The 72,089-nt window shown below is 36.5% G+C and overlaps 8 protein-coding genes and 2 pseudogenes across 8 annotated transcripts in view; 2 read left to right on the top strand and 8 right to left on the bottom strand.

Moving 5' to 3' along the window:
* Positions 1–16,877: 16,877 nt before the first annotated feature.
* On the bottom strand, positions 16,878–17,616 carry LOC132805382 (auxin-induced protein 15A-like). Its single transcript, XM_060820160.1, has one exon. It carries the CDS (start codon positions 17,393–17,395, stop codon positions 17,096–17,098), a length of 300 nt encoding a protein of 99 aa, XP_060676143.1. The 5' UTR covers positions 17,396–17,616; the 3' UTR covers positions 16,878–17,095.
* Positions 17,617–20,675: 3,059 nt separating this feature from the next.
* LOC107426686 (auxin-induced protein 15A) lies at positions 20,676–21,264 on the bottom strand. The gene has a single exon (XM_016036928.4). The coding sequence runs from the start codon at positions 21,183–21,185 to the stop codon at positions 20,898–20,900; it is 288 nt and encodes a 95-aa protein (XP_015892414.3). The 5' UTR covers positions 21,186–21,264; the 3' UTR covers positions 20,676–20,897.
* A 7,403-nt stretch (positions 21,265–28,667) lies between these two features.
* LOC107426689 (auxin-induced protein 15A-like) lies at positions 28,668–30,353 on the bottom strand. The gene has a single exon (XM_025077858.2). It carries the CDS (start codon positions 29,163–29,165, stop codon positions 28,866–28,868), a length of 300 nt encoding a protein of 99 aa, XP_024933626.1. The 5' UTR covers positions 29,166–30,353; the 3' UTR covers positions 28,668–28,865.
* Positions 29,390–30,540, top strand: LOC107426527 (auxin-induced protein 15A). Its single transcript, XM_016036723.3, has 2 exons — positions 29,390–29,514; positions 30,252–30,540. Exons 1-2 carry the CDS (start codon positions 29,390–29,392, stop codon positions 30,538–30,540), a joined length of 414 nt encoding a protein of 137 aa, XP_015892209.1.
* A 1,802-nt stretch (positions 30,541–32,342) lies between these two features.
* On the bottom strand, positions 32,343–32,960 carry LOC107426688 (auxin-induced protein 15A-like). The gene has a single exon (XM_016036930.4). The coding sequence runs from the start codon at positions 32,887–32,889 to the stop codon at positions 32,590–32,592; it is 300 nt and encodes a 99-aa protein (XP_015892416.3). The 5' UTR covers positions 32,890–32,960; the 3' UTR covers positions 32,343–32,589.
* An 8,972-nt stretch (positions 32,961–41,932) lies between these two features.
* LOC125422686 (probable LRR receptor-like serine/threonine-protein kinase RKF3) lies at positions 41,933–46,765 on the top strand (annotated as a pseudogene).
* A 2,352-nt stretch (positions 46,766–49,117) lies between these two features.
* Positions 49,118–51,783, bottom strand: LOC132799528 (GPI transamidase component GAA1-like; annotated as a pseudogene).
* A 3,656-nt stretch (positions 51,784–55,439) lies between these two features.
* LOC107426523 (auxin-induced protein X10A) lies at positions 55,440–56,088 on the bottom strand. The gene has a single exon (XM_016036721.4). The coding sequence runs from the start codon at positions 55,984–55,986 to the stop codon at positions 55,687–55,689; it is 300 nt and encodes a 99-aa protein (XP_015892207.3). The 5' UTR covers positions 55,987–56,088; the 3' UTR covers positions 55,440–55,686.
* A 13,790-nt stretch (positions 56,089–69,878) lies between these two features.
* On the bottom strand, positions 69,879–70,709 carry LOC107426687 (auxin-induced protein 15A). Its single transcript, XM_016036929.4, has one exon. The coding sequence runs from the start codon at positions 70,607–70,609 to the stop codon at positions 70,310–70,312; it is 300 nt and encodes a 99-aa protein (XP_015892415.1). The 5' UTR covers positions 70,610–70,709; the 3' UTR covers positions 69,879–70,309.
* A 1,366-nt stretch (positions 70,710–72,075) lies between these two features.
* The window catches only part of LOC107426690 (auxin-induced protein 15A-like), a 687-nt gene continuing 673 nt past the window's right edge, over positions 72,076–72,089 (bottom strand). Inside the window, exon 1 of the mRNA XM_016036932.4 lies at positions 72,076–72,089. This exon is cut by the window's right edge and continues 673 nt beyond it. The gene's annotated coding sequence lies outside the window, so the exon portion shown is untranslated.

Raw genomic sequence — 72,089 nt, 5'->3', positions numbered from 1 at the left:
ATTCATCTTTCTAAGGAGAAATCACCAAAAACTCCCGAAGAGAAAGAAACCTTATGCTTCAGTTGTTGGTAGTCTCATGTATGCCATGCTATGTACCAGGCCAGATATCTGCTATGCAATGGGAGTAGTAAGCAAGTACTAATCAGATTCCGGAGTAGAACACTGGACTGCAGTGAAGCATATACTCAAGTATCTAAAGAGAACGAGGGATTATATGTTGGTGTATTCTAGTGGGAGTCTTGAAACTCTTGGTTATACGGATTCTGATTTTCAAGGGGATATTGATTCTAGTAAGTCAACATCAGGATATGTGTTTACTCTAAATGGAGGAGCCATTTATTGGAGGAGTGTTAAACAAACTTGTGTTGCTGACTCCACAACTGACGCTGAATATGTGGTTGCATCTGAAGCTGCAAAGGAAGTTGTATGGCTTAAGAAATTCTTTTTGGATTTTCATGTGATACCATGTGTAGATCGGCCCATCACCCTTTACTGTGATAATAGAGGGGGTCGTAGCACAATCTAGAGAACCCAGGTCTCATAAAAAGTAGAAACATATATTAAGAAAGTACCACTTAATCTGTGATTTCATTGAAAGAGAAGATACAGTGGATACTAAAATAGCATCTGAGGAGAACCTAGCAGATCCTTTTACTAAGACTCTTCCTGAACGTGTGTTTGAGAAGCATGTAAATTTTATGGATTTTAAGAGGGTCCCAAGCTTACTTTAAAGTAAGTGGGAGTTAATTACATTTGTGCTCTTGGAGCAAGACAAGTTGTAGTTTCATTTTCTGACTCAATAATATTAAGTTATTTTTTGCACACAATATTTTACGTATAAGGTCTAGATTAATTATGCAGTATGTGATCATATGGATAAGTCCATAGAAGACATGATTATAGGTTCTCATAATTAATGAATTGTTTCACAGTTGTTAAATAAAGCTGGGCACTTTATTTAGACTGCAATATTTTATGAAATAATTTGTCTTGATTATTATAAAATTTTGGAATGAATTATAGTCATTCTGAGAGATCGGAAGAGATTTAATTAAGGATAAATTTTTGTAAAAGGAATTAAATTTCAGACAATATTGGATATGCTATTTTTCTTAATCCTGAGTATATTATAAATAGGTAATTAAGTCACTATGATTCTTTGAATTATCAATAAGTGAGGTTTATTTTGAATGGCCAATATCTTGATGATTTGGGAATCATGGTTCTTTGATTACTAAGTATTATGAAATATACAAAATAGAATTTGTATGAAATATCCTCTTGACATGTTTTGGTACTCGGATAGTGAAAGTCATTGGGCAGTGCATTGGATCCATTAGAGAAACTGATAAATCAGGAGAATAAATAATTAATTGATTAACAGAAATTATTATCAATTAATTATTGATATTTTACAAAGGAAAAATACATTTAATATAAATATTATTAATCTTGGAGTTCACATCTAGGTTTTTAGTGGAGTAGCACTGGATGTGATCAAAGTCCCACGCTTGCTCAGAACAAGTGGGAGATTGTTGGATTTATGCTTGGAGCAAGCTAATCCATGATCAGGAGCTTTGATTAATAATGAATCGTGGGATCCCCAAACTAGCTCATTAAATGACAGAACCCATTTAACTGATTATTAAGATACAAGAAAGAGCCCATTAAATGGGCCCAAGGTGTTATGAAACCCTAGGAGGATTAGGGTTAGTAGTGTATAAATACACTGCTTACTAGATTCCAAAAAAGAGGTTTTTTACGTATTATTTTCTAGAGATTGAGAATCTCAGTAGAGAATTAAAAACACCTTGAGAGAAAAACAGAAACTGTGAGTTTCAGAATTTTTTTAGATTAACCTTCTTGTTTCTTTTGTGATCAGGTGCACCCACTTGCAGATCTGTCACTAGAGAATAGTTTGGAAGGTCCTGCGCATAAAGGTTAGTAAAATTAATGGATAATGACATAATTTATCACATGTTTTATTCAATCTTGATCAGGCTTCCGCTGTATAAATGATTCCAACACCAATGTATTTCTATTTACTTGATATCTTTTTAGGTTAGAATTTTCTATTCACTTGATATCTTTTTAGGTTAGAATTTTCTATTACAATTTTCTATGTATTTTCATTTACTTGATATCTTGTTATGGTGGTAACATTTCTACTATTATTTCTAAAAGTCATCTTCTCGAATTACCATTAGTAGCCTCGTTTGCTTCATCCGAAACACCCTCCTCATCATGGTGTTGGTTTGCAGAACCCTTAGAAATATTGAGACCACCTTCATCTTTAGCACCCTCCGTGTACTGTTTATCTACATAATCCTCAGCAATATTGAGACCACCAGATATCACATTCAGTTTTTGCCTGATTGGCCAATGTATTGGGGTTTCACAAGGGACCATACTTCCTCGAGTAAAAATGAAAGAGTATCACCCATTTCAGCATCCTCTTGTAGCACATTAACTTGAGCATCCTCCTACAGCAAATCAACTTGAGCATCCCCTGCAGCTCATTAGGTATCACCCATTTCAGCATCCTCCTGTAGCACATTAACTTGAGCATCCTCCTACAGTACATCAACTTGAGCATCCCCTGTAGCTCATCAACCTGAGCATTCTCCAACTGACAGATTACATCATTACCAGCGTGTGTTCAGCATCCTCTTGCCGCCCATCAAATTGAGCATTCTCCAACCGACCAATTACAACATTATTCTCAAATTCGGCAGCAATATTAATTAGTCCTTTCTGCAAATGCATAGTCCTTCATTGCTTTCCCATAGACTTCTCCACTCTTTATTACCATATCATATCTGCCTTTGTATATTAGAAGCTTGAATATCAATCTGGAATCTTTAATAATCATGGCTTTGATGCCCCTTTTCATTACATTACCATCGAGGTAAGTAATCCTATATGCAGAGACATTAATAATGTATAACGGATATTAGATATATAAATATTTTGTGGATTTAGCATAATCAATTATTCATTTACAGGATTCAAATTTATACCATTAATGGGCTAGTTTAATTACTGATTTATGTAGTAGGACTTTTGGTACACACTCGCTGTAATATTCCAGTCAATCTATTGGACTGTAAAACCAACTCTCTTTAGAGGCCCATTTGACTTATTCATACTATTATTTTTATTATTATTATATTTATTATTAAATTATTTTAATTTGGTGCGTTAAAATTAATGGATAAGTCATGTAACTTGCACATGACTTTAGTCTATAAAAGGCTGAAGTTTTATTAAGGTAAAAAGTTAGAAAAGAAATGTAAGATGTGACAGCCCAGACCACATGCATGCGATATTATCCTTTTTGGGCCTGGGGAATCCTCTTACAACCCAGGTCTCAAGGTTTTAAAAGGCCTTGTAAGGGAAAGGTATCAACACGCTTATAAGCCATGCTTTGTTTCCCTTTCCAAACGATATGGGACTTCACATAAGAAGTATGAGATCTTGAGAAAGTTTGAGAGAATGTAAATACTTATATTATTAGATTATTAGATGTCTTGGATATCTTGGGTATGTTACAAATAAAGGACTAAATTTTTTATATAGACAACTTGCCTCATATTACAAGGATTTACGACATTCTAAATATGTACACATCGCATTCATCCAAATTAGGATCTAAATAATTCTAAGTTTATCTACAAAATATTAACATGAAGTATTCTAGAGATATTTTATTCTACACTAGTTTAGGTTTCTCTGGAGTTTTCTAGAATATTATCAAGTTGTATTTTTGGAATTCTCTAGAATCTTCTGAAGTTCTCAAGGAGAGTGTAAAACCCTTTAAGCTAAGCTTCAAGGATTCCCTTTCTTATACATGCTGCGTGACACCATTCTAACATACACAATATAATCGCTAAGATTTTAGCTGGGAGGCTAAGTAATGTCTTAAACAAAATTATATCCCCCAATCAAGGAGCTTTCATTAAAGGGAGATGGATAGCGGAAAACACAGTGATGGCTCAAGAAATAGTGCATAAAATCCGATCTCAAAGGAAAGAAACGCCTAATGATTATCAAGATAGATTTGAAGAAGGCCTTTGACTGGATGGAGTGGGGCTTCATTGATAAGTCCCTTGAAGCTTGGGGTTTCTCTTTGGACGTCAGATGGCTGATTCGTAGTTGTATTAGCTCGGTTTGTTTTTCCCTTATGCTCAATGGGAGTATCTGTGGTCATTTCTCTCCTAAAAGAGGCCTCAAACAAGGTGACCCTCTTTTTCCTATCCTTTTCATTTTGTGCTCTGAGATTCTGTCCAGAATTCCTGTAAAGGAGGAAGAACTGGGTAGACTCCATGGTATCAAGGTGGCCTGAAATGCTCCTGCCATTTCTCATCTGATGTACGCAGACGACCTTTTGATCACATGTCGGGCAAATCCTTCGGAAGCCACTGTGGTTAAGGAATGCCTTAATAGATTCTGCAGTTGGTCAAGCCAATCAGTTAACGTGGAGAAATCCAACATCTTCTTTTCTCTAAAACTACCAATCGTTAGGACAAGAAATTGATTAGAGAAATGCTGGGTTTCAAAGAAATCGATCCCAAAGCGATTTACTTAGGGAATTTTTTCGTTTTTGGAAACAAGAAAACAAAGGAGTTTTTCTACCTCAAAGAGAAGATTAAGGGTAGACTTAAGGGTTGGAATAAGGATATGTTATCTAAGGTTGGAAAAGCTACTCTGATCAAATCGGTCGTCCAAGCTATTCCTACCTACACGATGTCCACTTTTCTATTACCTTCAAGCTTAAGTGAGGAGCTTGACACCATTGTCCAGGAATTCTAGTGGGAATCTAAACTAAATGCTTCAGGCTTTTTACCTCTAAAGGCTTGGAAAGATATTTGTAAGCCAAAGGAGTTGGACGGTTTGGGTTTTAGGAGATTTAAAGATATGAATTTAGCTTTGATAGCTAAGCTCGGGGTCGAAGCTTGCTAGCGGTGAAGATTCCCTTTGGATGAGAATGTTGAAATCAAAATATCTCCAAATTGAGACTTTTTTGGATACAATATGTAGAAAGGGTCCCTCCTGGGTGTGGCAAGGTTTGATAAAATCTAGGAAGCTCATCCGTAAAGGTTCTTGCTTTAACTTGGGGGATGGCTCCTCTATCGATATCTGGCACGACCTGTGGATTCCTGGCATGCCCAACAAAAGTTTAGTATCTAAGGAAGATACATATTTGTCTAGATAGAAAAGGGTTTTCGTGCTAAAAGATGAGAGGATCGGTTTTTGGAAGGAGTGGGTGATCCACCACATCTGTAGTGAGAACTTAGCTAAAGCTATTTCGCATTTGTCTTGGCCTTGAGTTGATTGCAGAGACAAACTTATATGGCAAGGCAACGAGGAAGGAAAATTTTCAATCAGAAGTTGTTACAAGCTCATATTCGAAGGTGACCAATCAGTTGGGTATGAAGGTTCATGGAGAAAATTGTGGAAGACCAAGATTCATGAATGTCTGAAGCTTTTTCTTTGGAGAGTAAAGTCTAAGGTCATCCCTACGAGGGAGGTGCTTGTTAACAGAATTGGTTTGGATGACTGAAGTTGTGCGCTATGCGACGCCGAGGTGGAAACAACTCTCCATATTTTTAAAGAATGTCATAGTGTTAGGAGGCTAGCTTTTGCTAGCAAATGGAGTTGCAGAATCGACTCTTGGAAGATTTCTTCTATTGAAGACCTTATCGGTTTCTGTGTTAATCCAAAACCAGAAGCTTGCTTCTAGAATATGGATAAAAGAACAATCATGGTCTTTCTTTCCTCTCTTATGTATTTTGCATGGAACTGCAGAAATGACAGGATGTTTTCAAGAATCAATTCAAGGTAGGATTGGATGTTCTCTTTTAACCGGCTTGTTGATGAATTTTTGTCTTCGGAAGAAAAGTTTCAAGGCTATAGTGGAGGTCTCTCTGAAAAATGGGTCGCTCCACCCGAGGGGTGGTGGAAAATTAATACAGACGTAGCCTTCCTTGATGGAAAAGCTAGAATTGCCTTTGTTGTTAGAGATAGAAAAGGGGAGGTGGTCCATCTTGCCTCCAAACTGATTTGCTGCTCCTTCCCTCTCGTTGCAGAACTGAAGGCCCTTGCGTGGGTGGCCGAGGTGGCAATAGAGAGAAACTAGAACAATCTTATCTAGTCATCAGATTCCCAGCTTGTGATTAATTACATTAACAACTCAGGAGACTCTTCTGCTTAAGAAATCAGGTATGATTTGATTTCTCTTAGAGCTGCTTTGCAAATGACAATTGGTCTCTGTCGTAGAATTCCCGCATCTCCAATGGTGTTGGTGATTTGTTAGCCAAAAATGCCATTCATGCTGGTTTGCTTTTTGATTCCTTTCTTGGTTATGTTTCTTCCCTTCCAAGAGATATTTTTGATTTGCTGTCTATTGATATTCTTGGAAGCGGATCCTCTTTGTAATTCCCTCCTTCCCTGAAGGTTTTTTGTGCTCTTGAGCAATGAATTTTTCTTTTCACCAAAAAAAAAAAAAAAAAAATCACGGTTAAGTGACTCTAGCAAAGGTAATCAAATTATACATAATTAAACAAGCAAATTATACGTTACCAATTATATGTTTACCCTAATGTCTGCACAACTGTGTTTAATTGTTAAAATGACTCAACAAACTATATATATATATATGTGAAAAATGGGTGACAACGAGATCATAATTGCTTAAATAGTCATTAAAAAATCTTTGTTTTCATCATTGATTTTTCTGATGACCTTCATTAGATGGTATGGTCTTCATCTTCCTCGGTTATTGTTCGAAAAGCAAATCCAATGATGCCAATGTGAATCCCATAAAACTCCATCTTACTTATCTTTCTAGTCACTTCGCGGCAGCATTCCATGTCTTTCATCTGTTGCAGACAAAATCTCATATATGATAAACCAATTGTGCATGTAGTAGCATCATCATTATTCAATTTCTAAAACAGAATGCGAGATAATTAAAAAAAAAAAAAGATACAAAATTGCTATTATATGTTGTAAGTTTACCTTTTCCATATATGTTTGAGTTTCAAATTAAAATATAATCAAAAGAGTGATCTAATTGAAATAATTGGTGATATTAATATGACAGTGACAAATAACAATATTAGCAACGCCATAAGAGAAATTATATGATAATATTTACTTCCATCAAAATATAATAGTAAGGAAGAAGTGTGGAAACTCCTTCAGTATGTTGTATTTGATTGCCTAAGTTTTTCCTGCACTGGATCAATGGCTTGCCATTTATGTGTACAAAACTCAATAGTTGCACCAACGGACAACATAATATGCCTAATTCTAAGGCATGTGACTCCATTTTTTCTGTGACCAAAATGTTTTTTTTCACTCAATCGTTGCCCAGTCATGACTGGTATTTCGTACTCATCATCATCATCACAATCTACTGGAACTGGGGACTTGGATATAATCTGAATATGATCAGCCGGCTGTGGACAAATAGAGAGAAGAACATTAAACCTGAAGCAGCCTCCCCTTTCACCCATTTCTTTTTTCACAATTCTTATTTCTCCATGCATCAACCTTACCTGTGACAAAAATTTATTTCAAAATTAAGGTTGTACATGAATGACAATTAATAATATGTACATGTAAAAAAAAAAAAAAAAAATCGAATGTCTCCTCTTGAAGTTCTAAGAAATGAAGTTGCATCTTGCCGGCTTCAATCAATTTCTTCATGTCGACAAAAACAGAGTTCAATGTACCTAAACAATAATGTTAGTACTTCTTTATCAGATTGACAAGACTTCTTGTTTATACATATATGTATATATAAGAGATAACTAAGGATAGAGATTAATTATGTCAAATAACCTAAAACGTAGCCCTTAATGCATGTATGAATGTGTTTTAAAACTTTGAATAGTTGCGAACGAGGTTCAACTCCATCATAGCAATTCTCAATCAAACCAGTAATGTCAGTCAATGAAGCACGAACATCACGTAAGAAGCTAAAAATTGGCAAGAGTTTTTTTCATGCTCTTTCTTTCTGCTTGTCTGGTGGCCTCCATTTGTTCCATAAGAGATGCAGACAAATGCATCTCTTGCCTCCCAAATCCAACAATCATCAAACCAAAACTCAAAACAGAGACAACCATCATAATGCATGTTACTATAATCAGGATCAGTGCCATTCTACTATATTTGTGTGCCACACTTGGTACTTCATTTTGTGAGCTAGCCAATACATAAACCTGAAGACTCAAAAAAAAAAAAAAAAAAAGAATGTACATAATAATAATAATAATAGTAATAATAATTCAGCTAATTTCAATGGTGGATGAAAATATGAAAATTTCTTACCTATTAACAAAATGAGTTGCTGAAATTTATGATACTGCATACACTAAAATTGGGTTTAGGTTTCGTGTAAGGCCAATGCTCATCCCAATGCACCACAGTCTGAGGGCATAGTCTTGAGAAGTATAGAGAATTGGTTTTTTAGCATTGTAAGACATGTTTTGGACTGAAAGTTCCATACATGAAACTTTCTACAGATTTAAGCAATGGAATTTGGCAGAATATTTGGAATACATATTTTTAAATGACAACATCGTCATCTCTGGTACATTAACATTTATACTGTATTGATAAATGTTAAAAACAAGTACATTGCCAGATTTAAAATTTTTTTTATATAGTAATGAGGCTTCTAAATAACTTTTTAAAAACAAAATAATATTAAATAATTCAATAAATGACATGAACTCATAAACTTTATGATATTGGACCTAGATAGTAATATTCAGTGCTAAATTTTGCCAGTGATAAATTAGGTGTCGAATTTGGAATCAACTGTAAGTTTACAACTGCTAGTTTCCTCGGAACAACCCACATGCAATGACCCGGTGATTATACCCAGATTTTGGGTTCAAAATCTAGTGCTCAAATGCCCATCCCCAATTTATAGAAGATAAAGAAATAAAAAATATTACAACTCACCCAGACTCGGTGCCAAAATCACAACGATCTGGTGTTGTCAATTTTTGGACCCAGTCTTATGTGTATTTAAGCGTACAAGTCTCCCAGCATGAAATCCTCGTTGTTATGTGGAAATGAATAGTTAGAGAGGCTTTAGGATTGGGTCCACTGGTCGAGTTCACATGGTATTATCCTACATGCTAGGGAAAAGTTTCAAGTGCAAAAACTCGTATAGAAATTAAATATATTTGGACATCTGACACCATCTATGGGGACACGTTTGTCACATCTAACCCTTCTCTTGCATGTTGCACATCGTTGAAATTGAATGGTACAATGCATCGTATGTTAAGTTCATTATCTTCAAAACAGGATTGAAACTTTTATGTTTTAGGAACCACCCTTTTTCTTCTTTAATAAACGAATTGTTATTTATATTCTAAAGTATCTGTTGGATCTTTAGAACAAAAAATACAGCAAAAATGAAAAATAAAGAAGCTTAAACTGGTGTGGTTGCTCCACCCTCGTTCATTATGGACATATATAACATATACCCATAAGTTTTCAGAAACAGTAAACCACTTAATTTTCACCTACTACTGCGGTAATCATACTGTCAAAAGACAAGCCATACTTTGGCTACCTAATACAGCAGTGTTTTTATTAAAAACTGAAAGTATAGTAACTAATCATTACAAAGCAACTTATGACAGCAACAAAAGTGACATTATACTAACACTCCTCCTTCGTACTTTTGCTGGAAACACTAAGATCATTTCTTAATGTTTCAAACCTGTTTCTTGGCAAAGCTTTCATCAAAATATCAGCAAGCTGGACATCAGAACTGCAATGAACCAGCTTCACTTCACCATTTCTTTCAGCTTCTCTCACAGCATGATATTTGACTGGAATATGCTTTGTTCTTCTATGTTGACTTGGATTTTCAGCAATGGAAATTGCAGACTTGTTATCACAGTATATTGTGGTAGCTTCTTCTTGCCTCTCATTTAAATCAACAAGTAATTTCCTTAGCCATAAATCTTGATTTGAAGCAGCTGTAGCAGCAATATATTCAGCTTCAGCTGTGGATTAAGCAACTGAACTCTATTTTTGTGAGCTCCATGAAAAATGACCTGAACCAAGAGAAAATAAGTACCCTGAAGTACTTTTTGAATCCTCCATGCTTCCAGTCCAATCACTATCAACATAGCCCATCAACCTGCCTTCTTCTTGCTTCAAAAACAAAACACCATAGTCTATGGTGCCTCTACTATACCTTAGCACTCTTTTAGCTGCAGAATAATGCATATGTGATGGAGCATACATAAATCTAGAAAGCAAACTCATAGAAAACATAATGTCAGGTCTAGAAGCACATAAATACAGCAAACTTCCAATAAGGCTTCTATAGGTTGAAACTTCAATCTTGGTAGCACCATCTTCAAGTTCAAATTTTTGATTGTAAACCATTGGAGTGTCAACTGGATTACACTTCTCCATGTCAAACTTTTTGAGTTGTTCCACAGCATACTTCTTTTGGGATAAGAAAATGCCATGACTAAATTGATATATCTCCATGCCAAGAAAGTAGTTCATCACTCATAAATCTAACATTTCAAACACCTTTTGCATTTCAGATTTAAACTCCAACACACTTTGTGAATCTCCTCCTGTAACAAACAAGTCATCAACATATAGAGAAACAATCAATTTTTCATCATTTGAACCTAACTTCACTTACAAAGTAGGCTCATTCTCACTCCTTTTAAATCCTTTTCCAACAATGTGTGAGTCAATTCTGCTATATCAAGCTCTGGAGCTTGTTACAAGCCATAAAGAGCTTTATGCAATTTATAAACCTTGTCTTCCTTTCCTTGAACAACAAAGCCTTCAGGTTGTTCAATATATACTTCTTCCTGCAGGTAACCATTTAGAAATGCAGATTTCACATCTAAATGGTAAACTTTCCAGTCTTTTTGAGCGGCAAGTGCTAGTAGAAATCTGATTGTTTCATGTCTCGTAACTGGTGCAAACATATCTCCATAATCAATATCAGGTTGCTGCACATAACCTTTAACTACCAATCTTGCTTTATGCTTATTTATTGTACCATTAGCATTGACCTTGGTCCTAAAGATCCATTTCACTCCAATGACCTTTTGGCCTTGGGGTTTGTTCACCACTTCCCAAGTTTTGCTTTTGCTTATCATATTGATTTCTGTTTTCATGGCCTCTCTCCATGTCTCGAACTGATTTGCGTCATTGAAAGTAATTAGATCACACAATGCTAGGTTGCGTCTTTCATATTCATCAGTTAAGGGTCTTGTACCTCGAACATCGGACATAAGTCTTATAGCTCGGACATCAGACAGGGATCTTGTATCTCGGACATCGGACAGGGGTCTTATATCTCGGAAATCGGACAGGGATCTTGTATCTCGGACATCGGATAGGTGTCTTGTATCTCGAACACTTCTCTTGGATGCAACAGTGAAGGGTCTTGTATCTCGGATGCTTATCTCGGATGCATCAGTTAGAGGTCTTGTACCTCGGATGCTTATCTCGGATGCATCAGTCAGAGGTCTTGTACCTCGACCTCGGATGCTTATCTCGGATGCATCAGTCAGAGGTCTTGTACCTTGGATGCTTATCTCGGATGCATCAGTTAGAGGTCTTGTACCTTGGATGCATCAGTCAGAGGTCTTGTACTTTGGATGCTTATCTCGGATGCATCAGTTAGAGGTCTTGTACCTCGGATGCTTTTCTCATATACATTAGTAAAGGATTTTGTACCTCAGATTCCAACAGCATCTTCATCATTTGAGTCATTCTCATCCTGAATCTCGTCATGTTCTTGGATAAAATTCTTTTCTGAGGCTTGAACTTCACTCTTTTCCCAATTCCAAATAGCAGCTTCATCAACTTTAACATTCCTACTAACAATTAACTTGCTAGTTTTCAAATGATATACTTTATACCCTTTTGTGTTGCTGCTGTAATCAACAAAAATTTCCATATCAGCTTTTTGATCCAACTTATCTCTCTTAATTTCAGGAACATGTGTATAACAAATGCTCCCAAATATCTTCAAATGCTCCACAGTAGGCTTGACCCCATACCACACCTCATATGGAGTTTTAAACTCTAATGCTTTAGTTGGTAATCTATTTAGCAAATACACTGAGGTATTTACTGCTTCAGCTCAAAACTTCGTTGGTAATTGCTTCTCAACCAACAAGCATCTACACATCTCCATAATAGTCCTGTTCTTCCTCTTAATAACCCCATTTTGCTGAGGAGTATAGGGAAAGGTCAGCTGATGTTGAATTCCAGCTTCTTTGCATTGCAACTCAAACTTTTGAGCTGTATATTCAGTCCCATTATCAGATCGTATCACCTTGATGCTACATTTTTCTTGATTTTCTACCATGGCTTTAAAGCTTGTGAAAATCTCAGCAACTTCAGATTTTTGTTTCAGAAAATACACCCAACACATTCTGAAGAAATTGTCTATGAAAATGAGAAAATATCTACTACCGTTGATAGAATTCTCACTCATAGGTCCACATACATCACTATGAATTAACTGAAGCTTTTCAAAGGCTCTTAAGTGCCTTTCGAAGGGAATGGCAACCTTTGTTGCTTACCAAGCTGACACACTTCACACACTTCCAGGTTTTTGCTAACAGCAGGCATATTCTCCACCAATTTCTTTTCATGCATTAGATTCAAGGAGTCATAGTTAAAATGACCAAGTTTTTTATGCCACAACTTAGATTCATCACTAGTTTTGGCATAAAAAACATTATTTCCCTTCTTGTTCCACTCTACCACAAAGCTTTTATCTTTCATTCCAACATTTAGAATTTCACTTCCATGTTGATCATATATTATGCAAGACTTATCTTGAAAATTCAAAGAATATCCATTTTCAAGCATTTGTCCCACACTTAACAAGCTTTGATTAATTTCGGGTACATATAATATATTTGAAATGAGTTTAGTACCTGTTGAGGTTTCCACAGTCACTTCTCCTTTGCCTTGAACTTGAATAAAATCTCCATTTCCTATTTGCACTTTGGAAACAAAGCTTCTACCCAAGGTCTTGAAGAGATCAGCATCATGAGTCATATGTTGAGTGCAGCCACTATCCGCCAACCAAGCTTCTTTGCTGCCGTTTTCTACATAACATGTAGCAACAAACAACCTTTCCTCACTTTGCCGCACTTCATCAGCAACTTGTACTTGGTGTGCTTGTTGCACTGGTCCTCCTTTGTTTTTGCAAACTTTTTCAATATGTCCCAGTTGTTTGCAAACTCTACATTGAACATTTGGCCTAAACCAACAATATTTTTTAGGATGGTTGTCCTTTTTGCAATAAGAGCACTTCATAAACTTCTTTCTTTCACCTTCTCTGCTTGTACCAGCACCATGTTTTCCTTTGACATTACTTCCTCCACCTTGCTGCTTCCTTTGATTATTGTTTGCTGGAGCCTTACCTTTTTGTAATGCTAAAAAAACACTTTCTGAGGTTTCTTCTTGTCTTATAGATCTTCTTTGTTCAGTTGCTTGTAAAGCATTAACAAGCTCTGAAAAAGAAATATGATTCATGTCTTTTGACTTCTCTAAAGATGATATCTTTGCTTCAAACTTTTCTGGTAAGCTGACCAGCACTTTCTCCACCACCCTTCTATCTCCTAGCTCCTCTCCAAGAATTCTAATCTGGTTTACAACCTTCATAAGTCTGTCAATAAAGTCTTTTACCAACTCAGAATCCTTCATTCTTAACGTTTCGAACTCCCTCCTTAAGTTCAAAACCTGCATTTGTCTTGTTCTTGCACTTCCCTAGACCTCTTCTTTTAGCTTGTCCCAGACCTCTTTAGCTGTAGTGCAAGCCATAATTCTGGTAAACATCACTTCTGAAACACCAGCACGTAAGGCAGATAAAGCCTTAAACTTTTTAGTAACCTCCTCACTATGTTGCTTTATTTGAGCGATAGTGAGATTTGTTGTCAAAGGGGGAGGATTTCTTTCGGTCTCTACTACTTCCCACAAGTCAAAAGCTTGAAGGTAAGCTTTCATTTTTATAGACCACATGGCATAATTTTCTCCAGAAAATATAGGAGGTGATGGAGCAGAAAAATGAGTTGAAGCCATTTAAAAAGGAAGGAAAGGTAGAAGGAAGGTTTCTGTATCTTTTGTTATTTCATTCACAGCCCCACTAAGATCATTAGAGCTTTGATACCATTTGTTAGATTTTTAGAACAAAAAACACAGCAAAAATGAAAGAGAAAGAAGCTTAAACTGGTGTGGTTGCTCCACCCTCGTTCATTATGGACATAACATATACCCACAAGTTTTCAGAAACAGTAAGCCACCTAATTTTCACCTCCTACTGCGGTAATCATATTGCCCAAAAACAAGCTATACTTTGGCTACCTAATACAGCAATGTTTTTATCAAAAACTGAAAGTACAGTAACTAATTATTACAAAGCAACTTATGACAGCAACCAAAGTGACATTATACTAACAGTATCTAGGTCTTGCTGATCTAAAAATCAAATTTTTCATTTAGTAATTTGAATAAAAGCCCTATAAATTAGTAAAACCATATACAAGTAACCATAGATATTATTCTATCTCAGAAAGGGCAATTAAAGATTTGAATTGTCCGAAAGCAAACACGAAATTTCCAAATGCATGTTATAGATGCAAGTACTGCAAAAAAATCAGAGTCAATTTGTACATTCACTAACAAAAAAATGTCGCAGAAATTTTAACTCAGCTATACACACCATATAGAGTCATAGGGCACTGTTCATTGTTGGAACTCATGAAATTGAAATCATGATTCAACTTCACTTCCCTCTCTATATTCCATTTTCTCAAAGATCTCTGTAGATAATACTTGATGAAAACTAAGAAAGGCTAGGTATTGGAATGGGATGATATCTTTATTATATAATTTATTTATTTTCACGAAACAGCAACAGTTTTACATGGTTTTGACAAAGAAGAAATTCTGATTCGTCTCTAAATATGAATTTGGGAATGTAGGCCAATGATGATGGAATATTTATAGCGTCTATGCCAGATCCTGTCACATTTTTTCTCTTGAGCTCAAAAGCATGCAGTTGGAAGTTGAGACTTGTAGTGAGTGTTCCATTGTTTCTTCTCAGCGTAGGCACGATCAATCCGGCACCTTTCTTGAAGCTGAATCGGCATTCTTTGATATTTGCAGGAAGCTCTGGAAATGAGTCTGACCAAGAACTGTAATGTTGAACAGCCAAGTCACCTTTCATGCCTCTTCAGCCACCTGTGTTCAAGCTGTGCTGCATATGATGAATGTTTTGCTCTCAGTCTTATACACTTGAGCAAGAAATGATTTCAGAGAAGATTTTTTCACTGCAGGATATTGTGATTCCACCCATGGGATGACTGTATCCAAATTCCTCCTCAGATTGACTTAGCAAATCTTGGAAGGTAGGCTCTTTCAAGAAAGATAATGGGATTACAAACCTCTTTTTTTCACTCTCTCCGACGTACACTGCAAAATGGCCCTTTGGGACATCTGACGCCTTCATTGATGAAGACTGAAACAGATTTTTCTTGGCTTTAACAATTCCAGAAAAAGCGAAAACCATGGTTCAGTGTGAGAACAAGATGAAAGGATTCAGAGATTTTCCTAGAATAAATAAGGTTTGAGGCTAGACAAGAAAACTTTGTTGCTTATGACCCTTCTAGTCATATATGTATATATAGATGAAAGGGTAATGGGAAAGTTATATCTCTTACATGTAATGAATGGTAAGGTGCAACAAAGATGGGGACCCAAAAGTGACATAACCTCAATGGACGAACATGGGTTTGTCCATCTAAAGGTGCAAAACCATACCCTACAACATCTTTCATACAGCTGTAATCAGAGAACCAACCACCACAAGTAAAAGAGATTAGAATAATAATTACCCTGTCTATAAGATAAGCCTGCCAGATCAACGACATGAATGGGACATGCAGTTCTACCTTGCTGATAATTTCCAGTCTTCATCAAAGCCATATATTGGACTGAAAACTAATTTTTGGATTAGGACTCTTATAAATTATGCCTGCAGGTACTGCCTACCAATATTTTTACTATTTTCCTTAAATTATATGATCAATTGAAGAAAAGGGCCACCGGCATTATATTAATTTATAGTGGTCCTACCAAACAGAGAAATAAAGAGGATGGCTTATTGGAAATAAATGCCCATTTACTATTTGGAGACTACTAGTGCAACGAAATGGGACCTAAATTTGCCAAAGTGATAGCTTGACCAGAAGCACTAAGACCACCATTCCATGTGATGCTGTTGCTGTGTGAGGCTTACACCAGGTTCTAAGTTGCTCAGGAGTCAGGGCATCCAGATTAATCAGCAATCAATTGTTTAGATTGAAACTGTTTATGACCTTGGATTAGCCCCAAAAGAAAATAAAACATCATGAAAACACAAAGCATACGCATGCAAAGGAAAATGATGAGGAAAACTTTAGCATTAACTGTGACAACTTTTAAGAGTAATTTGATGATTGCTTAGGTGTGGCATCTATCCTTCTGTTTGATTTGTTTTTTTTATATAGAACAAACATGATCATTATTTAATTAATCTGTAGCTAACTTTGGTGATATTCTTCAAATCTAAACCAGCAGATTTGTCTACTGGATTTGAAGAGATGCTCATCCAAATCCTTCAATGCAAATAAGTAGGCCTCCATTAGAGCCATACTTGATAACGACCATATTTGAGATTTATTTTTTGCTCTATAGACAAACCATGAAGCATATACTTTCTCAATAGAAAACTAAACTGTCTGACTGAAAACCAACTTTTAAGTAAAAGAAAATGAGATTTAATGTAAAAGAGAATAATTCCCAACTGTTCAACTCATTGAAATTTCTAATTTGATTATGCATTAAAAACAAAGTCACAGTAAGAATCACAATATTTTCTTTCTATACATTTCTCATTCACGGGCGCTTTTTTCTGCTCCACAGAAGAAAGAGAAGAAAAAAAATGTCCAACATGGTATTGGAAATCTCTGCTTTACAAAATTGTTACTGTTGAATCTAGTAAAATTCCTGTCAGTTGCCACTCTCAGAACAGATTCAGGCTAGAAAAAAGATCAACAAATGCATCTTCACTGCAGGGAATTGTTAGAGCACCCATTGGATGTTCAAATCCAAATTCTTCTTCAGCCTGAATTAGCAAGTCTTGAAATGAAGGCTGGTTTAGGACTGACACAGCAATCACAAACCGCTTCTTTTCTGTCTTTCCAACATAAATTGCCAAATGGCCTTTTGGGACATCAACTGCAATTGAGTCTCTTCTCTTTGAGCTTGAAAGAGACCGTTTAAGTATCTTAGCAGGAACAACACTAGGCAAACGGAAACCCATATTTCTTAGATAATTGAAACAAACAGATGATCTCAAAGGACTTGTTAAACAAGGTAAGCTTTGCTACTTGGGGATGTGATGATTTGAATTGGTAGTAAAGCAACCAGAGTGGTGTATATATACCTAGTTGGGATGGTATGTGGGATATTTCCTTCTGCGTTGAATGAATGGTGCTGAGAGTTTGTTTGGTAAGTGGTGTTCCAGTGAGGGACATGGTTCATGAGGGATCACATGGGATTGCCGTCTAACCTTTTTATGATTAAGAGTTATGATGAAAAAACATGCTGCCCCACCTCCTCGGTGGTAGACTTTTGTTCTTGAGAATGCAAATATTGAAGTATTGCTTTTAATTCAAGGACCCTTCAGGAAATTGTCTCTGCAATACGGAATGTATGGTGTGAGGCATTTGCATGGGGTCTACTAATGGGGTTGGTCTGATGAACAGATCAAATGGTCTTGTCTTCCAACTAATCATCTATAATGCAAGAGTGTCATGATAAAAGAAAGCTTCTAGGAAACATGGATATTAAAACAGATAAAGGTGTCCCAGACATCAGTCTTAATTGAGCACATAATTTAAGATCAAATGTGGAAATGGTAGACAGTTGTTGCTGAAATAACTATCCTAATCCTGTAATCCACAAATTAGTATTGGGTGCAGTAGGTCTGGTTAATTTGTTAGCAGAAGACAACTTCATGTCTTTTTCATGATTTCTTCTAAACTAACTTTTTTTTTTTTCCCCACTTCTACTGGGGTAGTCTTACATATAAGTTTTTCTTTAGATCAGTAGGAAGACAAAAACCTATTGTTCCAATGAGAATATGCCTGTCTCAAATCCTCATCCCAGTGCCTCTTTACCATCCATTTATCGAATAGAAGGTTTCCGCATTCACTTCCTTCGATATATATATATATATATATATGTATGTATATATGAGTACAATTATTCTCACTGCCATCCATCGAAGCCTTTCTTTGGTTTTCGAGTCCTCTAAAATCTTTTATCTTGTTCATTCAGTCAGGAAATATTAACCATGGTTTTCATATTCTCTGCAATTGCTAAGTCCAAGAGACATCTTCTTAATTCTACATCCACGTGGAACCTATCAGCTCCCAAGGGCTTAGACATCCCAAAAGGCTATTTTGCTATGTATGGTGGGGTGAGCCAAAAAAGAAGGTTTATAGTTCCAGTATCTATGTCGAAAGAGCCTTCCTTCCAAGATTTGTGAAGTCAAGCTGAAGAAGAATATGGATATGATTATCCAATGGGAGGTGTTAGAATCTCCTGCCATGAAGACATCTTCTTTGATCTCATTTCTGGCTTAAATGTGTGAAATTGGAGGCAAACATTCATCAGCAAGCACTATTTTCACAAGTTGGCAAAACTTGATGCACCCAAGATGAATTTCTTACCAAACAATGGTTGTGGGATCAAGTTTCATTTCCAGAACACCCTCCAATTAATAGCAGTACTTGCTAAGTCTGTCTGGAGAAGGGTGTTGGATTGATCACCCACTGAAATTTCTCTCATCCTGGATGGAGAAGAAAACAGGTTGAATCAAATGCAGTTTTGAACTGCACGAAGCTGGTGAGCTAAAGGAGAAAGATGTGAAAAGGACCAGCTAAAAGGATATGAACTCTCTTTTCAGTATTGGTTCAAACTCCATTCACTCCAATATTGAATTTTAGGACAATACAACTTTTCATATGTCAAACAATGTAAACTTCTTTGTTCGATCTGGCATGTAACCTGTCTTTTGTTGTTATTCAAAAATGAAGAACTGGAATCGAGTTAAATTCATCCATCATAATCCAAAAGCTTAATTTCTTCTCATTTGAAAATTAGGATCATTGGGTCTTGGTTTGCTGGCTTACTTAGCAGTTGCACAACTGCTCAACAGATCCAGGAACCTGTTATTAGAAACTCTTAACAGCCAGAAGATATGTAGAACAATGTTATTGTTTAGAAGAATACTATTTTCCATGTGTTTGTAATTTAACTTTCAATGATGTTCTCTAATTCTGTTTCCTTACAATTTCAGAACAGAAAGAAGAAATGAGTGAGTTGTTAACTGTGCCAAATTTAATATATAATTAGATTTCTCTTTTCATCTCTGCAAAATGACTATATGAGGTTGAACTTCAAAATGGCTGTGTTTTTCTATTTCTAACATACACTGCAGAATAGTCCTTTGGGACATCTGGGCCCTCTAAAGATAGAAAATGGGGCAAATTTTTTCTTGACTTTAACATTCCAAAAGTGAAAACACTTGCCTTTTGATATTAGATGAAGGATTAGGTGTTTTGTAATCATATTGATGGAACGGTAATGGGAAACTCATATATCTTACATGTAAACTGTAGTGACTGGTAAAGAGGCACAAAGATGCGGACCATAGAGTGACATAACCTCAATAGAAGTACATGAGCTTGTCCATCTAAAGGTACATGACCATGCTCTACAACATCTTCATACAACTGCAATCAGAGCACCAACCACCACAAGTAAAATAGCTGCTTATAAGATAAGCCTGTTAGACTAAGAACATGCATGAGACATGAAGAAAAGGGCAACCCATATTATATCAATTTATAGCGGTCCTACCACATACAGAAAGAAAGAGGTCAGCTTATCAGATATTAATGCCAACTGCACCATTCGGAGACTACTGGTGCATTTAAATGGGGACCAGAATTTTCTTAAGGGAGAACTTGACTGGCCACCATACCATGTGATGCTGTTACTTGACACTAATTTTAGGATGCAACCAAGTTGCTCAATATCTCCGTAGTCGGCAAGAAATTGCTTGTTTAAGGGGAAAAATAAAAATAAAATTGAAATTACATGACTTCATTTACTTTCCCTCATAAAGGAATGTAATCTTTCTTTGTTGTTGTTGTTGGTTTTTTTTATTTTTATTTATTATTATTTTTTTTTTATAAATATTATATATATATATATATATATATATATGCAACTAGAGAAATACGATCAGATTGATTAGTTATGCCAGTTGAGATTTATTTATTTATTTTGAAGGTTACACAATAAAGGAGGGAAAAAACCAAATAGCGCCCACACTCCAAGAAAAATCTTTACTATAGGCAAACTACAAATATGTGGCACTTTGACGATAACAACACACATATGCAGTCACAGAAAATCAGTTTTAAGTATAATAATAATAATAATAATAATAAATGATATGCAATACACTAATATACTGTACAAATGGCAGAAAAACTTGAAAAATGGACTGGCAATCAATTTCAGAAAGAGAAGACTTACGATCACATAATTCAAAGGAATTTTAAGTTGATATGTTCCATAAGAAAAATTCACAATGACAAAGTTAACTTTGTTTACATTTCTCATTCGCGGGAGCCTTTTTTCCACTCCACAGTAGAAAGAGAAAGAAAAGAATTGTTCAACATGGTATCTAAAATTTTTGCTTTACAAACTTATAGTATTGCCTATAATTCCGGTCACTTGTCACCCTTTCATAGCATGTTCTGTCGAGAGATAAGATCAACAAAGGTATCTTGTCTGCAGGGAATTGTTAAAGCACCCATTGGATGTTCAAATCCAAATTCCTCTTCAGCCTGAATTAGCAAGTCTTGAAATGAAGGCTGGTTTATGATTGAAACAGGAATCACAAACCGCTTCATTTCAGTCTCTCCAACATAAACAGCCAAGTGGCCTTTTGGGATATTAGTTGCTTTCTTTGAGTTTGAAAGAGACCGTCTAAGCCTCTTTGCAGGAACTACACTAGGCAGACGGAAACCCATGTCTATATTTGAGTCTTGAGAGTTGGAAAAAACAGAAGATCTCAAAAGACTTGTTAAACAAGGTAAGCTTTGCTACTTGAAGATATGATGATTTGAGTAACTAAGTCTGTCTGTATATATACATATTTGGAATGGCTGGTGAGGATATTTCCTTCAGCATCAAATGAATGGTGTTGAGAGTCTGTTTGGTAGATGGTGTTCCAGTGGGGGACATGATTTCTTGAGGGATCACATGGGATTGCTTTCTAACTTGTTATGACTAAGAGTTATATTGTAAAAACATGCTGCCCCACCTCCTCTGTGGAATAGTAAGAGTTATATTGTAAAAACATGCTGCCCCACCTCCTCTGTGGTATACTAAAAGTTATATTGTAAAAACATGCTGCCCCAACTCCTCTGTGGTATACTTCTTATTCTTAAGAATGCAAATATTAGGTGTTTCTTTTAATAATTCTATGACCTCTGTGGTATACTTCTTATTCTTAAGAATGCAAATATTAGGTGATTCTTTTAATAATTCCATGACTCTCAAGGAAATAATCTGTGTCATATGGAATGAAGGGTGAGGCATTTGGATGGGATCTACTAATAGGGTTGGTGACTTGCAGATATCAAATGGTCTTGTCTTCCAACTCATTATCAATAATGCAAGAGCTCGATGGGGAAAAAAAAAAAAAAAAAAAAAAAAAAAAATCTTGGAAACATGAAAATTGAAACAGCTATAGTTGTCCAAGGCATTAGTCTTAATTGAGATTATAATTTAAGATCAGACGTGGAAATGGTAGCCAGTAGTTGCCGCAATAACTATCCTGGTCCCGTGATCCACAAATTAGTGTTGGGTCCAATTGGTCTGCTTAATTTGTGAGCAGAAGGGAACTGCATGTCTTGTTCATGTCCATAACCTACCAGGCTTATCTTCTAAGTAGGATTTCTTGCAAATAAACCTTTCTTTTGCTTCTTATGGGTTGTCTATTTTCTGTAATCTCGTCGAGGTGGGGTATGGTGTGCGTATAGTAAAGACAGTTTGGCAGCTACATCTGAATCCTTGATGGTAGGAAGAAGGAAGACAAACCCATGGTGCTTCAATGTGACCATGTCTGTATAATGGGTCCAAGTTTCTTAAACGGAAGATTACCATCTGTTATACTAAAACGGAAGATTTTCTGCACATCCTGCCATCTATATATACAAAAACTGAGTCCAAGTTCTCTCATCACCATCCATCACAGCATTTCTCTGTTTGTCAAGTCTTTTAAGACCTTTTTTCTACCTCATCCTCTTAAACAAATATATAACCATGGCTTTCAGGTTCTCTGCAATTTCTAAGTCCAAAAAAAATCTTCGTCAGTCTCTTTCCACATGGAACCAAGCAAATCAGAAAACCTTAGATGTTCCAAAAGGCTATTTTGCTACATATGTTGGTGAGAGCCAAAAGAAGCGGTTTGTAGTCCCAATATGTTTGTTGAAAGAGACTTCTTTCCAAGATTTGTTAAGCCAAGCTGAAGAAGAATATGGATATGATTATCCAATTGGTTGTGTTACAATCTCTTGCGACGAAGATTTCTTCTTTGATCTCCTTTCTTGCATAAATGTGTGAGATTAATTGGAGGCAAACATACATTCATCAGTAAGCACTGTTTTCACAAGGTGGCTAGAACCCACTGCACCCAAGATGAGTTTCCGCTCAAGCGATGATTTCTGGATTGAAGATCGTATCTGGAGACCCTTTGATTGTTGGCTAAACTTGCTGAATATAGCTGGAGAAGGGTGCTAAAGTTTCTCATATCTTGGTGGACAAGAGAAAAGGTTGGTTCACACGTAGTTTTGAACTACACACTGCTTATCAGCTAAAGGAAGCAATGTGTGAAAGAGACAGCTCAAAGGACATGAAGTCTCTTACCACTATTTGGTCCAAACTTCATTCACTTCCGATATTAAATTTGAGGACAACAGAAGTTTTTTTATTCGTCAACTCATGTACACTGCTTCATTATGCTTTCAAAAATAAAGATTGGAAATAAATTTAATGCTACCATTTTGATCCAAGAGCCTTTTTTCTCATATTTTTCATTTCTTTAATTATTATCTTCCACACTGTCATTTGAATGTTAGATCTTTGGGTTAATGGAGTCACGCAACTAAAGTGATATGTCTGCTCTGAAGTGGTTTTCTGGTTTAACTTGCTCAACAGCCATAAGCTTGAAAAAGATGTAGAAAAATACTAATTAGTCTAGATGCTCTTATCCACGGATCTGTAATTCATTTGCATATTACATAAATATTCTTCAATTCTCTTTTCTATCTAGATCCTCCACCATTATGTTTCCTTATCTTGGACAATTTCAAAACAGGGCCAGCTCATGTGAACTTCAGGAAGGTCTATTTGGCAAAGACAAAGATGGGGGTAGTGTCCCAGATTTAATACTGAGAGAGTTCTTTTTCCTGGCATGAGGTTGGAAATGATTGTATTTTGATCCTTATGAACAGTTTGATTACCTTTACCAACCCCTTTAATTGTGATGAATGAAGAGAAGGACCAACTGTATTAATAGCATTTAGGAAGCTACAATTTGAACCTGAATTTAAAGAGATGACAGTTCGATAAAAGGAACCAAACCATCATTATGATTCGAAAAGTAATAACGGAAAAAACAAGAGACACTGGCTCATAAGCCGAGAGGGGATCACAAGGTATTGTCTACCAACTCATCATTATGATTCATGAAGTAGAAATGGAAAAACATAATTCCTTACTTCCATTTGGAAATCTTTGGTTCTCAAAGTTGCAAAGATTTGGTGTGGCTTTTGGACCCAATGGTGAATGGTGATCGAAGACCAAGTCTACAAATATCCTGTCTATTATTAGAAGTGAATGGTGCGTGATAGACACTAGGATGTGGATCTACTGAGAGCAGAGAGGTTCATGGGATATCACATGGTGCTGTCTTCCAATTCATGGTGCCATACCTGTCTTCCAAGTCATGGTGCCAAGCTTAGGTTCATGAACACCTAAGCTTCCACGATGTCATGACACTTGGTCAGCAGATGTGGCAACATGCCAAGTGTAAGTTGTCTATTTTGTTATAACGAACATGTAGGCAGCCAGCATGTCTGACACGTGTACAAATGATGTGGCACCCGAGGCCATGTGTCAGCATGCGATTAGACTGCGGCATAGACGTGACCACAACGTGTCATGCCACTTATCACCCCACATGGCATGTGTGTGCAAGATGTCAGCCCGTTATCGGCCCAAATGAATACCTAGGCTTCCCCCTGTCATGACACGTGTGTAAGCAGATGTGGCAAAATGTGAAGTGTAAGTTATTTATTTGTTATAAAGTACTTGTAGGCAGCCAGCGTGTTCGACACGTGTACAAATGATGTGGCTCCAAAGCCATGTGTCAGTCTAGGATTGGACTGCAGTATACACGTGGACAAGATCATGCCATGCCACGTATCACACCACATGGCATGCGTGTGCGAGGTGTCAGCTCATTATTGGCCTAAAGGAGACCTAAGCTTCCACGGTGTCAAGACACGTGGTCAGCGGATGTGGCAAAATGCCAAGTGTAAGTTATGTATTTGTTATAATGTACACGTAGGCAGCCAGCGAGTTTGACACGTGTAGGTATGATGTGGCACCCATAGCCATGTGTCAGCTTAGGATTGGACTGCGGTATACATGTGGACAACGTGTCATGCCACGTATCACACCACATGCATGCGTGTGCGAGGTGTCAGCTCGTTATTGGCCCAAAGGAACACCTAAACTTCCATGGTGTCATGACACATTATCAGCAGTTGTGGCAAAATGCCAAGTTATTTATTTGTTATAATATACATGTAGGCAGCCAGCATGTTTGACACGTGTATATCCTATATGGCAACTGAGGGCTTGTGTCTGCTTGCGAGTGGACAAGATATATACATCAGTCACCACGTGTTATATCGTATTGGTTACGATATACACGTAGACTACCAGCGTGCCTCGACAAGTGTATGTGCAACGTGGCCATCTACCAGTTGAAATTGGGCTTGGGCTTATTCATTGGACCAGGCGCTTGTAAAAGATCAGACAATGACATGCCACGCGTGCCTTTGTCAATTGAAAAACAAAGAGAGACTGGGCTTTCTCGTCTCTGGGCTTATTCATTGGACCAGACGCTGAGGAAGAAAGCACACAGGTGAACCGGCCTATATCAACTGATCTAGTTGTCACCTTTACCAGTGACCCAAACTATCTTTTTTTAAGGCTTTATACCAAAAAAGGAAAAAAAAAGTGATCTCTCAAGGCTGACCAATGACGTAAGTAATAATAACCCTACAGTCCTTGGATTGATCATCCAGCCGTTGAAAATTGGTGTTTTCGGTTTTCTTCAAATTATTATTATTATTTTTTTGTCTGATCTTTCTTCAAAATAATATTTAGATAGGTAGCTATATATACTATGTGTATTAACTAAATAAAGAAAAATTTTAAAATTTAAAATTTAGGTGAAGAATTTGACGTTGTAAATTGGCGTTTTTCTTCAATTAATTTATTTTTTGTCTAATCTTTCTTCAAAATAATATATTTTTTTTGCGCCAATAAAAAATAAGTATACTTTTTCTCTTTAATAAAATAAAGAATTTGAAACAAATTTTTTTTTCCTCATTTATGTATAAATAATTTAAAAAGTCCCCAAACTCTTTTTTTTTAGTTTCCAATATTTATATTTTTTAACTTTTAAAGTTATCTTTTTAACTCTAGCTGGCAGTCACATGTAATTTAATTTTGCAATAAATCTGTCCGAGGCATTAATCTTAATTGAGTTTATAATTTAATAAGAGGTGTGGAAATGGCTGCCCGCAGTAGCTGCAGTAACTATCATAATACTATGATCCGCAAAAAAGCAGTGGGTCCAATTGGCCTGTTGATTTTGTAGCAGAAGAAAACTACACCTCTTATTCCATGTCCATAATCTAACAGACTTATCTTTTAAATAGGATTTAATTGTAAACAAACTTTCTTTGCCTCTTGATGTTTGCCTAGGGTATGATGTGTGTCTATACTGATACATTTTGGTTATTTACATGTGAATTCTTCTTGATGATCTGTAGGAGGAAAGAAGACAAACCCACATTGTTCAAATGACAACATGTCGGTCCAATGGGTCCATATCCAAGTTCCTTTTTACCTCCCATTTCACTCCATAGAAGATATTCTGCATAACCTTACCATCTATATATATATATATAGATTTATATGCTCAAGAGAAACACAAGCTTTCTTAGAAATCAAATTCTATCTTGTTTTGTCAAGTCCTCGGAATTTATTTTTTTTTTTTTTTCCTTAGCTCATCCTCTAAAAGAAATATATAACCATGGTTTTCAGGTTCTCTGTAATTTCAAAGTCCAAAAAAAATTTTCTTCAGTCTCTAAAGGCCTTAGATATTCCAAAAGGTTATTTTGCAGTGTATGCTGGGGAGAGCCAAAAGAAGCGGTTCGTAGTTCCAATATGTTTGTTGAAAGAGCCAACCTTCCAAGATTTGTTAAGTCAATCTGAGGAAGAATATGGATATGATTATCCAATGGGTGGTGTTACAGTGTCCTGCCATGAAGACACCATCATCGACCACATTTCTCACTTAAATGTGTGAGAGTGTAGGCAATCATTCATCAGAAAGAAACAGTTTTCATAAAGTGGCTAAAAGACTGATGCATCAAAGACAACTTGACTTCTATGTCCAAATAGTGATTTTTGGATTCAAGTTCATATACCAGAAATTTCTGAATCAAACTGTTGAAGAAAACTGAATCATTCATTGAAATTTCTCACATACTGGGTGGAGAAGATGACATGATGATCTTCTTGTAGTTTGAACTACAAAGAGCTTGTGATCTAAAGAAGGAAGATGTGGAAAGGGCAGGATAAAAAGGACATGAACTCTCAAGTATTAACTGGCCCAAACTTCACACACTCCAATATTTCTTGAATTTGGAGATTGCAGGATTTTGTATTTGTCTATTCCATGTAAACATGTTTCTTGTTATGTGAGAATAAAAGGTTGGAATTCGATTAAATATATTCAACTTAATCTAAAAGCTTTATTATCATATTTTTTGTTTCTTAGTATCTCCATACTTGCTAGTTTAAAATTTTGAAATGTTGGGTTAATGGGGGCAGAGTTGTGTAACAATTTCGTCAAAATTTAAGATTGAAAATTAAGAAAGTATTTCAGTTTATCTTTCTTTGCATGGAGTCTCTGCATACGAACAATTTTCCAATAGGGAAAACTTCATATGAACTTCATGATCAGGTTCCTACGGAAAAGACAGAGGCGGGAGTTGGCACTTCTGCCTGATTGTATTTGAGAGATTTCTAAATTTTGCTGCTGTAACATGATTGCAGACCATATGGAGTTGAAAATTTATGTTCTCTAGTTGAAACACATTAATCAATTTTAATTAATGACGGTTGATTACAAAGACTATCAAGGGGAAAAAAAAAAAAGAAAAAAAAAAAAAAAAGGAACATGAGGTTGCAAATGTTTTGTGTTTTCATCTTTATGAACAGTTTGATTTCTTTTACCGGCTGTTTTAATGGTGGTTACTAAAGAGAAAGAACCAACAGTATTACATTTATAGCCACCTCCTAGAACTGAAATTAATCAGTCATTAGGATCTGTGATAGTGCTTAGTAAGCAATGAAACCTGATTTTAAAAGAATGAAAGCTTGACGAAACCGTCACTATGATTGAGAAAGTAATAATGGAAAATTAGATACATTGGATTATGAGCCATGAGGGGATCACAAGGGATTGTCTACCAACTCATTAATATGATTCATAAAGTAATAAATTGAAAAATGTCATTCCATACCTCCTTTTGGAAATCTTTGGTTCTCAAAATTGCAAAGATTTGAAGTGGGTTTAGGACCTAATGATCATAGAAATGAACTAAATGTGCTGGATATCCTATTTGTTATGAGAAATGAATGGTGAGAGGCATTTGGATGTGGGCCTAATTGAGAGGCAGAGGCTCATGGGGGATAACGTGGTCCTGTCTTCCAATTTATGGTGCTCTACCTATATATTATTGAAAAATAAAATTCAAGAATAAATAGATGTGGACTTCTGAAAACCCATTTTTGAACATGCTTTGGACAATATGGTACCTATATTGTATGTTTTTAACTTAAACCAGAAATCTAATAAATGGTAACTATAATTGCATATGTTTAAAACAAAATGCAAACTCGATGTTTTTAGAACCCTTTTAGCTTAGTTTGATTAAACAATTGTGATTGATCTTGTTCAAAATTTGTTGTGCTTATATGCAGTTAAAATTTCTATTTAATTAGTTGAATCAAGGCTCAACAAATAAGAAAATTGCTATAAAATATATTATATATATATATATATATACCAAGTGATATTCTACTTAGTATTATGGATGACAAAATCAAAATGGCTGTAAAAGATATGGAAATATCCTGAAATTTCAAAATTGATTATATATAAGAAAAAAAAAGTTACAATAACAATTGTAATATATCTTTCCATACATTTCTCATCCACGGGAGCCTTTAACCACTCCACAGAGGAAAGAGAAGAAAAAAATTGCAAAACATGTTATTGCAAAATTTCTGCTCTACAAAATTTAACCTTGTATGTTCGTCCATTAACATTGCCATCCTCATAGCACATTCAAGCCAGAGATGACATCAATGAAGGTATCTTCTCCACAGGGAATAGTTAGAGCACCCATTGGATGTTCAAATCCAAATTCTTCTTCAGCCTGAATTAGCAAGTCTTGAAATGAAGGCTGGTTTATGACTGAAACAGGAATCACAAACCGCTTCTTTTCTGTCTCTCCAACATAAACTGCCAAATGGCCTTTGGGGACATCAACTGCAATTGAGTCACCTTTCTTTGAGCTTGAAAAAGACCGTTTAAGCATCTTAGAAGAAACTACACCAGGCAGACGGAAACCCATGTCTAAAGTTGAAGAAAAATAGACTCAAAGGACTTGTTAAAGGTAAGCTTTGCTACTTGAAGATGTGATGATTTGGATTGCTAATTCAGCATGTATTTATAAATATTTGAAATGGCTTGTATTTCCTTTTGCAACATTTGTTTGGAAAGTGGTATTCCAGTCAGGGACATGGGCTCATGAGGTATCACATGGGATTGCCTTCTGACTTGTTATGATTTAGAGATATGTTGGAAAAACATGCTGCCCCATGTCCTCTGTGGTATACTTTTATTCTCAAGAATGCAAATATTAGGTGTCGTTATAGTTCCAAAACTCTGCAGGAAATCATCTTTGTTATAGGGAATGACTGGTGAGTGGCTCTTGGATGGGGTCTACTATTAGGGTTGGTGACTTGAAGAGATCAGATGGTCTTGTCTTCCAACTAATTATCAATAATGCAAGAGTTGCATGCAGATGCAAAGTTTCTAGGAAACATGAAAAATGATACAGATATAGGTGTCCCAGGCATTAGTCTTAATTGATCTTATAATTTAAGATTAGAAGTAGGAATGGTAGCAGGTAGTTGCTGCAATAGATATCATGATCTTGTGATCCAAAAATTTGTATTGGGTCCCATTTGTCTGGTTATTTATTTGTCAACAGCAAAAAACTTCATGTCTTATTCATGTCCATAATCTACCAGGCTTATCTTCCAAGTAGGATTTCTTGTGAGCAAACCTATTTTTTGCTTCTTATGGGTTGTCTATTTTCTGTAATCTGGATGAGGTAGGGTATGATGTGTGTTTATGCAGATACAGTTTGGTAGCTACATGTGAATTCTTCATAATAATCAGTAGGGAGAAGGAATACAAACCCATGGTGTTCCAAGGAGAAAATGTCTGTCTAATGGGCCCCTATATCAGTTTCTCTTTGACACCCATTTACTGAACCGAAGACTTTCCTCATATCCATTCCACCTATATATACAATTACTAGTCCAAGTTTTCTCATAACCGTATCAATCGAAGCCTTTTTGTTTTTGTCAAGTCATATGAATACTCTTTTCTAGCTCATCCTCTTAAACAAATATATAACCATCGTTTTCAGGTTCTCTGTAATTGCTAAGTCTAAGAAACATCTTCTTGAGTCTTCATCCACATTGAACCAAGTAGCTTCAAAGGGCTTAGACATCCCAAAAAGCTATTTTGCTGTATATGTTGGCGAGAGTCAAAAGAAGATGTTTGTAATTCCAGTATCCATGTCAAAAGAACCTTCCTTCCAAGACTTGTTAAGTCAAGCTGCAGAAGAATATGGATATGATTATCCAATGGGTGGTGTTACAATCTCCTCCCATGAAAACGTATTCTTGGATCTTGTTTCTGGCTTGAATGTGTGAGATTGGAGACAAACATTCATCACAGTTTTCACAAGCGGCTAAAACTCGGTGCACAAACGAAGATCAGTATCTACTCAAAAAATGGTTTCTGCATGAAGGATCATTCTGACAGCAATCTTTGATTGTTGGCAGAACTTGCTGAATCTGACTGGAGAAGAGCGTGGATTGATCCTACATTGAAATTTCTCTCATGATGGGTGGAGAAGAAACCGTGTTGGCCTGGTCAACTTACAGTTTTGAGCTATACATTGCCTGCAAACTAAAGGAGAAAGATGCAAAAAAGACAGCTCGTAGGACACGAACTCTTTTATCACTTTGTTCCAAACCCCATTCAATTCAATATTGAAATTAAGGGCAACAGAAATTTTTATTTGTCAACTCATGCAAACTTCCTTATTGTTCTATCAGAAATGAAGATTGGAATATCTTCCTCTTAATCCTTAACCAAGAGCTTTCATTTTAAAATTTTCATTTCTTAGTTTCTTTTAGACTGCAATTTGAAATTTATGATCATTTGGTTAATGGAGTCAAAGAGTTAAAGATCCAAGAATATGTTTTTAGAAACTCTAACATCTAGAAGCTTGCAGAAGATGTAGAAGAATATTATTGATTATTATAAGTATAGTTATCCATGTATTTTTTATTCATTAATTCAATGCAAAAATATTCTTTAATTCTGTTTTCTCTCTAGATCTTCTACTATTCTGTTTCCGTATATTGAGGAATTTCAAAACAGGGGAGAGCTTCGTGTAAAGGTTTATGTGGCAAAGACAGAGATGGGAGTTGTTAATTGTGCCAAACATAAAACTGAGAGATTTTCTATTCCCTGCTGCCGTAGCATGACTACATGAGGTTTCTATTTCCTGCTTAACACTGGGAGATTTCCATTTCCTGCCTCTGTAACATGATTACATGAGGTTGGAATTTTGTTTTCATCTTAGTTAACAGTTTGATTTCCTTTACCTCCCCCTTAATTGTTGATATTAAAGAGGAGGGCCAAAAGTATTACATTTATAGCCACCTCCTATAAACTGGAATTAATTAGTCATCAGGAACTATGATAATGCTTAGTAAGCTATCAATTGGAACATGATATTAAAGAGATGAGAAGCAACCAAACCACCATTAAGTACCAGAAAGTTATAATGGAAACTACGAGACACTGGCTCATGAGACATGAGGTGATCACAAGGGATAATCTACCAACTCATCATTTTGATTCAGAAAGTAATAAATTGAAAAACATCATTCCCTACCTCCAATAGTTCTGAAAAAAAGTTGCAAAGATTTGGTGTGGCTTTTGGACCCAATGCTCATATGTTAAAAAGCTACCCTGCTGATATCTTGACTTTTATTACTTATTAGTAGTGAAGGGTTAGAAGCATTTGGATGTGGGTCTAATGAGCGGCAAGGCTCATGGGAGATAACATGGTTCTGTCTTCCATGTCCTGATGCCATATACCTATACACTCTTGAAAAAAACTCTAGAATAGGACTGTTTCAAAGTTATTAAAACAGATATGGATTGCTGAGATCTATTTACTGAGATGTGCTTGGATCATCTGATATGTGAAATCTGTCTTGCTTAAAATAATATATACATGCATTGTCTTAAAGGTACAATCCAAATTTTGATGGTCCTTAAAGCCCTTTTATCATAATTTGAATACAGAGTTATGGTTGATGCTGTATAAATTTTTTTCATGCTAATCCAAAGCTAAAAATACAATTATTTAAGTTGAATCAAGGTTCAATAAACAAGAAAATTAATAAAGGTATACAGGTGGTACATCAATTATCAATTTAGATGAGAAATTCAAACAGTTAACAAAGATATAAACTTTCTTAAAAAATTCTATATTGATTATGCATAAAAAAGAGGCTACAATAGCAATGACAATCACGATATCATCTTTCTATACATTTCTCATTTACGGGAGCCATTTTCCAACTCCACGGAGGAAAGAGAAGTAAAAATTGTCCAACATGGTATCGGAAATCACTGCTTTTCAAAATTGTTACTTATAAAATTCCTGTTAGTTGCTACTCTCATAACACATTCAAGCTAGAAAGAAGATCCATGAAGGCATCTTCTCTGCAGGGAATTGTTAGAGCACCCATTGGATGTTCAAATCCAAATTCATCTTCAACTTGAATTAGCAAGTCTTGAAATGAAGACTGGTTAAGGACTGAAACAGGAATCACAAACCGCTTCCTTTCAGTCTCACCAACATAAACTGCCAAATGGCCCTTTGGTACATTAACTGCAAATGAGTGTCCTCTCTTTGAGCTTGAAAGAGATCGTTTAAGCATCTTAGAAGGAACAAGACCAGGCAAACGGAAATCCATATCTTCCTTTGAGAGCTGAGAAAAACAGAATATTCAAAAGACTTGATAAGCAAGGTAAGCTTTGCTACTAGAGGATGTGATGATTTGAGTTGCTAATTAAGCAACCAAAATGGTGTATATATACATAATTGGAATGGTATATGGGACATGTGGTGCTGAGAGTTTGTTTGATGAATGGTGTCCAGTGAGGGACATGGGTTCATAAAGTGATCCCATGGGTTTGCCTTCTGATTTGTCATGACTAAAAATAATGTTGGAAAAACATGATGCCCCACCTCCTCAGTCAAAACTTGAGTCTCAAGGGATGCAAATATTTGGGGTTGCTTTTGTTTCCAATACTCTACAGGAAATCCTCCCTGATATAATGCGAATGAATGGTGAGAGCCATTTGGCTGGGGTATACTGAGAGAGTTGGCCTCATGAAGAGATCAAACAATCTTGTCTTCCAACTCAACATCAATAATACAAGAGAGGCATGGAAAAACAAGGGCTTTTATGAAAAAAGCTGAACCAAATAAATCTATCTGAGGCATTAATCTTAATTGCGCTTATAATTTAATGGTAGATGTGGAAATGGCGGCCAGTAGTTACTGCAATAACTATCATGATCATGTGATCCACTAATAGGCACTGGGTCCAAATGGTCTGTTGATTTTGCAGCAGAAGAAAACTTCACCTCAAATTTTCTTTGCTTCCGTTGGGTTGTCTGTTGGCTCATGGTTGTAATCTGAAAAAGGTATGGTATGATGTGTCTCTATACTGATACAGTTTGGTCATTTACATGTGAATTCTTCTTGACGATCAGTAAGAAAAAGGAAGAAAAACCCACGTTGCTAAAATGAGAACATGTCTGTCCAATGGGCACCTATCCCAGTTCCTGTTTACAGTCCATTTGACTCCATAGAAGAAGGACTTGTTAAACAAGGCAAGTGCTGAGACTTAAGGACTTGATGATTTGTAATTGAATTGCTAGTTTAGCAACCAAAATGGCATATATACACATTTTCCAACGGTAAGAATGATATTTCATTCTGCATTGAATGAATGGTGCTGAGAGTTTGTTTGATACATGGCGTTCAGCAAGGGACATTGGTCATGAGAATGATCACATGGGATTGCCTTCTAACTCGTTGTATATGAGTAAAAGTTATGTTGCAAAACATGGTGTCCCACCTCTTTTGTAAGAAAAACTTATATTTTTAAGAATTCAAAGAGTTGGTTTTGCATTTGGTTTTAATACTCTGAAGAAAATCCTCCTGACATGTTGTATGGAATTGATGGTGTGAGGGAATTGGCATTCGTCATATCATAAGCCATCAAATGGTCTTGTCTTCCAGCTCATCCATAATGCAAGAGTGTAATGGAAAGCAAATGGTTCCATGGAACATGAAAGCTGAACGATATAAGTATTGTCTGGGCGTAGTCGTAATTGAACTTATATTTTAAGAAATATATGGAAATGATAGCCAGTAGTTGCTTCAGTAACTATCTTGAGTCTGTGATCCACAAATTAGTATTGGGTCCAATTGGTCTGTTGATCTTGTCAGTATAAGAGTAACTTCATGTCTTACTCAAGTCCATAAACTACCAGGCTTATCTTTTAAGCAGGATTTCTTGTAAACTACTTTTTTTTTTTTTTTTTTTTTTTTGGCTTCTTATGTGTTGTTATTTGTCCGTAATGTGGATGAGGTAGGGTATGAAGTTTATCTATGCAGACACAGGTTGGTCATTTACCCGTGAATTCCTCAGTGATCTTGGTCCGTAGGAAGTAGGAAGACAAAGCCATGTTGTTCCAATAACAACATGTCTGCCTGATGGGTCCTATTCCAGTTTCTCTTTACCATCCTTTTACTAAACTTAAGATTTTCCCTATATCCTTCCATCTATATATACAAGTCCAAGTTTTCTCATTACCAATACATCAAAGCCTTTTTCTGTTTGTCAAGTCCTCTGAAATCTTTTTTATAGTTCATACTCTTAAAAGAAATATATATGTTGGAACAAAGTCGGAAAATTTCCAACAAAGTCGAAAAATTTCCAACAATCTGTCGTCTTCTAAATTTGCAGGTTCAGACAATTGTATTGATTATTGGAGAACAAAAAATAATCTTACAAGACCCGATTGCCTTAATGATTAAAAGACTTTTAAAATAAAATTTCAATTAGAAAAACAACTAAGAACAATAAACTAAAGGAAGCAAATTCTAAAGAGAATAAACTAATTAGTTTATATTCTTGTAGTTATTTGTGGAAGTGTGTAAATGTTTCCTTTAAAGCCAATAAAGCTCCTATTTATATATGTAGAAAACTTCGAGTTGCTTCATGCGTTTCCGATGTGGGATTTTTTCTAAACTCCAACTTCAAAATTTCAATTTATACATGTGACAATTACATGACCATTTAATCTCCAATCAATGTGGAATTAAAGTCATTTAATTAATCTTCCAAAAATAATATTTCAAAGAATTAAAAATATTAATTTGAAAAATTAATATTTTGGCCCAAACATTGCCCCCTTGCTTTGTAATTTTGTAGTTACTTGCAAAAATTGCAAAGCAATATAGTATTAACTTGGGTCTTGGATGATAGCCTTATGATAGCTTCATGCCTTAAAAAAAAAAACATTCCATATGCACGTAACCAGCAAAGGCCAAAACTCATGATTCTATATGCAAGTATGCCGTGGCACTCACTTCACCAGAGCATCATGATATATATTTAATCCTTTCCTTCCATCCCCTTTGAAATCTTTTGTTCCCATCAGATGTTCAAATAAACGGGCCAAACATATATATATATGCTCATATCAAATCAATAAATACACATTTTGCCCGGAATACTTCATATTAAACACTTAGAAAATAACCAAGCCTCCAATTTTGCCAATCAATTCTTGCGGCAAATCTTTCGAGATTACATCCATATATATATTTTTGGTGCCCAATCATTTTATTCTTAAAAAAAAAAACCTATTTCTGGCATAAATCCTTGCTGCCAAAACGTAGTCTTATCTAAACTTACGTAATTTGGCACCATTCCATAAACTTTCCTACTGAACTAATTCCTTGCCATCGGAAAGATCTTCCTTGAACAATTACCTTTTACATCACCATATTTTTTTTTTTTTCAACAAATAAAGCTGTTTCCCTTTTCAAATCTTCCGTTAACCCTAATTTCCTTTATAAATAAAATCTCTTCAGTCCCCCGACCATGTTCATTCACACCACATTCTCAAGCCGCCACAGCTCTCAAACCAGCTTTGAAACCAACTGCCTTTTCCTTTTGCAACCGGCGCAGCGGAATCGCATCGCGGATTGTACTGCTAGGTCCTCCATCACTCGGCCAGTATGTCTTTGATTCTTTTGAATGCTTGCAACTGTAACAATGTCCTAGCTACAGACCGAATAGTATGGCTAACCGCATGAAGTTTTCGTGGTTTGTTTTCTCTTGCAGGTTTCAAACTCTACATACATACCCAGTCCGTTGCAAAGCTCCTGCTTCCGTTGAACCGTGCACCGAACATCCTCACATTATCTGGTAACTGCCCCTTCTTGAACCTATTTAACGCACCACTTAGCACTTCTTGCACAAAATGCCATCTGTCTATCATTCGGCCAGTAAAGGATCCTCCATACTTATATATATGCACAGCAGTACATCATCTAACCACTCACGGATTCACATATATATATATATATATATATCAAGGTAGCCACATGTCTTTTGTCCAACCCACCAGCATTCTCATGCGTTTTCCCCTTTTTTAATATGCTCGTACATGTGCAGCATGAAAAACTCACACAATGACACACGGCTTTTGCATTATACATATATCGAAAAGGTGGCCTCATGTCTTTTCCCGGCCACACATGCTCCTCTTGACTCTGTATGTATATATAAATGTATAGAATATAAAGCATGAATGCTTTCACAGTGGTAGCTTTTACGTATGTCAGATATCTCATGCTTTGTTTTTTTTTTTTTTTTTTCTTTTAATATATATGGTCACGTGGAGCATAAAAACACACACCCCAAGGCACACCACTTCATGGTTGTTTAAACTTTATTCAAGCCGTTGAATTTTTATTTTTATTTTTATTTTTCACAGGTAATCGACTCGATGAGAACACAATTTTACCAAGGCTGTAAAATAAAAAATAATGAGGTTCAAGATTCATCTCAACAGTCAAAGGTACTAGTGGTCTTAATTTAGCATATTAAATATATATATATATATATATATTGAAATATTCTTTTTATATGTGGCAGGTGACTAATAAAGACAAATTGTCATATGTGGACCAGCTTAAGTAGGCTATCAATCACACCAAAAATGCTATTGATGATAGGATTTTGATTGAGAGAAACCAATTCTACAAAGAATTTAGCCTTGGCCTCCGATTCAAAGACAAAATGCCTTGTGAAGTTGAAGTTGCATTCCAAACTCACCCGAATAAAGTTCTACTATTTTCCTCAATATCCTTGGATTGGGCTAAGTGGGAAGACTCTAAACCTTTCAAGTCGTGGCCAGTCACACCTCCGGAGTGGATTACATGGGTGGATCGATTGGACCCTTATTACGGCAATACTTGGAAGAAATCTAGAATTTATGCGGCGATACATCTATCCTGTCTTGACCTCCCATGCGACAAGGGCTTGATTGCAGCTGGACTTTGCTTTTGGTCTTCTGTTTCCAATGTTTTTTATTTCAAGTTTGGAATGATGACACCGACCTTGATGGATCTAGCTGTTCTGCTTGGCCTTAGACCTCATGGCGAACTTTTGTCCATTATTGCTCTATCTCGAGACAGCATGCTGCGTTATGAAGAAGCCAACTTCCTAAAGCAAGAAGCTTCTTACAACCATTTCCTGAAGAACATCCAAGGCAAAGACAATCCACCCTCGAATCAAGAACACCTTTCTTTTCTTCTTTTGTGGTTGTGCAGGTACATCTTTTGCATGCCTTTGATGCAAGTGACGAAAGGGTACATTCACATCGCTGAAGCTCTTGTTGTTGGTTCACTCTATGCTTTTGGACCTCCTGTTCTTGGTAACCTATACCGAGGAATCAACAATGTCATCAATGCTAACATAGACAGCATCATGCCAGACCTCTGTAGATATTGCAGCTTTGGTTCCATGCCTACTTTCCTAAGAAGAGGCCATCTCTGTCCACCAACCAACCTAATACACTCCTCGGCCGTCAAATCCTTCAAAATGGTTTGCAGGGACATTCGGCCAAAGATTGCTTTGACTTCTTCTACTCCACAGACGATCAGGCTCCAGAGACTTTTTCTATGCTGACCAGATATCCTTTTCTTCCTTCTTGGTTGAGTACCACACTTAATCCTTGCTAGGGCATAGAGAAAAATCCTCCATTACTGAAGACTTTGAAGATTATTTGGTCTTGCATGCTGATCAATCGAGAGCTTCCTTTTGATCGAAGATTCAAATACAACCAATGCAGTGTAGAAGTTTACTATCCAAATCTCGTGGCTCAACAATTTGGTCTTTGCCAAGCTATTCATGTACCATGGGTGTTTTCTCATAATCTTTATTCCACATATCGACCATCTTTTTCTATCATGCACTCCTAACTAGGTCGAGATCCAAATGATAAAAGCAGGACGAAAAATATGTTGACCACCACTTCTTCCATAGTTTCAAATTTGACCATCGAAGACTTCTTATTGGTTGAAGAATCAATCATGTCTTCTTTTATCAGGTCGTCATCCAAGTTCTTTATGCATGGGATAACTTCAGCGCTTTGCTTCCTACCCATACCAGAAATTGATTTTTTACTCCGGAAGGGCCGGCTTCTGATGAGACAACGGCTTTTTTAGCCGTGACTTCAGCCATCTTCTTCAAACCTCGGGTCTACCCTCCATACCGCAAAGGTGCGACTCCAATTCCTTCAATATATTATCATCTTTCTGATTTTCAGACCGAGTTAATATTGTCACTGGCTTTCTTTTAGCAGCCTTCTCATGAGCCTTTACTTCTTCTGCCAGTCTTCTTGCCGCAGTATGTTGTCATTGCATCTATCTTTTCTGAGTCCTAGTGAACGGCTGATAATGCTTATATTCCGCATGGTACCACCCGCCTGTTTCTGTAATTAGTGGCTAGAACATCCTTGGCTTCTCAATTTTATAAGAAACCATTCTTGTTCGATTATCCTTCAAAAATGTAACTTGAAGCTTGGAGTCAAATTGTGCCCTCGGGTGTTGATGGTGTAGCTTTCAATGCCCATCTCGCACCTTTGGTCCTAGGCGTTGGAATACTAACTTTGGACTATGAGGCCTGTAATTCTCTGGTGGTGATTTTACTACATTCTGCTCACATATCTTTACAGGTTGCTTCTTCCCATTGTCTACTTCATGCTTGCAACGAGTACAAAGCACCTGAGCAAATGGTTCGGCCTTTTTGGCCGAATACTCCTTCCTTGGTCTATTCTCCCTTTTCCAGACTCTACCAGACGAGGGTTGTCCTAGATCAACTTTGACTCTAGGGTTGGTCAACTCATAAATATTGGCTAAAACCATATCCACTTCAGCCGATGGGAAAGGATTGCTATCAACCTCCATCACATCCTTTCCTTTTTTCGGGAACTTCACGGTACCCTTGTCATTTAGTGCTTGAATGGCATTTTGGAATACCACACAGTGCACAGTTTGATGTGTCCACATGCCATGCCACTTGTAGTATGTTTCTTTTTAATTTCTTTAGCTGTGGGTAAAACATGGCTGTCAAGTAATTTAATTACCTTGTCGGCCAATAGATGATCAAAAATTTAATCGGCTTTGGAGATGTCAAAGTTGTAAACCTTCTCCGGCTCGAGCCGATTCTTTTTCATATTCATGATCAATCGAGGAATCCTTTGGTTCCTTGTTGGTCTAGCTAAGGCTTTGCATACGTATGGCCTAGTGGCCACTACCTTAGCAGCATCGATTTTAGCGGAGGCATCCTTGATCTCTTAGTCTTCAGCTTCGACTGAATAAATCTCCTTACTTGGGTCTCTATAGTATGATCCCCGAGATGAGTTCTTTCTCTGATATTCTTCCCTCAAAATACTTTCGTATCTAGATGCTCGAGAGATTAACTCGAATAAATCATGAAACTCTGTCCCCTCAAACTTCTTCCAAAGCTTGTAGCTCAATCCGCTCTGAGCTAGCTTAACAAACTCTCTTTCTGGTATATCCAAGTAACATCTGATCCTTGCCCTCTTGAACCGGGCAATAAAGTTCTCTGCCGATTCTCTTTCCATCTGACGCAAATATGACAAATCAGCCATGGAAATCTCTGGCTCAATCCTATAGAATTGCTCATGGAATTTCTGCTCTAATTCTTGCCACATATGGATTGAGTTGGGTTGCAGGTTGATGTACCACGAGAAAGCAGAACCTGTCAAAGAGTTAGCAAACAGATGGAGCTTTAAAAATTCATTGGCTGCAGCTTCTCCACACTGGATAGTGAAGCGGCCTATGTGCTCCACAGTAGACTGATTCTCTTCACCCTAAAATAAGGTGAATTCAAGAAATCTGAATCCCCTTGGAAACTTTATCCAATCAATAACCTCAGAGTAAGGCCTTCTGTAGGATGGTCGACCAACTCTTCTGAATGCTGGGCCGATCATTTCCTGGATTATTGTCTCGACGGCCTCCCTATCCATTCCATGGCCATTGTTCATCCAATTTCGGACATTTTACGCATGTCTCCATGCCGGGCCGTGGCAGTCGGCCTGGTGGTGATGGTCTTCATTTTGGCCATACAGAAAGTTTTGGCCAAATTATTCAGCATGCCCCCCACCATGACCTTGATTTCGAATGTGTGGGAAAGCATGGGGCTGAAAGTCTACCCTTCCTCCGTTAACATTATTTGTGGCCTGACGGGCCAGCATGCCATAAGGTGCGGCCTGAAAAGCCCGCACTACATGCGGTACGACTTAAGGGGCCAGTACAATCTGTTCTTCTTGGCCATTTCTAACATTCTGGCCTTGGTTTTCAGTTACTCCTCCACCATGAATTGGATTCCAAACTAGTGGAGGAATATAAGGTTGTCGTTCTGGCACGACTATCCTTCCTTCATTTCCATTCGTTCTCGCCGGAACAGTTGGTGCATCAGTCCTTGACGTGTTGCCTTCAGGCATGGCTGAAAAGGCCTGCATCTGTTCTTCTTGGCCAGTAAATGGCCTTACGCCACTTGAGGAGGCTTGAGTAACCTGCAATTGTTGACGCAACAAATCCATAATGCCTTCCAACATTCATTGCTGGTCTCATGATATTTTTCCATTTTCCTTTAACCTTCTTTCAGATATCGGGATAGCTCAAGGATCGATTCCTGGGTTGACATCTCCGCCAAGTCGAAAGTCTTGCAGCTTCTTCCTCTTTGTTGTTGTTATGGGTGTCAGACTCCAGAGATCTTGAGAAAGTCTAAACCATTGTCCTCGATTGAAAATTTGTGTTGTCCCATCGAGCGTGCCAAAAAGATATGTTGGAACAAAGTTGAAAATTTTCCAACAATTTATCGTCTCTTAGATTTGCGGGCGTACCACTTCAAACCTGTAACAGTTCAAAAAAAATAAAAGAAAAATGTGCGCCAATTGATTGTATTGATTATTGGAAAACAAAAAGTAATCTTTTAAGGCTTGATTGCCGTAATGATTAAAGGACTTTTAAAATAAAATTTCAACTAGAAAAACAACTAACAATAATAAACTAAAGGAAGCAAATTCTAAAGAGAATAAACTAATTAGTCTATATTCTTGTAGTTGTTTGTGGAGGTATGTAGAGGTCCCTTCAAAGCCAATAAAGCTCTTATTTTTATATGTAGAGAACTTGGAGTTGCTTCATGTGCTTCCGATGTGGGACTTTTCCTAAACTCCAACTTCAAAATTTCAATTTATACATGTGACAATTACAGGACCATTCAATCTCCAATCAATATGGAATTAAAGCTATTTAATTAATCTCCCAAAAATAATATTTCAAAGAATTGAAAATATTAATTTGAAAAATTAATATTTTGGCCCAAACAATATATTAAAATGGTTTTTAGGTTTTTAGGAATTTCAAAGTCCAAAAAAAATGTTCTTCAGTCTGCATTGACATGGAACCATGCATCTCCGAAGGCCTTGGAAGTTCCAAAAGGCTATTTTGCAGTGTATGTTAGGGAGAGCCAAAAGAAGCGATTCATTATTCCATTGTCTTTTCTTAAAGAGCCTTCTTTCCAAGATTTATTGAGCCAAGCTAAAGAAGAATATGGATATGATTATCCAATGGGTGGTGTAACAATCTCCAGTTGTGAATATGTCTTCATCAATCTCATTTCTCGGTTGAATGAGTGAGAGTGGATGCAAACAGTGGTTTCTAGATGATCAAACCCAGAGCATTCTCAATTAAAACCATGCAAGAACTTGCTGTGTCAGGCAGGAGAAGCGTGCTAGATTATTCATCCAGTGAAATTTCTGACATCCTTGGTGACGAAGAAAACTTGATGATTCACTTGTAGTTTTGAACTACACACACAGCTTGTGAGCCAGAGGAAGACGTGAAAAAAGCCAGCTCTAAGGACATGAACTTTCTATCATTATTGGCCCAAACTTCACTCCCTTCAATCTTGAATTTGAGGGCAGGAACAGAACTTTTTGTATGTCAACCCCATGTAATCTTCTTTCATTGTCTTTCAAATGAAGATTGAAATTAAATTTTAAAAAGTTCATTAAAATCTGAGAGTTCTCTTCTCATTTTTTTTTTTTTTCATTTCCTAGTTTCTCAGGACTGCCATTTGATAATTTTGATCATTGGGTCAATGGAATTCATAGACATCTGGAACAGTTTCTTTCAATTTCATAGAGAGTACGATCCAATCTATACTTGATTTTCCTTTTTATTTGCACATGAAGAATTTCAGTGCAGGGCAAACCTCACTTTCCTGTGCTGCAACATGGCTAGATGTCCATGAGTTTGAACTTCCAAATGTTTGTGTTTTCCATCGCTCAGAACAGTTTGATTCCTTAATTTAGCCCCTCAGTTGTGGATATTGAAATGTTTGTTAGAGAGGGGACATCTAAAGAATCAAATACATTTGAAAAGCTTTAACTCCATTTTCACTTTTTGGAGGGTTTCTTGAGATACCTCACATTACTCATTCAAATTGCTATGATAAAGTTGAACATGCAGCATATGGCTAGCAGCACTTTAGTTTTTCTTTTTTGTTTTCCTTGTTGATTGATTATTATTACATTAACAAAAGCTCAAATTTGCTGTCCAAAAAAGTAGAATTCAGATTCAATAATCATGAAAAGCTTGTATAGACATCCTAATGTGTCATTCTACTAAGTACGTACTAGAACCCACAACTTATGACCAAGGAAACCAAATAGTCTGTGGATGATGAAAACACAAAAGTTTTATAAGATCTCAGTGCATGACATATAATGAAGTGATCCACACTCTTTGCCTATGCCAGACAACTTGTTGACAAACTGATCTACACTCTTTGCCTATGTCAGACAAACCAAATTATGAAGTTCAGGAAGCAGAAATTATCCAGGACTAATTAGTATAAAAGTTGAAGATGCAAGTGCAGGGGACTAATCTTAAACCAAATTATCAGAATAAATTTATGTTTGGCTAATATGTTTTGGTGAGACTATTGTGACGAGTATATATATATGTATAGATTTTGATGGAGTGACTTATTTATATTTTGAGTAACCCTTTTGGATGAGAATCTAGTTACTTACTTTGATTATTTTGAACAAGTTGAAGTCAATTTGGAAAGAAGCCTGACACTTGGGAAATGAGAGGGCTTGCCTAGGGAACTTTCTTCTTTCCGTTCCATGGCCATGGCGCATTGAGCCTGATTTTGGGCCTTTGTTCTCAGTTATTGATCCTGCGCCTGAGGCCTCTTGAGGGCCCAAATTTGGGCTTGGACTGGGTCCTAGGACTGAGTCTTGGGCCCCGGGGAAATTGGGACTGGAACCATTTCAATTGTATCATAGTTTTAATTTGGGGAATTTAGCCCAATACCCACAAAAATAGAGGGCTAATGATATTTACCCCTTCTTCGTCAAGTTTTTTTTATCTACCCCTTGCTTCCTATTTTGCCCCTACTAAAACAAAAAATTACTTTACTTTTCCTTTTCTCATTCTTAAAGCCAATAATTCCGGGTTCCTGCACCTCTGCTTTCCTTTCTTTCTTCTTGCCTGAGAAAACCCACAAATAATCCCATTAAAAATCTTGCTCGACCTCTTTTTTCCTTTCCCCCATGAAAAATCAAATTTACACCTTTTTGATTGTTCACGAAAATCCCTTTAGAGAAATTATGCTAAGGAACGAAAATCCCAAAATCTCTGAAACATTTCTCAAATTGGCCAAAAAAATACGATGACTGTAGACCTTCGATAATTCTCGAGGAAATCGTCGGTAACCAACACATACCCTATGGAAAAATTACCGACGGTTTCGTCGGTAATTCCCGAGGGTGTACAGTCCACAACATTTTACCAATTTTTTGGGTCCCACAAGTCCCATAACGTGTGTTGAATGCAAAAACATGGCAAATAGGGATTCTAAAATTATGCTAAGTAGAGAAAATCCCAAAATTTCATAAAAGTGTATCAAATTTTGCAAAAAATTTGGATGACTGTTCACCCTCGGTAATTCCCGAGGAAATCGTCGGTAACCAACACATACCCTCTGGAAAAATTACCGACAGTTTCGTCGGTAATTCCCGAGGGTGTACAGTCCATAACATTTTTACCAATTTTTGGGGCCCCACAAGTCCCATAACGTGTGTTGAATGCAAAAACATGGCAAATAGGGATTCTAAAATTATACTAAGTAGAGAAAATCCCAAAATTTCATAAAAGTGTATCAAATTTTTCAAAAAATTTAGATGACTGTTCACCCTCGGTAATTCCCGAGGAAATCGTTGGTAACCAACAAATACCTTCTGGAAAAATTACCGACGGTTTCGTCGGTAATTCCCGAAGGTGTACAGTCCATAACATTTTACCAATTTTTTGGGCCCCACAAGTCCCATAACGTGTGTTGAATGTAAAAACATGGCAAATAGGGATTCTAAAATTATACTAAGTAGAGAAAATCACAAAATTTCATAAAAGTGTCTTAAATTTTGCAAAAAAATTGGATGACTGTTCACCCTCGGTAATTCCCGAGGAAATCGTCGATAACCAACACAGACCCTCTGGAAAAATTACCGACGGTTTCATCGGTAATTACCGAGTGTGTACAGTCCATCACATTTTACAAGTTTTTTGGGCCCCACAAGTCCCATAACGTGTGTTGAATGCGAAAACATGCAAAATAGGGATTCTAAAATTATGCTAAGGAGAGAAAATCCCAAAATTTCCTAAACGTGTCTCAAATTTTGCAAAAAAATATGATGACTGTTCACCCTCGGTAAATACCGACGAAACCGTCGGTAATTTTTCCAGAGGGTATGTGGTTGGTTACCGACAGTTTCCTCGGGAATTACCGAGGGGGTACAGTCATCCAATTTTTTTGTAAAATTTGAGACACGTTTATGAAATTTTGGGATTTTCTCTCCTTAGCATAATTTTAGAATCCCTATTTTGCATGTTTTTGCATTCAACACACGTTATGGGACTTGTAGGGCCCAAAAAATTGGTAAAATGTTATGGACTGTACACCCTCAGGAATTACCGACGAAACCGTCGGTAATTTTTCCATAGGGTATGTGTTGGTTACCGAAGATTTCCTCGGGAATTATCGAAGGTCTACAGTCATCGTATTTTTTTGGCCAATTTGAGAAATTTTTCAGAGATTTTGGGATTTTCTCTCCTTAAGATCATTTTATAATCCATATGTTGCATGTGTTTTCATTTAACACACGTAAGGGGACTTTTGGGGCCCAAAAAATTGGTAAAATGTGATTGCCATAGGGGTTTCAGTAATTACCGACGAAACTTCGGTAATTTTTGAAGCAAAAACAAATTGAACGTTGTCATTTTTTAATGCCGTTTGATCGCTTACTTTGTTAGAATTTATCATTAATAATGCTACATTTAGCATGTTATTGGTTGGAACACATATGATTGAAGTTGTCGGATGGAATTGTGGTGATTCTTTTACGACGGTGTACAAAGAAACTTAGTTGGCCAATTTGTCAGAAGATTGCACTGGGGACCGCAAGAGGATTGGCTTATTTGCATTATGGGGCTCAACCTTGAATTATCCACAGAGACATAAAAGCTAATAATATACTTTTGGATGAGATGTTTGAAGCCAAGGTGGTGGATTTTGGACTTGCAAAGTTCACACCTGAGGGAATGACACATTTGAGCACCAGGGTTGCTGGAACTATGGGATATGTGCCCCAAAGTACGCCTTATATGGACAGTTGACAGAGACAAGTGATGTATATAGCTTTGGTGTTGTGCTTCTTGAGCTTCTAAGTTGGAAGAAAGCTCTTCTTGTTGGTAATGAGGATCAACCCTCCCTTGTGACTGATTGAGCTTGGTCATTAGTGCATGATGGCAGAGCTTCAGATGTCATTGAATATGATATGCCAGACAAAAGTCCACCTCAGGTTTTAGAGAAGTATGTATTAGTTGCAATTCTTTGTTCTCATCCGCAGTTGTATGCTAGGCCAACAATGGATCAGGCTGTGAAAATGTTGGAAACGGACATGTCAATTCCCTCCACTCCAAAATGGCCAATTCCTCTGGTAGCTAAGCTTAGTGACATTGAAAGATCTGTGAGCACTAGCGGCTCGGGTACGGTCGTGAGTCCTAGAGGTTATAGTTCATATACATATGAAAGTGATCGCTCTTTGGAACTCAAGGAAGAAAGTCGAACTTTAGGTTCCCGAGTAGAAGAGCTGTCATAGTCGGAAGGGGCAAGTTCGGGCTCCAATATTGGAAGTCGGGGTTTGTATAACTTGACGTGAGAGATAAATTGGTGGTGTTTGTTTCACTCTCCACTAATTTTTATGCTTACCCTTCGTTTGGTTCTTGGCTTACACTGCAGGGTTCTTTGAGTCTAGACTTTGCATCTCTCATTGTAAAGATTAAGATAGATGCATTATAGAGTTGATTCTTTGAATTGAAATAGTGTGAACTGGGTACAGAATTTTTGCTGTTAGTTGAGAATAATGTCTTACTTAATGAAACCATTTTGTGTTTGGAAGTTTGATGATTTGCAAATGCAAAGATGCTAACATAGCAGTTGTACCATAGTTCATACCCTACTCCAGATAATAGGGTTGTATGTAATAGTTATATCCTACATATTCTTTTCTGTTTTTGTAATTTTGGTGTCTCTTCATAAGGAAATTTTAAGTAATCAACTTGGAGCTGTGCCTTTTTTATGAATGTTTTCTTGTTACTTTTTCTGCCTTTTATGTAAAGCCCTTCACACGGTGCTGACTTAAACATTTAGGATCTATTTTGTTGTTACAGCCTGTACTTATGTATATGAGGACAAAAGGGTTCAAATACTAACTCATCTCCATGTCATGGTCTGTTGTCCTTATCGTATTTAGCTTATTCTTAGGTGATCCAGAGGGTGACTGATAGTGAATTTGGCGACTCCTTTGTGTGTACCTATCTCCATCCCTCCCATACTTGTTCAGTGGGTTAATCATTTTGCAAATTTAGGTTATTTCACTTGCAAATTTAGGTAATTACCGAAACCCCTATGGTTATCACATTTTACCGATTTTTTGGCCCCCACAAGTCTCCTAATGTGTGTTATATGCAACAACATGCAAAATATACTTTCTTCAATGATCCTAAGGAGAAAAAACCCCAAAAGTTCAGAAAAAAAGTCTCAAATTGGCAAAAAAAATTTATTACCATCGAACCTTCGGTAATTATCGATACAACCTACAGTAATGTTATGTGATTACCACAGGAGTTTTGGTAATTACTGATAAAACCTACGGTAATTTTTCAAGCATAGACAAATTGATTATCATAGGTTGTATCGATAATTACCAAAGACCCCACGGTAATTAAATTGGTAAAATGTGATTGCCATAGGGGTTTATTTATGGTATGGTATGTTATGTAGTTTTAGAAACATTGTAATTTTTTCAATATTTGGTTAATAAAGGAATTAGCCTAGGAATTTTGCTTTTTTTGCTTGTACTTGACAGTCTCAAAAGTGTATAGAACATTGGGGTATTATTATTTTATTTTGTTTAAGAAGTTATAAAATTCTTGAGAATGGTTTAGGTATCCATCATGTTGGTGTGGGGTCATCCAACAGCGTTTTTTTTTTTTCGTGGATTAATAAAGTTTTTATTGAATATTTCTAGTGCTCGATCATGAACTTTCTTTGTGTATGACATTGGAATTGGATTGCACCTTGTTATTTATTGTTTCTGGTGTTGGTTTGATCACATGTACCTAGCCATCGCATTAATTAACCATTTCTTTTATATATAAATAAATTATATGTTTATTTTCCTTTCTAGGTACTTCTTTATATCTATTTATGCATAAAACAACACAATGGGAAAGGAAAATATCAAGAGATACTTTCTAATAATTCGATGATAATATATTCATAATTATCATGATTAGATTCATCCTCAGTTTTCTTAATTATACAATAATGATAAAAATAAAAATAAAAACTTTGATTTAGAAAGCAAATGGTAAGGTCACGCTTAAAGCACCACAACCACAAAAGAAGCTGGGAGTGTCCAACTAGCTGCTTTAATACTTCACCAATCAATACAAGAGGATGATAAAACCTAAAAACCATAAATTTTTGGTACAAATTTTTCAATCACAGCCATATAACTTCCATAAGGCTTTAGGTTCCTTAACCTTTTGAGTGGATGTGGGAATATAACGTCCAAATTTATAGCATCTTCTTTGATAATGTTAGAGAGAAAAAGAAATTATTCTGATAGGGGCATGAACTACGTCGACAAGGCAACCTGTCCTCGTCGGTCTCTTTTACTTCAATCATCTTTTTATTTTTATTTTTATATTTGCTGCTACAAGCAATTGCCTTTTCTATATGCCAAGAGAACTTCTCTTTTTATTCCCTCCATAGAACTTCTCTTTTTATTCCCTCCATAGAAAGTGTCTGCGTAACCGTATAACATAGAAAAAGATATGCAGTAACTTTACGACCTCACACTTGTTGGAGAATTTAAGTATAAGCTGATAAAACACTTCCAAAGATTATAAAAATAAAAAACCACCACAGGCTTCAAGACGTATCATTCTAGTACTAGCCAATACTCAGATTGAAAATCAGATAAGACATAGCATCAACATACAAAAATAGTACTATTGATCCTCTGATTTGCAGGTCCAACCAACAAATAGTACACGGGAAAATCGACTAAGATGTGTCAACAATGATGAAATAAAATGACAAAGCATAATAACCAGCATGGCAGGTGAACCATACCTATAAAAAGGTAAGCAGCACTGTTCCAAGCCTAAAGAGACTCCAACCAATTCCAGAAATCACCCACATCAATGCTGCTAAAACCTTCAAATGCACCTTTGGAAACCATAAATGTTGCTGGTGGAAATCCCATAAATCCCAAAACAAGATTACGAGATACTCTTGAAAAGTTTCTCAAACTCGGAACTCTAAGATCAAGCTTCAAGGGATGAGGCAGTAAACATATTGGGACAATAAGTAAAACCCAAATTTCTGCTGTAGCAAAGTTAATGACTAACATGAGACATAAACCAATGAAGGCAACTGAGATAGTCACTGATGTCAACATAATCAGCTGCTGGAATACCAAATTTCCATTGGGGGTTTAAGGATCTAGCCACTTGTCCTGCTGATTCGAATTATTCTCTCAAAATCTTTAGCCATTTGGAGTCAAGTACAGACCACATCTTGTCCACCTTTGCCCACAACCCTTGCCTATGTATAGCTAAATAGTTCACAATATTGATGAGGTCAAGGTTTGGCATCTACCCATTTGATGCCTCGGCATAGATGCTAAGGCTGTCCTCAGATTGTTCCTTTTTATCCACAACCTTAATGACAAAGGCTGCAGCCATAGTCCCAGCATGTCGAAATTCATTGTATATCTTCCTTTCAGCAATTGGGCTCTCTTCCACTTCATGCACATTATCGATTTCAAGACATATTTCCACATCTGCTGTGCGCAATCTGGTAAATAATGGTGTGTGATATTCTCTTAGCCATGCAGCAACTGCTGCATATTCTCCATGCTGGGAATCAGCACCCAGCCAAATAAGATCCTTGGCCAACCAAGTGACACGGGTGAGCAAGGAAAATACCGAGTATGCAATGCCCAAAGACAAAGCCTCGCCCTGATTAATTTTCGATGAATTGTAAGGTGTTACAAGGACAATTGCTTCCTTCCCATCACCATGTGGTGCTCTTATTATTCCAACATTGGTACTGAACAACTGATATTCTGTTCAGTTTTTCCAGAATCTGGACCAGAAAAAAAATGCAGTGGACGAAACTAAACAGCCTGAGGCCGGAACTTGTGATAGTTAACTTCGGCACCCAAGTCTGACATATACTGTGCTATCAGTCTTTACCTCTCTCTGAATCAAAAGATTTAAGAGAGAACCAAGTAAGAACACACTTGCATAGGATTTCTTCTTTCCCTAGGTTATCTACATTATTAAGTCAAGCTAAGGGAAGCAATAAAAACGCATTTGCAACAGAGAACACAAAAAATATCCCAGGAAATAGGAGAGGTCCCATAGTGCAAAGTGCATATAATTTCCTGCAACTGTTTTGCTAAATGTCTTGAGAAAGTTGAATAACAACGTATTAGAATCTCTAATGCACTAAGTTACAGCAATAACACCTTTAATATACATCAGCAACACAGAGAAAGAATTAAAAAGAAACATTAAATTTGTTTAACCAAATTTCCAAAGCATGTAAAGAGAAACACAGTTTAACTCACATCAAATCCCCTAGATACATGAGCTTGGCTGCGACAAGTTGATCTAGATACTTAGAAAACCAAGCTAACTTCAATCTTATTGTTCAACAATCTTAGAGGTGGGTACCCTTATATATATATATATATATATATGCATGTCCAGTAATAATCATATAAAGATTTAGAAAATTTGCTAACATAGTATAGAGGATTATTCAGTGCTAGAGCTATAAAACTATTTTAAAGTAATTTTCTAAAAAAAGGAACTAGCATTGTTTCATACTGAAGATGCAAAATTGAAGCGGTTAAATTAGAATTCACAGAATTAAACCGAATAAGGAAGCACATACATTCCTGCACCTCGAGATTTGGAATTGAGAGCAATTACGTCCTTCACCCATTTATTTGCCTCCGATACATCCTGACTGGAGAGCATGGGATTCCCAGAACCTGTTCAAGTTAACATTAAAAATAATTCGAAACAATCACCACAGTTAAGCAAACTTTAACTACACTTTGATTTTTATTTTATGGTTTTTACAAGGAATTGAAATTGACCTGGCATGAGGGCATTTTCGGATATGTAAGTTTTCTTGGCAAGAACCGGAAGCAGCAAAAGAGGCAAAACTCCAGCAGTGCAGCAAACAATGCTGAAACCACCCAAAAAGGAGAAGGAAAAATCCCACGTCTAATCAGAATATTTCCAGCACCATATTAAAAATTGGATCTCAGTCGATTAAGAAAACCAACAACATACAAATAATAAAGAAGAAAGAGTACCTGAAGAGGAGGCTGTGTGAGAGAGGAGCAGGCTCTGGGTTTTTTGGGGGAAGTGTGAGGAAGGAGAAGAGAAGAGCCGACTCTAGGAAGGAGAAGATAGGAGCCGACTCTGGGGTTTTTTGGAGAAGGGTGAGGAAGGAGAAGAAGGGTGAGGAAGGAGAAGAGAAGAAAAGCACCTCGAAGGAAGTGAAAGAATGACAGGCAAAAAGTAAAATTTGATATCAAGGGTACTTTAGGAATATTCAAAAAGAAGAGGGTAAAACAAAAATAAATCATGAATCGGTGGCATATATCGTTAACCCCCTTTCAAAAGGGGTAATGGACTAAATTCCCCTTTTAATTTTGACTAAATTTAAAATTTTGTCCTCGGATTTTATAGATATTAATTAGAAGATTTGCAACTAAATCAAATCAAACACAACCAGTAATAACCATTATTGAAATGAACTCTAAAATTTAATTTGAAAATATAAGCAACACTCAAATGCACTAAAATGGCACTTTACAGTTAAAATATCAATTTCGTAGTATTACATTGTAGCATACTTTATTTTCTTTTTTCTCTTAAGGGGATCAAAGCCGGTCATAGTAGATGCTTCATAGAATCTTTGTTTTGACTTCTCTGTTTAATAAAAAAACATAAATAGAAGAACCAAATTTAGATAAAAACATGTTTGGATGAAGATAGGAGATCTTAAGTTAGTAAACAAATATTTATTTCAAGTAACATGGTTTGCAGTATGAAGAATTTTAATTAATAGGTTTTAGGTGCCCATAATTTAGCAACTAGCCCACATATATTGAATATATTGAACGCATGTACACTTTTCCTGCGCTATCTTAAATGATTTTTGCTTCGCTAAAAATTGCAGTATTATCCATAGATCCAAACCTCACTCAGGGGTCATTTTTCGATTCCACAAAGAAAATGTAGGTATTGACTATTTACAATGCCTGCTTTACAAAATTGTTTTGTAGGAAATTAAAGTAATTTCCCTATGTTAGTGCCCACCCTCATAGGACATTCAAGTTAGAAATAAGATGAGCAAAATCATCTTCTCTACAGGGAATAGTTAGACCACCAATTAAATGTTCAAATCCAAATTCTTCTTCAGCCTGAATCAGCAAGTCTTGGAATGAAGTGTGGCTTATGAATGACAAAGGAATCACAAGCTGTTTCTTTTCACTCTCTCCAATATACACTGCCTTTTCACTCTCTTCAGATTAATGACAAAATCATCTGCTTTGTTTGTGCTTGAAAAAGTCTGTTGTAAGAATCTTCTTAGCTGGAACTATATGACGCAAACGTAACCCCATGTTTGTATAAACACAAAGAAGTTGGAAGCTGAAACAAATAGTGAAAATCTCAACGGACTCTTTAAAGAACGAATGCTTTTTTATGCTTGAATTTTTGGTGATTTGAACTGCTTCCAAAATGCCTATATTTATATATATATACGAGGAAGTGTATGTAAGATATCTACTGTTTGTTTTGCTTTGAATGGACGGTGGTGGAGGGTTTTTGCATATGGGACCTAGTGAGAGACATGGGACTCCTGAGTCATGCGGGAATCACAAGGGTTTGTCTACCAAATCATCATTGTGATTCAGAAAGTACTAGTGGAAAAACATCATTCCCTACCTCCATTTGGAAATCTTGGGTTCTCATTGCAAAAATTTGGTCTGGCTTTTTTGGACCCAATTTGATTAGTTGTAAAAACTTATCTGCAGGATATCCTCTTTGTTATTAGAAATCGATGGTAAATAGGAATTTAGAATGTGGGTCTACTGAGAGGCAGGGACTCATGGTAGATCACATGGTGCTGTCTTACAATTCATGATGCCCTACCCTATATATTCTTTTAAAAAAACGCATTTCAAAGTTAAATAAATGTCGACTCAAGGGAAAAAAAATTTTAGACAAGCTAGAGACATTTGATACCCATCTTGGTGTATTTGACCACTTGAGCCACTACAAGTAATAAATGGCATACAAATATATTGTCTTCAGAATGATAACTCCGATTTTGATGGGCCATGCTGATCCAAAGCTAAAAATGCTATTCACTAAGTAGAAGATAGCATGGAAAGTCAAAAAATTTCCAACACAATGCTTGATTGTCCATGTTTGCATGAAGTTAGCCCCATAAGACTCATTGTGAAGCAAACAAAAATTGTCAATGTCAATAAAGTTTGACTTTCCTCTCTCTATATATTCTAAACTTCCATTTTTCAGCATACCATCTCAACAAAATATTAAAGGAAAAATACAAAAATCAAGCTGCTTTATTCAGAAGAGGATTTAGTTTTTTTTCCCAATTTTCTTGATAAAACAAGAAGGTGACAAACAGAATCTTCTGCCATCATAAAAAACCTGATTGGGGTGAGTGGCATTTATCCAATGGTGATAAAGAGTATAGCTGCTTTGGATCAGTCCTTTTCACATTCTTCTTGCTCACAAGCAACTTTCTGTCAGAATTCTAGAATTGAATGATCATGGTTTGTTCTTAACATAGGATACATGCAGGCGAGAAATTTCATCAGGATGATCATTGCAGCATCCCTGCATCACTGATCAGCACGTTCTAATTTTGAAGGATTCTTTGCAGGGCAAAGACCAATCCATATCTGATGCAATTTTAAACCTTCACTTTCCTATACTTCCGAGAGAAACGAACTCAAAGAATATATCCTCATCAGATTCTTACCACCTATCTGATGAAGATTTCTAAATTCTTCTTCAGTTTGACTTAGGAAGGATTCTTTGAGCAAGATAATGGTATTACAAATCCTTTCTTGTCTTTCTGCTGAAGATATAGACAGTTAAAGCTAATTGGTTTCGAGCAGATAAAGACTGAAAAAGATTTCTTTTAAGCAACCAGAAGCCAATATGATTTTGTACAATTAACTATCCAAAGAACAATATAAACATACTTCTAGAGGACAAATTTTGATACTTGGGAGTTGAGAATTAAAATACTTGTGTCTCCTAAACCTTTTCTCATGTGTATGTGTGTGTGTTTGTGTGTGTGTGTGTGTGTGTATGTACAAATAACTCATGTGTATGTATGCTGAAAACTCATCCCTTGAAATGAATGCTGCAGAGTGGGGGACCAGTGAGGGACAATTTTGTCATATAAAGTGTATAGGATTGGTTTGGCTTGGTCTTTCTATTTTGTCAAGAAGAATTCAATTGTAATTAAGTCACAAACTGTATGTCAATAAGGGCCTACCAGAAGGAAATGAAATTTCGATAAATAAAGATTGAAGACATGCTTGAGTCTATGTTAACTTCTTTCTTGCTGACTATATATATCCACAGGGCAATTAAAAATATATCAATTTCTCGCTCAGATCTGCTGCTATCTTAAGTTGCTATCTTATTTCTGTTCTTGAGTGGATTACGTTAATAGTGTGTTTCAGTTATTACAGCCCCATAAAACACTGTAACAAACAAATGTACAGCCTTAATTATGTGACCATATATGATGCACGATATGCTCTAAGAGCAAATGAATTATAACAAAATGGGGCCTCCAAATAGTTGTTAATTTTACAGATTAAAAATTGCGTGAAGGAATGTATATTCTTCCCTTTTTTTTTTTTTTTTTTTCCCCTTCCCCCAATAGCAAAAGCTGTTGATGCTCATTATACATTGAATAGTTAGGCCTCCCTTAGGATTTATATTCACAAAAGTTCATACCTACTACAAATTTAGCATTCTCACAATTATAAAACAAATTATACAACAATAACAGGAATCTGTTTAAGCAAAATTAATAAAAGGGCAAAATTTTATAACATGTATTAATGAAGTGAAGAAAAAGAAGATATAGAATATATTTCAGAATCTAAAGAGTAAAAAGAAATTTCCAAGTCAATAGTTCTTTGAAATTTCAGAATTGACCATACTTTGACAGAAAAATTTGCAATGACAATGGCAATAATATTTTTCTTCTATACATTCCTGTTTCAAGGATAGCCTTTTTCCGCTCCACAGAGAGAAGCGACCAAAGGCTACTCTATATATATGGTATTGACAATGCCTACTTTACAAAATTGTAGTAATGAATCTGCATACTTTTCTTCCAAAGTAGTGTCTTCACTCTCCAGTCTCATAACGCGTTCAAATGATAAACAAGATCAACGAAGTCACCTTCTCTGCAGGGAATAGTAAGACCACCCGTTGGATGTTCAAATCCAAATTCTTCTTCAGCTTGACTTAGCAAGTCTTGGAATGAAGGCTGGTTTAGGAATGATAGAGGAATCACAAATCGCTTCTTTTCTACATCTCCAACATAAACTGCAAAATGGCCTTTTAGGACATCTACTGCAACTGACCCTGCTTTCTTTGAATTTGAAAGAGACCTTTTAAGGATCTTAGCAGGGACTACACCAGGCAAACGGAAACCCATGGTTATATATGATATGTAACTAGAACAAGAACAAGAAAATTTGACAGTTGAAGCAATTAGAAAATAAGCTTTGCTATTTGAGAATATGATTATTTGAGTTGCTTGTTAGCTCAACGCACCTGGTGTATATATAAGAAAATTTACGTGGGATATCTCCTCTTTCAGCGAATGAATGGTGCTGAGAGTTCTAGTGATAGACATGGGCACATAAGAAATCACATGGGATTGTCTTCTAACTTATTTTCACTTAAAAACAATGGTCCCTACTGCCTTTGTGGAAAACTTTTGTTCTAAAAATGCAAATACCTAGTGTTGCTTTTGGATCCTATCATCTGTATATACATAAGTTGGGGACAATTTATTCTGCATGAAATCTTTTCTGTCATGGAATTGAATTGTTAAGAGCATTTGGATATGGGGTCTGCAGGGAGATGGGGACTGATGAGAAATCACATGGCACTAGTCATCGTCAAGAATGCAACCGTACTGTGGAAAAAACACAATGCCCTACTGCTCTTGAACATTTTCAAGCAGAAGACTTGTTTAAAAATTGATTAGATTTGGATAGCAGAAAACCCATTTTAGAGACATGCTTGAGACATCCGGTGCTTCTCATGTATGATGTATGGCAAGTGCATTATCTCCAAAACGAGATCAAGCTGTTGATAATTATGTAATCTTTTATTCTCTTTAAATATACAAAATTTAATGATGTTGCTTAAAATTTAACCTTTTGTGATCCTAAGCCAAAATTACAGTTCGATAAATTGAAAAAGGGTTCCATAGTTAATTAAAACTATAGAAATATGCATTATATGCTTCCTCTTCTACATAAAATCCAACAAAAAGTACATGCAGAAAAGAAAATTGGCTATGATAATGATATATTAATACATGCTTAGTGAGACATTCACTTCCTTCTTCTTGTTCTTGTTGACATAGATTTACATAACAATGAGAATATATTGATTGGTGGATCAGGTCTCTTTTGGCCATTTCCCACGATATGGGGAGCCTTTCATAAATCTGTTCTTGAATTGTATATTAAAGTGAAGGAATGCAGCTAGTGTTAGAAACAAAATTTGAAATGAACAAGGTAGTTTTTGTCACTGCAGTGCTCATCAAACTGCAATGGAAAGTTAGTGATGCTATCAAAATGGGGCCTCCATCTGAGAAGATTGTAGTTTTAATCTTACATGCTTCAAACCACCAGTGTACAAATAGATAACTTGATCAATTTCTTAAAATAGTAAAGTTGCAGCATCAATGGTCCTCACACTAGGAGCAATACCTGCGATTAAGATTCTACAAGGCAAACAATGTGCCCTTTTCAAATCAGGAAGACTTAATGTACAGTGAATTTCAATTTAAGCGAAGTGAGCATTGTATATGTAAATGAATTAAGAAACAGAAATGGGAACTATTTCAGAATCTAAAATAGGAAAAAGATTCTAACTAAAGAATTCTATCTAATTTCTCAACTGATTATCATTTGAGAGAAAAATCACAGTGGTGATTGCATCGAAAAAATCCTTTTATACATTTCTCACTCAGGGAGAGCAATCTCAACTCCTGTTGGAAGAGAAAAAAGATATACATGGTCTACTTTACAAAATTGTAGTGATGAATCTACATGATTTTCTTAGTACACTGTCCACTCTCATGATAAGTAAGAAATGAGAGCAGTGAACACATCTTCTCTGCAGGGAATTGTAAGACCGCCTATTGAATGTTCAAATCCAAATTCTTCTTCGGCCTGAATCAGCAAGTCTTGGAAAGAAGTGTGGTTTAGGAATGATAAAGGAATCACAAACCGCTTCTTTTCACTCTCTTCAACATCTACCAAATGGCCTTTTGGGACATCAGCTCTGTTAGCGCTTGAAAAAGTCTGTTGAAGAAACTTCTTAGCAGGAACTACTCCAGGAAAATGGAAATGGTGGGATTTTTAGAACAAAAAACACAGCAAAATGAAAGAGAAAGAAAAAGAAGTTTAAGTTGGTGTGGTGAAAGAACACACTCGTTCATCTTTGGACAGAACATATAAATATAAATTTTTTCAGAAACAGTAAACCACCTAATTTTCACTTACTACTGCAGTAATCATATTGCCAAAAGACAAGCCATACTTTGGCTACCTAATACAACAGTGTTATTACCAAAAAGCTGAAAAAGTACAGTAACTAATCATCACAAAGCAACTTATGACAGCAACAAAAGTGACATTACACTAACACTCCTCCTTGGCACTTTTGCTGGAAACACTAAGATTATTTCTTGATGTTTCAAATCTGTTTCTTGACAAAGCTTTTGTCAAAATATTAGCAAGCTGGACCTCAAAACTGCAATGAACAAGCTTCACTTCACCATTTCTTTCAGCTTCTCTCACAGCATGATATTTGACTGGAATATGCTTTGTTCTTCAATGTTGACCTGGATTTTCAGCAATGAAAATTGCAGACTTGTTGTCACAATATATAATGGTAGCTTCTTCTTGCCTCTCATTTAAATCAACAAGCAACTTCCTTAGCCACAAAGCTTGATTTGAAGCAGTTGCAACAGCAATATATTCAGCTTCAGCTCTAGATTGAGCAACTGAACCTTGTTTTTGTGAGCTCCATGAAAACGGACCTGAACCAAGAGAAAATAAGTACCCTGAAGTACTTTTTGAATCCTCCATGCTGCCAGCCCAATCACTATCAACGTAGTCCATCAACTTGCCTTCTTTTTGCTTTAAAAACCAAACACCATAGTCTATGGTGCCTCTAATGTACCTTAGCACTCTTTTAGCTGCAAAATAATGCATATGTGATCAAGCATGCATAAATCTAGAAAGCAAACTCACAGAAAACATAATGTCAGGTCTAGAAGCACATAAATACAGCAAACTTCCAATAAGGCTTCTATAGGTTGAAACTTCAATCTTGGCAGCACCATTTTCGAGTTCAAATTTTTTATTGTAAACCATTGGAGTGTCAACTGGATTACGTTTTTCCATGTCAAATTTTTTGAGTAGTTCCGTAGCATACTTCTTTTGGGATAAGAAAATGCCATGACTAAATTGATATATCTCCATGCCAAAAAAGTAGTTCATCACTCCTAAATTTGACATTTCAAACACCTTTTGCATTTCAGCTTTGAACTCCAACACACTTTGTGAATCTCCTATTGTAACAAGCAAGTCATCAAAATGTAGAGAAACAATCAATTTTTAATCATTTGAACCTGACTTAACGTACAAAGTAGGCTCATTCTCACTCCTTTTAAATCCCTTTCCAACAAAGTGTGAGTCAATTTTGCTATACCAAGCTCTAGGAGCTTGTTTCAAGCCATAAAGAGCCTTATGCAGTTTATAAACTTTATCTTCCTTTCCTTGAACAACAAAGCCTTCAGGTTGTTCAATATATACTTCTTCCTGCAGGTAACTATTTAGAAATGCAGATTTCACATCTAAATGGTAAACTTTCTAGCCTTTTTAAGCAGCAAGTGCTAGTAGAAATCTAATTGTCTCATGTCTTGCAACTGGAGCAAACGTATCTCCATAATCAATACCAGGTTGCTACACATAACCTTTAACTACCAATCTTGCTTTATGCTTATTTATTGTACCATCTGCATTAAGTTTGGTCCTAAAGACCCATTTCACTCCAATGGCCTTTTTGCCTTGGGGTTTGTTCACCAAATCCCAAGTTTTGTTTTTGTTTATCATATTGATTTTAGTTTTCATGGCCTCTCTCCATGTCTCGAACTAATTTATGTCATAGAAAGTAATTGGATCACACAATGCTAGGTTGCATCTCTCATGTACATCAGTCAAGGGTCTTGTATCTCGAACATCGGACAGGGGTCTTATATCTCGGAAATCGGACATGGGTTTTGTTTCTCGGACATCGGATAGGAGTCTTATATCTCGGACATCGGACATGGGTCGTGTATCTTGGACATCGAATATGAGTCTTGTATCTCGAACATTGGACATGGGTCGTGTATTTTGGACATCAGATAGGTGTCTTGTACCTCGGATGCTTCTCTCGGATGCATCAGTGAAGGGTCTTGTACCTCGGATGCTTCTTTCGGATGCATCAGTGAAAGGTCTTGTACCTCAGATGCTTTCTCATATACATCAGTTAAGGATATTGTACCTCGAACTCCAACAACATCTTCATCATTTGAATCAGTCTCCTCCTGAATCTCATCATGTTCTTGGATAAAATTCTTTTCTGAGGCTTGAACTTCACTCTTTTCCCAATTCCAAATAGCAACTTCATCAACTTTAACATTCTTACTAACAATTAGCTTGTTAGTCTTCAAATGATATACTTTGTACCCTTTTGTGTTGCTGCTGTAACCAACAAAAATTTCCACATCAGCTTTTTGATCCAACTTGTCTCTTTTAATTTCAATAACATGTGTATAACAAATGCTCCCAAATATCTTCAAATGCTCCACGGTAGGCTTGACTCCATACCACACCTAATATGGAGTTTTGAACTCTAATGCTTTAGTTGGTAATCTATGTAGCAAATACATCGAGGTATTCATTGCTTCGGTCCAAAACTTCTTTGGTAATTGCTTCTTAAACAACAAGCATCTACACATCTTCATAATACTCTTGTTCTTCCTCTCGTTAACCCCATTTTGCTAAAGAGTATAGGGAGAGGTCAGCTGATGTTGAATTCCCACTTTTTTGCATTGCAACTCAAACTTTTGAGCTCTATATTCAGTCCCATTATCTGATCGTATCACCTTGATGCTACATTTTGCTTGATTTTCAACCATGGCTTTAAAGCTGGTGAATATCTCAGCAACTTCAGATTTTTGTTTCAGAAAATACACCCAACACATTCTGGAGAAATTGTCTATGAAAGTGAGAAAATATCTACTAGCGTTGATAGAATTTTCACTTATAGGTCCACATACATCACTATGAATCAACTGAAGCTTTTCAGAGGCTCTCCAAGCACCTTTCAAAGGGAATGGCAGCCTTTGTTACTTACCAAGTTGACACACTTCACACACTTTCAGATTTTTGCTAACAGCAGGCATATTCTCCACCAATTTCTTTTCATGCATTAGATTCAAGGAGTCATAGTTAAAATGACCAAGTCTTTTATGCCACAACTTAGATTCATCATTAGTTTTAGCATAAAAAGCATTATTTCCCTTCTTGTTCCACTCTACCACAAAGCTTTTATCTTTCATTCCAACATTTAGAATTTCACTTCCATCTTGATCATATATTATGTAAGACTTATCTTGAAAATTCAAAGAATATCCATTTTCAAGCATTTATCCCACACTTAACAAGCTTTGATTAATTTCGGGTACATATAACACATTTGAAATGAGTTTAGTACCTATTGTAGTTTCCACAGCCACATGTCCTTTGCCATGAATTTAAATAAAAGCTCAATTTCCTATTTGGACTTTGGAAACAAAGCTTCTATCCAAGGTCTTAAAGAAATCAGCATCATGAGTCATATGTTGAGTGCAACCACTATCCACCAACCAAGCTTCTTTGCTGCCGTTTTCAACATAACATGTAGCAACAAACAGCCTTTCCTCATTTTGCCGTGCTTCATCAGCAATATATACTTGGTGTGCTTGTTGCACTGGTCCTTCTTTGTTTTTGCAAACTTTTTCAATATGTCCAAGTTGTTTGCAAGCTCTACATTGAACATTAGGCCTAAACCAAAAATATTTTTTAGGATGGTTGTCCTTTTTGCAATGAGAGCACTTCATAAACTTCTTTCTTTCACCCTCTTTGCTTGTACCAGTACCATGTTTTCCTTTAACATTACTTCCTCCACCTTACTACTTCCTTTGATTATTGTTTGCTGGAGCCTTACCTTTTTGTAGTGCTAGAAAAGCACTTAGTAAGGTTTCTTCTTGTCCTATAGATCTTCTTTCTTCAATTGCTTGTAAAGCGTTAACAAGCTCTGACAAAAAAATCTGATTCAGGTCTCTTGACTCCTCAAAGGAATCTTTACTTCAAACTTTTCTGGCAAGCTGACTAGCATTTTCTCCACTACTCGTCTGTCACTCAGCTCCTCTCCAAGAATTCTGATCTGGTTTACTACGTTCATGAGTCTGTCAATGAAGTCTTTTACCAACTCAGAATCCTTCATTCTTAAGGTTTCGAACTCCCTCCTTAAGTTCAATACCTGCATTTGTCTTGTTCTTACACTTCCCTAAAACTCTTCTTTCAGCTTATCCCAGACCTCTTTAGCTATAGTGCAAGCCATAATTCTGGTGAACATCACTTCTAAAACACCAGCATGTAAGGCAGATAAAGCCTTATACTTTTTAGCAACCTCCTCACTATATTGCTTTATTTGAGCAATAGTGGGATTTGTTGTCAAAGGGGGAGGATTTCTTTCGGTCTCTACCACTTCCCACAAGTCAAAAGCTTGAAGGTAAGCTTTCATTTTTATGAACCACGTGGCATAATTTTCTCCAGAAAAGATAGGAGGTGATGGAGTAGAAAAATGAGTTGAAACTATTTAAAAAATGAAGGAAAGGTAGAAGGAAGATTTCTGTATTTTTTGCTATTTCACTTACAACTCCACTAATATTGTTCGAGCTTTGATACCATTTGTAGGATTTTTAGAACAAAAAACACAGCAAAACGAAAGAGAAAGAAAAAGAAGTTTAAACTGGTGTGGTGAAAGAACACACTTCGTTCATTTTTAGACAGAACATATAAACTTTCATAAACAGTAAACCACTTAATTTTCACATACTACTGCAGTAATCATATTGCCAAAAGACAAGCCGTATTTTGGCTACCTAATACAAAAGTATTTTTACCAAAAAGCTGAAAGTATATTAACTAATCATCACAAAGCAACTTATAACAGCAACAAAAGTGACATTACACTAACAGAAACCCATGTTTGTCTAAGCACAAAGAAGTTGAAAGCTGAAATGAGTAGTGAAAATCTTAAAGGACTCTTTGAAGAAGGAATGCTTTTGATACTTGAAGATTTGGGTGAATTACTTAAACTGCTTCCAAAATGACTATATTAAAGAAAGTCTATGTAAGATATCTACTTTTTGATTGCTTTGAATGAATGGTGGTAGGGAGGATTTTGCATATGGGGTCTAGTGAAAGACATGGGACTTATGACTCATGAGGGAATCACAAGGGGTTGTCTACCAACTTATCATTGTGATTCATAAAGAAATAGTGGAAAAACATCATTCCGTACCTCCATTTGGAAAACCTTTGGTTCTCAAATTACAAAGATTTGGTGTGGCTTTTGGACCTAAAATGATTATATGTAAAAACTAATATGCAGGATATCCTCTCTGTTATTAGAAATGAACGGTAAAGAGGCATTTGGGATGTGGGTCTACTGAGAGACTGGGACTCATGGGAGATCACATGGTGCTATCTCCCAAGTCATGATGCCCTACCTATATATCCTTGAAATAAATTCCATTTCAAAGTTATATAGATGTTGATTGAGAGAACAAAACGTTTTAGAGACATGCTTGAGACATTTGATACCCATTTTGGTGTATTGGTCAGTTGAACCAGAATATTAATAATGACACGAAAATTCATCTCTTCAAAACAATATCGAAATTTCTGATGGGTCATGCTGATCCAATTCTAAAAATACCATTCAATATATTGGAGATATAGAGAGTCAAAATTTTCAACTGAGTGTTTGATTATAATATCATATTTCACTAATTTTTTTGCTGACAAACTCGACCAACTTTGCATGAAGTTAAACCCATAAGACTCATTATGAAGCAAACAAAAAATGTCTACGCCATTGACGTTTGACTTTGCTCTATATATTCTAAACTTACATTTTTTCAAGACACCATCTCAACACAATATTAAAAAAATGATAAGAAAATCAAGTTGTAGCATTTAGAAGAGGATTTACTTGTTATTCCCAATTTTCTTTACAAAACAAGAAGTTGACAAACAAAAACTTCTTCAGTAATCAAAAAAGTGATTGGAGTGAGTGGCATTTGTCCAGTGATGATAAGAGTATGGCATGCTTTGAGTCAGCACCTTTCGCATTTCTCTTGCTCAAAATCAATTTTGTGTCACAATTAGAATTGTTTGTTCTTGACATGGGATGCATGCATGCTATTAGGAAACAAACCTCTTCCACATCTCAAGGGATTCACAGGCCCAAATCTTGATATCTTTTCCTTGTACATCCTCTCTGCTGTCTTTCCTTATGTAGAATATATGTCAGCTGTATAGTTTCCTTGTACATCCTCTCTGCTATCTTTTCTTATGTAGAATATCTGTCAGCTGTATAGCTTATAAATCTCCATTGATGGAGGACCAATATTCTAGTTACCTTTTATTCTTTCTTTGTAACTATATATATATATCAATACAATACTAGCAATCTTAATTGTCTCTGGCTTTCAAATTCACTGTATACATTGAAACTTCTTTATGGTATCAGAGCTCATTTAGCTCCAACGAGTCTTTTTTGATCCCTCATTTTTTTTCAATGGAAACTCCTAGCTCCATCTCTACCAATATTCAAACACTAGTATCTTCTGTCCCTGTTCAGTCTCTAGACCAACCTGCATTAATCTCTTTCAATGCTTCTCAGCTTCCTATAAAATTAACCAGCAACAATTATTTCTCATGGAAAGCCCCGATCGATGCTATCTTATTTGGGTACAACCAGATTGGTTTCTTGGATGGTACTAATCCCTGTCCTTCTCCTCTCTTGACTGACAATGGTCAATTTGTCCTAAATCCCGGATATATCTTCTGGATGTGTCAGGATAAACTTCTGTTGCATGGTATTATCTCCTCTCTTTCTGATTCGATTGCTCCACTTATGGCGTCATCCACCACCTCGCTAGAAGCATGGCAATGTCTTACCAAATTGTTTGCCAATGCCTCTGTATCCCACATTCTTGGCCTGAAGGAGCAACTCATTGTCATCAGCCGTGGTACTCAACCGGTGAACGAGTATCTTGCTAAAATCAGAAGTCTTGCTGATGAATTAGCCTTAATTGGATCTCCCATTGCAAATGATCATCTAGTTATTTACTGTCTCAATGGCATAGGGCATGAGTTCAAAGAAATGTCTACAGTAGTCCATGCTCGTGATGTAATTATTACTTTTGAAGAACTCCATGACAAACTTATTGAATATGACAATTTCCTTAAACGTAAGGAAGTCAGATCTGGTTCTATGCCTCTCACTATCAATTCCACTCATACATCTAAGTCACGGAATCATTCTCACCGGCAAAGGAATGGATATCAAAATTGTGGACCAAACGGCACTCTCAACAGCTCCTCATATGGCTCGAAACCTTCATCTAATGGTCAAAATTATGGTGGTCCACCATTTGGAAAACACCCTATCATCTACCAATTTTGCTCTCAGACTGGTCACACTGCCAGACAATGTTAAAATTGGCTTGTTGATTCTGCTGCATCACATCATGTGGCTTCCTCTCTTGATGCCCTCTCTCTTATCACCCGTACAATGGTCCTGATGACATTGTACTTGGCAATGGTACTGGACTTCCTATCACTCACACGGGTTCCTCAACTCTCTCCACTCCTCACACTTCCTTCTCTCTTTCTAATGTTTTACGTGTGCCTACCATTCAGAGAAATTTAATTTTTGTCTCTCAGTTTTGTAAGACAAATAATGCTTCCATTGAATTTTTTCCATCTTTTTTTGTTATGAAGGATCTAGCTACGGGGGCACATCTAGTTCAAGGAAAGAGAAGGAATAACATATATGAATGGCCATCCATTAACAGGACTTCTTTCCAGCCCAAGCTTGCTTGTGTCGGCATCTCCACCTCTTCTCATCAGTGGCATGCAAGACTTGACCATCCCTTATCCAAAATCCTCCAGCTTGTCTTGTCTCAAAATAATCTTCCTGTTAACTCTGGTCAATTTGCTTTTACATTTTGTGATTCTTGTCAATGTAGTAAAAGTCATAAACTACCTTTTGGCACTTCTTCTCTCACAAGTCATCGTCCTTTAGATTTAGTTTACACCAATGTATGGGGACCCTCTCCAATACGATTAATCTGATATTTTTTCTTTATTTCCTAAATTTAAATCCATGGTTGAAATTTTTTTTCAAACACCTATTGTTACCATTTACTCCGATGGAGGAGGTGAATATAAAGGTCTGAAATCATTTCTTAAATCTCACGGTATTCAACATTTAATCTCACCACCTTACACTCCTCAAAATGTGGCCATCGCTAAATGTCATCATCGCCACATCATTGAAACTGGTTTAACTCTCCTCCATCAAGCTTCTTTGCCTTTATCATTCTGGACCTTTGCTTTTCAAACCGCTGTCTACCTCATAAACAGTCTTCCTATGTCCATTCTTTCCAACAAATCTCCATATCATATGCTTCTTCGAAAGCCTCCAAATTACACCAAACTTCGAGTTTTTGGCTGCCCTTGCTATCCTTGGCTTTAACCATACACTAAGCACAAATTAGAAGCTCAATCCCAGCCTTGTATCTTTCTTGGTTACTTTAACCTTCATAATGCTTACATTTGTTTCGAACCCAGCACTCATAAAATTTTTCACTCTCGTCATGTTCAATTCTTTGAAACTACATTCCCTTCTCTGCAAACATTTCATGCATCTGACCACATCACCTCTTCAACTTATACTTCTTGGGCTCGGGCCTCTCCTTCTCTCTGAAACCAAGACATGTGCTCTGCCACCCCACCACATACTATTCCTACTCCTTCTCCATCAGATACCTCACTCACTCTGATCACACCCACTGTCACTATCCCTCCTCCATCGTGTCCTCTTCATCCTTCCGTTTCATCTTGTTCTAAGTTCACAACCGAGCCTTCTTCTTCTTACCCCCCGTCCAGTTTTTTTGCTTCTCCTTCCGCTACGTCATCCTCTTCACCATCCTTTCCTCCTCCCACTCCTTCTGTTTCAACACCCATTCCTTCCCCTTTAATGCCGATTGATACAGCTTCTCACATGGATGACCATTCTGTATCTGATCCTATCTCTTCCTTGAACGGTGCTGCACCCATGGTTGATTCTTCACCTGCACCTCAGCCCCGTCGAACTCACCAGATGGTCACCCGTTCACAAAACAACATTTTTAAACCCAAACAAATTAATACTACTACCTCTCATCCTCTTCCTTTCCCAATTGAACCTACCTTTGTCTCTCAAGTACTGAAAGAACTACTGTGGAGGGAGGCTATGTGTGATGAAGTGAATGCTTTGCTATGCAATGGCACGTGGGACCTTGTTCCTCGGGACCAAAATTAGAACCTTGTGGGTTGTAAATGGGTCTTTCGTGTGAAGCGTCATCCTGATGGTCAAGTTGATCACTTCAAAGCTCCCCTTGTCTCAAAAGGCTCCCATCAACGACCTGGTATCGACTATACCGATACCTTCAGTTCAGTCATCAAACCCATTACTATCCGGGTAATACTATCCATTACTTTAAAGAATGACTGGCTTATTCGGCAACTTAACTTGAACAATGCTTTCTTACATGGGAAACTTGCCGAAGAAGTCTACATGCTTCAACCACCTGATTTTGTTGATGAATCACGACCCACTCATGTTTGCCACCTTCAAAAGTCCTTATATGGCTTAAAACAGGCCCATCGTGCTTGATTTTCAGCCTTAAAGGACTTCCTCTCCTCTTGTGGTTTTGTTGCCTCCCAATCGGACTCCTCCCTCTTCATTTTCAACAAAGATGGTGTTAAAGCTTTCTTTTTAGTTTATGTTGATGATTTGTTGCTCACAGGTAATTCCAGCTCCTTCATCGACAGGTTTATTGTTGATCTGTCCAACCGCTTTTCCATTAAAAACTTGGGTGCTCTATATTTTTTCCTTGGCATTAAAGTTATCCCCATTCGTGATGGCCTCTTCTTGTCTCAACACAAATACATAAGAGATCTTCTGGCATGTTTTCACTTGTCTGGGGTAAAAGAAAATGTCACTCCCATGTCCACAACTACCAAACTTGTCCTAACTGATGGTACCCCAGTAACTGATCCTACTCAATACAGAAGTGTCATTGGTGCTATGCAATACCTCTCCTTAACACGACCTGACATTGTATTCCCAGTTAACAAGCTTGCTCAGTACATGCATGCTCCAACCCAAACCCACTGGACTGTTGCCAAACGTCTGCTCCGTTATCTCAAACATACTATCCATTATGGCCTCACACTTTGCCGCAGCTCTTCATTCAATCTCCTTGCTTACTCTGATTCGGATGGGGCCGGGAACCGTGATGATGATTCTTCCACTTCTATATATGTCATCTATCTTGGCAGCAACCCTGTCTCTTGGAGCTCTAAAAAGCAGTGGTCCATTGCCCGTTCCTCCACTGAAGCCGAGTATCAGGCTATTGCACTCACTACAGCTGAACTCTCCTGTCTTCAAAACCTCCTGTCTAAACTTCTCATTTCTACTCCCAAGCTTCCTCGCCTATTTTGTGACAACCTTGGAGCCACTTACTTGTGTGCCAACCCGGTTTTCCATTCCAAAATGAAGCATATTGCCATTGATTATAATTTTGTTCGGACCAAGGTTGCCACCGGTGACTTATTGTCTCACATGTTACCACTCAAGACCAGATAGCTGATCCTTTAACCAAGCCTCTTGCCAAACAACAGTTCACTTCTCTTCGGGCCAAGCTTGGTGTCTCTGATGGTGACCCAATCTTGCGGGGGCATATTAGGAAACAAACCTCTTCCACATCTCAAGGGATTCATAGGCCCAAATCTTGATATCTTTTCCTTGTACATCCTCTCTACTGTCTTTCCTTATGTAGAATATCTGTCAACTGTATAGTTTCTTTGTACATCCTCTCTGCTGTCTTTCCTTATGTAGAATATTTGTCAGCTGTATAGCTTGTAAATCTCCATTGATGGAGGACCAATATTCTAGTTACCTTTTATTCTCTCTTTGTAACTATATATATATCAATACAATACTGGCAGTCTTAATTGTCTCTGGCTTTCAAATTCACTGTATACATTGAAACTTCTTTACATGCGAGGAATTTCATTTGGCCGTAGTTGGACCAACCTGCCACAGTGATCAGCTTGTTCTGATATAGAAGGAATCTTTAGAGGATGAAGACCAAGCCAGTTTGATGCATGCATTGTGAAAACTATGCTTGCTGGTGATATTTACCTACACTTTCCTAAATTTCAGCAAGAAACGACCTCAAAGAAGGAATCCCCATCACAGGAGATTGGCATAACACCTATCTAATAGTCATTTCCAAATTCTTATTCAACCTGACTCCATAAATCTTGCAATGAAAGATCATTCAAAGATAATGGTACTGCAAACTTTTTCTTTATTGCCAACCCAACATAGAGTGCAAACTAGCCCTTTGGGGATATCTAAGGCCTTTGCAGCTGCTTTAGTTTTGAGGTAGACAGAGACTGAAAAGATTTCTTGTAGCAGGAAGAATGACAGGAAACAGGATGCCCATATGGTTTTATTATATAGATAAAAAGGGTATGCTGGAAAATCAATTTTTTACATGGAATGAATGGTGAAGAGTGAGGGACCTCTGGGGTTTGTCTTCCTACTCATCCAGAAGAATTCACTTGTAAGTGACAATATAGACAACAAGGGTCCACCAGAAGGAAATGAAATTTGGATAGATGAAGACTAGTCATTAACATGTTTCCTGGTGACTATGCATATCTACAGACCAATTGAAAGATATATTGAGGTTATTAATCTAATGAAGTAAAATATACCTAGTCAAATAGTTATTAATTTTATGGAATAAATAATTAGACAATTAGACTATTAGAACATTCATTAATTTAATAGCCACATTTTACCTTATTTTTTATCTCTAACATTTAAAAGTCCACTTTAAAGTAAATGATCAGCATATGTAACAGTCGATGCTCATATATTGATTCATTAGGCCAATATAACCACAAAATTACATACCAATAGCATTTTCACAATTAAAAATACAAAATTATACACCCACTGGATTCGGATTAAGCAAATTATATATGAGCAAAAATTTATAACATGAGTAAATGATTGAAAAACAAGAAGATATAGGATCTATTTCAGAATCTAAAAAGAAAATAAGAAGTCCTAACCCAATACTTCTTTGAATGGACTGTTCTTTTTGTAATGACAATTTGCAATAATATCTTTTCTCTGTACATTTCTAATTTAGGGAGGGACTTTTTCACCCTCACAGAGGGAAGAGACCAAAAAATTGCGCTAAATATATGATATTGACTGTCTACTTTACAAAAATTGTTAATGAGTCTACATAATTTTCTTCCATAGAAGTTTCTCCAGTCTCATGGGGCATTCAAGCGAGAGACAAGATCAAGGAAGGCATCTTCTCGACAGGGAATTGTAAGACCGCCCATTGGATGTTCAAATCCAAATTCTTCTTCAGCTTGACTTAGCAAGTCGTGGAATGAAGGCTGGTTTAGGAATGATAGAGGAATCACAAATCGCTTCTTTTCTATATCTCCAACATAAACTGCTAAATGGCCTTTTGGGACATCTACTGCAACTGAATCTGCTTTCTTTGAATTTGAAAGAGACCGTTTAAGGATCTTAGCGGGAACTACACCAGGCAAACGGAAACCCATGGTTTTATATGTAATATAGATTCACAACAAAGGTTGAGAGTTGAAACAGTTAGAAGTTCTCAAAGACCTTCTAAACAAGGAATGCTTTGCTATTTGAGGATATGATGATTTGAGTTGCTTGTTTAACTCTACAAAATGGGTATATATATAACAAAATTTATGTGGGATATCAGTGAATGAATGGTGTAAAGACTCTTTTTTGTTTTATTTATTTATTTATTTTTTAACCATATGGAGTCTAGTGATAGACATGGGCTCATGAGGGTTCACATGGGATTGTCTTCTAAATCATCATTATTATTTGTAGTTGAAAACCATGGTCCCCAACCACCTGTGTGGGAAAATTTTGTTCTGAAAATGCATAGATTTGGTGTTGCTTTGGATCCAATCATCTGTGTATTTGATAAATTGGGCACGATATATTCTGCATGAAATCATCTGTCAAGGAATTGAATGGTGTGGACCGTTTGCGGAGGGGTGTATCAAAAATCACATGGCACTGTCTTCCAAGTCATCATCAAGAATGCAACAATACTACCGTCGAAAAAAATCATGTCCTACCTGTTCTTGAAAGATTTCAAGCAGAATGCTTATTTCATAGCTTTTTAGAATTGGTGGATAGAAGAGAACTAATTTGGAAACATGCTTGAGACATCTGGTACTTATGCATAATAAACAACAAGAGCATTATCTTCAAAACAGGATCAAGCAATTTTTGTAATTGTTTTTTCTCTTCAAGTTTCATGAAAAAATAAAAAATAAAAATAAAAATTTGAATTTGTTTTGATCCTAAGCAAGAATTCATGTTCATTAAGTTGATCAAAGATTCCATTCTTAATTAAAACTATAGAAAGATACATTATACCCTGCCTCTTCTACATTAATGATTCTCACTGTTATGTAAACTACATAAAATTCAACAAAGAGTCTACCTGAAGGAAATGAAAATTGTTCATGATAATGATTAGAACATGCTTGAGACCTCAACTTCCATCTTCTTCTTCTTGTTGCTGACATAGATTTACATAACTATGACAATTATTAATTTGTGAATCAGATCTCTTTTGGCCATTTTCCTTAATACAGATAACACTTCCTAAATTTGTATTAAATTGCATGTTATAGTGAAGAAATACAGCTAGTGTTAGAAACAAAAATTGGAATGAACAAATCAGCTTTTGTGATAATTCTGTTAAAAAGGAATGAAAAGATAGTGATGCTATCAAAATGGGGCCTCCATGTGAGAAGATTATAGTTTTGCTCTTACATGCTCCAAATCAACAATGTCAAATAGATAACTTGATCAGTTTCTTATAGTTATCGCAGTTGCAAAACCAATAATCCTCACACTAAGAGCATACCTGCAATTTTTATTCTACAGGACAAAGCCTTTTTACAATAGGAGAGTTTATATCCACTGAATTTCAGTTTAAGCAAAGTGAACATTGTATATGTAAATGACTGAAGAACAAGAAATAAA

Source organism: Ziziphus jujuba, chromosome 9 (genome assembly GCF_031755915.1).
Source record: "Ziziphus jujuba cultivar Dongzao chromosome 9, ASM3175591v1".
Lineage (NCBI taxonomy): Eukaryota > Viridiplantae > Streptophyta > Magnoliopsida > Rosales > Rhamnaceae > Ziziphus > Ziziphus jujuba.
The sequence above is the reverse complement of the archived record's forward strand: the minus strand, read 5'-3'. Positions and strand labels throughout refer to the sequence as shown.

Excerpts from the sequence above, each read along its gene's own strand:
- LOC107426687 (XM_016036929.4), bottom strand. The coding sequence starts at position 70,609 with ATGGGTTTCCGTTTGCCTGGTGTAGTTCCCGCTAAGATCCTTAAACGG.
- LOC132805382 (XM_060820160.1), bottom strand. The coding sequence starts at position 17,395 with ATGGGTTTCCGTTTGCCTAGTGTTGTTCCTGCTAAGATACTTAAACGG.
- LOC107426523 (XM_016036721.4), bottom strand. The coding sequence starts at position 55,986 with ATGGGTTTCCGTTTGCCTGGTGTAGTCCCTGCTAAGATCCTTAAAAGG.
- LOC107426689 (XM_025077858.2), bottom strand. The coding sequence starts at position 29,165 with ATGGGTTTCCGTCTGCCTGGTGTAGTTTCTTCTAAGATGCTTAAACGG.
- LOC107426688 (XM_016036930.4), bottom strand. The coding sequence starts at position 32,889 with ATGGATTTCCGTTTGCCTGGTCTTGTTCCTTCTAAGATGCTTAAACGA.
- LOC107426686 (XM_016036928.4), bottom strand. The coding sequence starts at position 21,185 with ATGGGTTTCCGTCTGCCTAGTGTAGTTCCTGCAAAGAGGCTTAGACGG.
- LOC107426527 (XM_016036723.3), top strand. The coding sequence starts at position 29,390 with ATGTTGGAAAAACATGCTGCCCCATGTCCTCTGTGGTATACTTTTATT. Across the intron at positions 29,515-30,251 it reads TTTGTTATAGGGAATGACTG|GTTCTCTGTAATTGCTAAGT; the intron begins GTGAGTGGCTCT and ends CATCGTTTTCAG.